The sequence below is a fragment of the Triticum aestivum genome, chromosome 2D (assembly GCF_018294505.1).
Source record: "Triticum aestivum cultivar Chinese Spring chromosome 2D, IWGSC CS RefSeq v2.1, whole genome shotgun sequence".
In the NCBI taxonomy this organism is placed as follows: Eukaryota; Viridiplantae; Streptophyta; class Magnoliopsida; order Poales; family Poaceae; genus Triticum; species Triticum aestivum.
This window is the reverse complement of record NC_057799.1, coordinates 59,257,812-59,329,900: the sequence shown is the minus strand read 5'-3', so window position 1 is coordinate 59,329,900 and position 72,089 is coordinate 59,257,812. Positions and strand designations below refer to the sequence as shown.

The 72,089-nt window shown below is 43.7% G+C and overlaps 2 protein-coding genes across 2 annotated transcripts; both read right to left on the bottom strand.

Annotated features, from left to right (window-relative positions):
* Positions 1-28,036: 28,036 nt before the first annotated feature.
* LOC123055641 (uncharacterized protein C6orf132) lies at positions 28,037-37,650 on the bottom strand. The gene is made up of 4 exons (XM_044479568.1): positions 37,408-37,650; positions 30,793-31,313; positions 29,153-29,416; positions 28,037-28,319 (listed from the first exon to the last, which is right to left on the bottom strand). Exons 1-4 carry the CDS (start codon positions 37,648-37,650, stop codon positions 28,286-28,288), a joined length of 1,062 nt encoding a protein of 353 aa, XP_044335503.1. The 3' UTR covers positions 28,037-28,285.
* Positions 37,651-52,871: 15,221 nt separating this feature from the next.
* On the bottom strand, positions 52,872-57,592 carry LOC123051555 (transcription factor RF2b). The gene is made up of 4 exons (XM_044474458.1): positions 57,003-57,592; positions 55,273-55,405; positions 53,752-53,836; positions 52,872-53,563 (listed from the first exon to the last, which is right to left on the bottom strand). Exons 1-4 carry the CDS (start codon positions 57,500-57,502, stop codon positions 53,175-53,177), a joined length of 1,107 nt encoding a protein of 368 aa, XP_044330393.1. The 5' UTR covers positions 57,503-57,592; the 3' UTR covers positions 52,872-53,174.
* Between the last annotated feature and the right edge of the window lie 14,497 nt (positions 57,593-72,089).

Genomic DNA, 72,089 nt, shown 5'->3' with positions numbered 1-72,089 from the left:
TCATCGAACGCCACCGCCTTGGCGCTCCCGGCCTCCGCCAGTACCTGCCAAAAGACCCATTCAGAATTTAGATCACACCTACACACGATGAACCATTCAAATTCGAACTGACTTGAAGCAGAGCATGGTTCTATAGCTCGTTTTCCAGGTTAGGTTAGGCTATGCACTTGTCCATCTAATCTAAACTAGTACAAACGACGCATCAACACTCAGAACATGATAGAGTGGAAAATACCATCACTGCAAGGTATGCTACAACGCCTGCATGACAGCTAAAAGGTTCATCCATAATACAGAAAAATTATGGCGTTGTGAAACATACTATGTCATATAGAGATAGACTTCACAGGTGAAGTCGAGGCAACTTATGATGCAAGTTTTCAGTGTGAGAAGCACCTAGGCAAGGGCTAACCTGGTTGATAAGGGCAGCAGAGCGAGAGACGAGCTCGATGTCGTTGCCATCGAGGATGATCTCATCCTTTACTTTCTCGGACCATGGGATTGTCACACCGTCAAGCATGTCAACTTTCCTTACCTGTTCAAGGAAAGGGATAATCTCAGTACATTTCAGACACGACTCAAGTAACACACAAAAGCGTCAGAACAGCTGAAGGCATGCAGGACATCACAAACACACAATGCAAGAGTGGCATTTGCTTCTCTAGAGTATACGACACTCAGGTTCATTGATTTCTTTATAGAAGGAGTAGTTGAAATCATGCATGCTTGGCCAACATAATTAAGCGCAGCCTGAGCCTACTACACAAACCACGAACATGTCACACGATTTCCATGTGGTAGCAGTATATCACCCAGCCAATGGTTAATGCAGGAATGCGCAAGTGTTGAAGCTTGGGCAATTCCTTGATGCCTGGCTCTGCTGGTCGAATCCAACAGCTGGCTACTAATTATGTCCACAGCTGGATCCGCGTGATTGATTACATATAAATTTTTCATTTCATTTTTCAGTGCTAAAAATGAGTTTTTTGTGAAAGACCTATCAAATATTTGTTCAAATGATGTCATATTTTGCACAAGTTTACATCTTAGATTGGCAAACAACATTGACAAAGGGAGTTTTTATTTCTTTCCCATGAAAAAACAATTGTCCATTTTTTGAGTGCCCAAAATAAGTTTTTTTGTGAAGGACTTACCATATATTTGTTGCAAAATTGTACCAAATCAATTTTCTAAAATACTAGGCCATATATAATGCACAATTGACCAAATGGTTAGGTGTCAAAAGTTTTGATGCACCTCTCATGAAAAAGACAAATTTCCGTCGATTCAGTAGAAAGCGGGTAAAATTTGTACTGTAGCTGCCTCATAGTTTGCTCTTTATTTTTTCCAAAAATCATTTCTAGGTACATAAGTATCTTTTTAATCATAGAAACACAAAAAATTCAAAGATTCAACCACTATGTAGGAACGGTCATACCCGCCGTTTTGACCCCATTTTGAAACGGGCATAAAAAATTCAAAAAAAATCAAAAAATTGGAAAACCTTCGCATTGTGTCATTATATGTGACCAAGTTACCAGGAAAAATAATAAACTTGTAATACGGCAATTCATTTAAAAAAGTGCTCTCAGAAACGAGCTATCATGTGTGGAGATCAATGACTTTCAAGCCAAATGATCGATCTTATGGCCACATTCATGGCATAGTTTGTTCAAATGATCTTATATTGTGCACAAGGGTGCATCTTGGAATGGCAAACAATGTTTCCTAAGGGAGTTTTCATTTTCTTTGCACGGAAAATTCATTTTCAATTTTTCGAGTGCCCGAAATGAGGTTTTTTGTGAAGGAACTACCAAATAAATGTTGTAAAAATGGACCAAATCAATTTTATAAAATACTAGTCCATGTTTAATGCACAATTGACACAATGGTTCGGTGTCAAAAGCCTTGATCCACCTCTGGTCAAAAAGACAAATTTCTGCCAATTCAGCAAGAAGCGGGTCAAATTTGAACTGCAGCTGCCTCATAGTTTGCTCTTTTTTTCCAGAAATCATTTCTAGGTACATAAGTATCTATTTAAGCATAAATACATGGTTTGGTGGTGATACGTTGAGGTTTGGACGGTGGCCCAGGGCCCCAACTCCAAAGCGCGTAGACTCGCATGCCCGCCGCGTGGTCACCGCGTGACCGTGGCGTTGCCATGCATTCTGGGAAGCCTAGGCATGTCTAGTAGGTTTGTCACTCCCCAGGTAGATGCTTGGAAGAAAATAACAACAGAAGAATCTCACAAGGAGACCGAACAATGCTCAAACATGAATTAGCACCCAAGTGTTTGATTAGTGGTACGGGAAATGCACATGGCCAATGGGCCTGAGTTTTGGCCGAGGATGATCATCTACTAAGGATACTATCTTGGAAAATTTGCAGCTCAAATGGAGGAGCCTATGTGTCACTTGCTTTGCAACGTACCACACTGGACAGAAATATGAATGTTGAAGCCACACTCACATGTATTGTTATATGGGGCTCAAATTTTGTGGAGAGCTTTTGGGAATATAGAAGATGTGGCAAAAATTCAGCTCATTAGGATATGCCTAGCTAGTACTTCCTTCACAACAGTTCGAGTTGAACAAAAACTTTGAAAATTTGCCGAGAAGATTTACCAGGCAAATGGAGTTGAGTATTGTCATGAGGCAATGATTTGGATAGTAAAGAATGCCTAATTTTTTTGGGAATTTTGGGAATGACAGAAATATAGGTTGCTACACAACCTAGGGCAAAAATTGACACATGCACATGACACATAGGCAAAACTGATGAGGTGGCGCCTAGTCATAGCAATCCACCACAATTTACAAGGTTATGACCATCTATATTGGTCGTGATCAGGTAGAAATAAGGCAATGGATCAGTGTTGTCTGCTTTATGACCATTTCGTGTAATCAAATTACGACCTTTATGGCAAAAATGGTTGATATAGTTGAGGGTTTGGAGCCCCCCGAGCAGCTTTTAACAAATTGGTCTCAAATGGTCGTAGATCTATGACCAATTCTTCCAGGGTCACTGGCAGAAGGTCACTAGTTGACATATTTCTTGTAGTGAGCTTCCCAGACGCAATGTTGTCTTCTGATACGTCTCCAACGTATCTATAATTTTTGATTGTTCCATGCTATTATATTATCTATTTTGGATGTTTATGGGCTTTATTAAGCACTTTTATATTATTTTTGGGACTAACCTATTAACCCAGAGCCCAGTGCCAGTTCCTGTTGTTCCCCTTGTTTCAGTGTTTCGAAGAAAAGGAATATCAAACGGAGTCGAAACGGAATGAAACCATCTGGAGAAGTTATTTTTGGAAGGAAAGCTACCCGATAGACTTGGAGTGCACGTCAGGAAAGAAACGAGGGAGCCACGAGGCAGGGGGCGCGCCCACCCCCCTAGGGCGCGCCCTCCACCCTTGTGGCCCCCTCCTGGCTCCCCTGACGTATTTATTCCGCCTATATATATCCATATATCCTAAAATGATCGGGGAACAGAATAGATCTGGAGTTCCGCCACTGCAAGCCTCTGTAGCCACCAAAACCCAATCGGAACCCTGTTTCGGCACCCTGCCGGAGGGGGGAACCCTCACCGGTGGCCATCTTCATCATCTCGGCGATCTCCATGACGAGGAGGGAGTAGTTCCCCCTCGGGGCTGAGGGTATGTACCAGTAGCTATGTGTTTGATCTCTCTCTCTCTCGTGTTCTTGATTTGGCACGATCTTGATGTATCGCGAGCTTTGCTATTATAGTTGGATCTTATGTTGCTTCTCCTCCTCTACTCTCTTGTAATGGATTGAGTTTTCCCTTTGAAGTTATCTTATCGGATTGAGTCTTTAATGATTTGAGAACACTTGATGTATGTCTTGCCGTGCGTATCTGTGGTGACAATGGGATACCACGTCATTCACTTGATGTATGTTTTGGTGATCAACTTGCGGGTTCCGCCCATGAACCTATGCATAGGGGTTGGCACACGTTTTCGTCTTGATTCTCCGGTAGAAACTTTGGGGCACTCTTTGAGGTTCTATGTGTTAGTTGAATAGATGAATCTGAGATTGTGTGATGCATATCGTATAATCATACCCACAGATACTTGAGGTGACATTGGAGTATCTAGGTGACATTAGGGTTTTTGTTGATGTGTGTCTTAAGGTGTTATTTTACTACGAACTCTAGGGCTGTTTGTGACACTTATAGGAATAGCCCAATGGATTGATCGGAAAGAATAACTTTGAGGTGGTTTCGTACCCTACCATAATCTCTTCGTTTGTTCTCCGCTATTAGTGACTTTGGAGTGACTCTTTTGTTTCATGTTGAGGGATAGTTATATGATCCAATTATGTTATTATTGTTGAGAGAACTTGCACTAGTGAAAGTATGAACCCTAGGCCTTGTTTCCTAGCATTGCAATACCGTTTACGCTCACTTTTATCATTAGTTACCTTGCTGTTTTTATATTTTCAGATTACAAATACCTATATCTACCATCCATATTGCACTTGTATCACCATCTCTTCGCCGAACTAGTGCACCTATACAATTTACCATTGTATTGGGTGTGTTGGGGACACAAGAGACTCTGTGTTATTTGGTTGCCGGGTTGCTTGAGAGAGACCATCTTCATCCTACGCCTCCCACGGATTGATAAACCTTAGGTCATCCACTTGAGGGAAATTTGCTACTGTCCTACAAACCTCTGCACTTGGAGGCCCAACAACGTCTACAAGGAAAAGGTTGCGTAGTAGACATCAAGCCCTTTTCTGGCGCCGTTGCCGGGGAGGTGAGTGCTTGAAGGTATATCTTTAGATCTTGCAATCGAATCTTTTAGTTTCTTGTTTTATCACTAGTTTAGTTTGTAAAAGAAAACTTAAAAAATGGAATTGAGTTTGCCTCATACGCTTTATCTTTTTAATATCTTTCGTGAGTATGATGGGAAGGAAAATTGTGCTCAAGTACTAGAAGAAGAATTACATAGAATGCTTGGCATAAAATATGTGAATGATGAGCATGATTGCAATGTTGTTAGTATGAATTCTTTGAATACCCATGATGCTAATGATATGCAAAGTCACAAGTTTGGGGAAGCTATGTTTGATGAAGATGATATTTTTTGGCCCCCAAGCTTTGATGAGCAAATTTACTATGATGAAAGCATGCCTCCTATCTATGATGATTATTGTGATGACACGTATGCTATAAAGAATAATGATAACCATGAAACTTGTCATCTTGATCTTAATTTTCAATCACATGATAGTTATTTTGTTGAGTTTGCTCCCACTATTATTCATGAGAAGAATTTTGCTTATGTGGAAAATAATAAAATTTCTATGCAAGTAGATCATGAAAAGAATGCTTTAGGTGCTGGTTATATTGTTGAATTCATTCATGATGCTACTCAAAATTATTATGAGAGAGGATCATATGCTTCTACATATTGCAATAATATCAAGTTTCCTCTCTATGTGCTTAAAGTTTTGAAGTTATGCTTGTTTTACCTTCCTATGCAAGTTGATTCTTGTTCCCATAGGTTGTTTGCTCACAAAATCCCTATGCATAGGAAGTGGGTTAGACTTAAATGTGCTAGTCATATTCTTCATGATGCTCTCTTTATGTTTCAGTTCTTATCTTTTATGTGAGCATCATTGAAACCATCATGCCTAGCTAGGGGCGTTAAACGATAGCGCTTGTTGGGAGGCAACCCAATTTTATTTTAGTTTCTTGCTTTTTGGTTATTTTTAGGAATAAATAATCCATCTAGCTTCTATTTATATGTGGTTTTGTGTTTTAATTAGTGTTTGTGCCAAGTAGAACCTTTGGGAAGACTTGGGTGAAGTCTTTATGATCATGCTGTAAAAAAACAGAAACTTTAGCGCTCATGATATTAGCTAAAACTTTTTACTGGAGAGTGATATTTAGCTGATTCTTTTTGCAGATTATTACTAGACAAATGTCTCAGCTCCAACAATTTATTTTAGAATTTTTGGAGTTCCATAAGTTTGCGTTAGTTACAGATTACTACAGACTGTTCTGTTTTTGACAGATTCTATTTTTCGTGTGTTGTTTGCTTATTGTGATGACTCTATGGCTAGTAAAATAGTTTATAAACCATAGAGAAGTTGGAATATAGTAGTTTTAAAACCAATATAAATAAAGAATGAGTTCATTACAGTACCATGAAATGGTGTTTTGTTTTCTTTCGCTAACGGAGCTCACGAGATTTTCTGTTAAGTTTTGTGTTGTGAAGTTTTCAAGTTTTGGGTAAAGATTCGATGGACTATGGAATAAGGAGTGACAAGAGCCTAAGCTTGGGGATGAACAAGGCACCCCAAGGTAATATTCAAGGATAACCAAGAGCCTAAGCTTGGGGATGCCCCGGATGGCATCCCCTCTTTCGTCTTCATTCATCGGTAACCTTACTTGGAGCTATATTTTTATTCACCACATGATATGTGTTTTGCTTGGAGCATCATTTTATTTTCTTTTGTTTTTCTTGCTGTTTGAATAAAGTAACAAGATCTGAAATTATTAAATGGGAGAGTCTTCACATAGTTGCATAATTATTCAACTACTCATTGATCTTCACTCATATCTTTTGGAGTAGTCTGTCCTTTGCTCTAGTGCTTCACTTATATCTTTTAGAGCACAATGGTGGTTTTATTTTGAAGAAATATATGAACTCTCATGCTTCACTTATATTATTTTGAGAGTCTTAAACAGCATGGTAATTTTCTTAATCCTAATATGCTACGTATTCAAGATTAGTAAAGACTTTCTTATAAAGTGCATTGAATACTATGAGAAGTTTGATTCTTTATGATTGTTTTGAGATATGAAGATGGTGATATTAGAGTCATGCTAGTGGAGTAGTTGTGAATTTGAGAAATACTTGTGTTAAAAGTGTTGGGGAACGTAGTAATTTCAAAAAAAAATCCTACGCACACGCAAGATCATGGTGATGCATAGCAACGAGAGGGGAGAGTGTTGTCCACGTACCCTCGTAGACCGACAGCGGAAGCGTTATCACAACGCGGTTGATGTAGTCGTACGTCTTCACGATCCGACCGATCAAGTACCGAACGTACGGCACCTCCGAGTTCTACACACGTTCAGCTCGATGACGTCCCTCGAACTCCGATCCAGCCGAGTGTTGAGGGAGAGTTTCGTCAGCACGACGGCGTGGTGACGATGATGATGTTCCACCGACGCAGGGCTTCGCCTAAGCTCCGCAAAGGTATTATCGAGGTGTAATATGGTGGAGGGGGCACCGCACACGGCTAAGAGATCTCAAGGATCAATTGTTGTGTCTCTGGGGTGCCCCCCTGCCCCCGTATATAAAGGAGCAAGGGGGAGGCAGCCGGCCAAGAGGAGAGGCGCGCCATAGGGGGGAGTCCTACTCCCACCGGGAGTAGGACTCCTCATTTCCGTGTGGGAGTAGGAGAAGGGAAGGGGGAAGGAGAAAGAAGGAAGGGTGCGCCCCCCTTCCCTAGTCCAATTCGGACCAGACCATGGGGAGGGGTGCGGCCACCTTTTGAGGCCTTTATCTCCTTTCCCGTATGGCCCATTAAGGCCCAATACGAATTCCCGTAACTCTCCGGTACTCCGAAAAATACCGAATCACTCGAAACATTTCCGAAGTCCGAATATAGTCGTCCAATATATCGATTTTTACGTCTCGACCATTTCGAGACTCCTCGTCATATCCCCGATCTCATCCGGGACTCCGAACTCCTTCGGTACATCAAAACTCAATAAAACTGTCATCGTAACGTTAAGCGTGCGGACCCTACGGGTTCGAGAACTATGTAGACACGACCGAGACACGTCTCCGGTCAATAACCAATAGCGGGACCTGGATGCCCATATTGGCTCCCACATATTCTATGAAGATCTTTATCGGTCAGACCGCATAACAACATACGTTGTTCCCTTTGTCATCGGTATGTTACTTGCCCGAGATTCGATCGTCGGTATCTCGATACCTAGTTCAATCTCGTTACCGGCAAGTGAAAGATCGTGGATGTCGCCTAGAGGGGGGTGAATAGGCGCTTTAAAATAATTACGGTTTAGGCTTGAACAAATGCGGAATAAACCTAGCGGTTAATTTGACAAGCACAAAACCTACAACAACTAGGCTCACCTATGTGCACCAACAACTTATGCTAAGCAAGATAAACAACTAAGTGATAGCAAGATATATGACAAGAAACAATATGGCTATCACAAAGTAAAGTGTATAAGTAAAGGGTTCGGGTAAGAGATAACCGAGGCACGCGGAGACGGCGATGTATCCCGAAGTTCACACCCTTGCGGATGCTAATCTCCGTTTGGAGCGGTGTGGAGGCACAATGCTCCCCAAGAAGCCACTAGGGCCACCGTAATCTCCTCACGCCCTCGCACAATGCAAGATGCCGTGATTCCACTAAGGGACCCTTGAGGGCGGTCACCGAACCCGTACAAATGGCAACCCTTGGGGGCGGTCACCGAACCCGTACACTTTGGCAACCCTTGGGGGCGGTCACCGGTACCCGTCAAATTGCTCGGGGCGATCTCCACAACCAAATTGGAGACCCCGACGCTTGCCCGGAGCTTTACACCACAATGATTGAGCTCCGAACACCACCAACCGTCTAGGGCGCCCAAGCACCCAAGAGGAACAAGCTCAAGGGCACCAAGCACCCAAGAGTAATAAGCTTCTCAACTTGTAACTTCCACGTATCACCGTGGAGAACTCAAACCGATGCACCAAATGCAATGGCAAGGGCACACGGAGTGCCCAAGTCCTTCTCTCTCAAATCCCACCGAAGCAACTAATGCTAGGGAGGAAAATGAGAGGAAGAACAAGAAGGAGAACACCAAGAACTCCAAGATCTAGATCCAATGGGTTCCCCTCACATAGAGGAGAAAGTGATTGGTGGAAATGTGGATCTAGATCTCCTCTCTCTTTTCCCTCAAAAACTAGCAAGAATCCATGGAGGGATTGAGAGTTAGCAAGCTCGAAGAAGGTCAACAATGGGGGAAGAACACGAGCTCAAAGGATAAGGTTCAATGGGGAAGAAGACCCCCTTTTATAGAAGGGTAAAAATCCAACCGTTATGTGCTCAGCCCGCACACGAGCACCCCAGCTCTGGCGGAAGAAGCAGGGAAAAGGAGCAACCAAACATGAACCTTGGGGCGGTAGTACCGCTTATAAGCGGTACTACCGCGCACCCCAGCGGTACTACCGCCGGAGGAGCAGAACACGGGACCAAAAATGCAGTAGCGGTACTACCGCCCGACCGGAGCGGTACTACCGCTTATAGGCGGTACTACCGCCCATCAGGGCGGTACTACCGCTTATAGGTGGAACTGTCGTGCCTTACTGCCGTGCAACTACTGCAAAACTCGACACGAAAAATGCAAGACCCAAAATCGAGGCGGTACCAGCGCGGAACCGTAGCCGTACTACCGCTTATGGCCATAGGCGGTACTACCGCTTTGGACAGCGGTACTACCGCTTGGGGCGATAAGCGGTACTGCCGCTCTGGCCGCGGTACTACCGCTAGGAAGCCAAAACTGCCATAACTTCTGCATATGAGCTCCGAATTGAGCAAACTCAAGCTTGTTGGATTGAGAAAGACGAGTAGCATCAAAACAGCGACTAGTTATAGTAAGAAGAGGCAGGGGAGGTATGCCAAAAAAATAGAGGAGTGAAACCTCCAACCGAGAAGAACCGGCATGACCTCCAACATCGAAAACATCATAGAAGATGCGAGTGAACTCCGTTTTCGATGAACTCGAGCTTGTCATCAAGATGACCATAAGCTCCAAAACTCACAAAGAGAAGAACCAAACAAGAACCAACAAAGATGATGCAAGGATGCAATGGTTTGAGCTCTCTATGAACGATACGAACAAGCTACTCATCGAGAGTCCCCCTTGATAGTACGGCAATCGATCCTATAACTCGGTCTCCCAACTACCATCATGAGACCGGTAACATAGAAAACCTATCAAGAGCAAACCTTTGCCTTGCACATGGTCCACTTGAGCTAGATGATGACGATCTTGACTCCCTCAAGTTGGACCACCTTTCTTGGTTGTGTTGGCTCGATGAAGACTAGTTGATTGCTCCCCCATACTCCACTATGGGTGAGCCACTCTTCCGCACATCTTCACAAGTCCATTGTCACCACAATGGACGGCAAGCTTCAAGCATTTGATCTCTTCATGATGCTTCACTTGAACTTGCACACCGCAACCTAACCCCACAAAGAACTCTCACGAAGATCATGGGTTAGTACACAAAGCGTAATCGACAATGCTTACCACACCATGGGATCGCTTGATCCCTCTCGGTACATCTTGTGCGCTTTGTGTGTTGATCAACTTGATTCACTCTTGACTTAGTCTTGATCAACCTTGACTCTTTCCAACTCTCTTCATTTGGATGATGTCTTGAAGGTAAACATGAATGATCACACAATCTTCTTCTTCAAGACATGCTTGCAATAAGCTCTACTCTCACATGACCAATCTTTGGATAATTCCTTAACAACACCTTGGTCACCACATAAACTCCTTGAAACCAACACATGGACTTCAAGAAAAGCCTATGGACAAATCCTTCAAATATAACTCAAGGCAACCATTAGTCCATAGAGATTGTCATCAATTACCAAAACCAAACATGGGGGCACCGGATGTTCTTTCAGCAAGTCTCTTTACTCGTTCCATAACACATCATCCCGCAACTAACTTATTAGTCACAATGCTTGCAAGGCTTATAGTGATGTGCATTACCGAGTGGGCCCAGAGATACCTCTCCGACAATCGAAGTGACAAATCCTAATCTCGAAATACGCCAACCCAACAAGTACCTTTGGAGACACCTGTAGAGCACCTTTATAATCACCCATTTAAGTTGTGACGTTTGGTAGCACACAAAGTGTTCCTCCGGTAAACGGGAGTTGCATAATCTCATAGTCATAGGAATATGTATAAGTCATGAAGAAAGCAATAGCAACATACTAAACGATCGGGTGCTAAGCTAACGGAATGGGTCAAGTCAATCACGTCATTCTCCTAATGAGGTGATCCCGTTGATCAAATGACAACTCATGTCTATGGCTAGAAAACATAACCATCTTTGATTAACGAGCTAGTCAAGTAGAGGCATACTAGTGACACTCTGTTTGTCTATGTATTCACACATGTATTATGTTTCCGGTTAATACAATTCTAGCATGAATAATAAACATTTATCATGATATAAGGAAATAAATAATAACTTTATTATTGCCTCTAGGGCATATTTCCCTCAGTCTCCCACTTGCACTAGAGTCAATAATCTAGTTCACATCGCCATGTGATTTAACATGAATAGTTCACATCACCATGTGATTAACACCCATAGTTCACATCGTCATGTGACCATCACCCAAAGGGTTTACTAGAGTCAGTAATCTACTTCACATCGCTATGTGATTAACACCCAAAGAGTACTAAGGTGTGATCATGTTTTGCTTGTGAGATAATTTTAGTCAACGGGTCTGTCATATTCAGATCCGTAAGTATTTTGCAAATTTCTATGTCTACAATGCTCTGCATGGAGCTACTCTAGCTAATTGCTCCCACTTTCAATATGTATCTAGACCGAGACTTAGAGTTATCTAGATTAGTGTCAAAACTTGCATTGACGTAACCTTTTACGACGAGCTTTTTGGCACTTCCATAATCGAGAAACATATCCTTATTCCAGTAAGGATAATTTTGATCGCTGTCTAGTGATCTACTACTAGATCACTATTGTACTCCCTTGCCAAAATCAGTGTAGGGTATACAATAGATCTGGTACACAGCATGGCATACTTTATAGAACCTATGGCCGAGGCATAGGGAATGACTTTCATTCTTTTTCTATCTTCTACCGTGGTCGGGTTTTGAGTCTTACTCAATTTCACACCTTGTAACACAGGCAAGAACTCTTTCTTTGATTGTTCTATTTTGAACTACTTCAAAATCTTGTTAAGGTATGTACTCACTGAAAAACTTATCAAGCGTCTTCATCTATCTCTATAGATCTTGATGCTCAATATGTAAGCAGCTTCACCGAAGTATTTCTTTGAAAAAACTCCTTTCAAACACTCCTTTATGCTTTGCAGAATAATTCTACATTATTTCTGATCAACAATATGTCATTCACATATACTTATCAGAAATGCTGTAGTGCTCCCACTCACTTTCTTGTAAATACAGGCTTCACCGCAAGTCTGTATAAAACTATATCCTTTGATCAACTTATCAAAGCGTATATTCCAACTCCGAGATGCATGCACCAGTTCATAGATGGATCGCTGGAGCTTGCATATTTTGTTAGCACCTTTAGGATTGACAAAACCTTCTGGTTGCATCATATACAACTCTTCTTTAATAAATCCATTAAGGAATGCAGTTTTGTTTATCCATTTTCCAGATTTCATAAAATGCGGCAATTGCTAACATGATTCAGACAGACTTAAGCATAGATACGAGTGAGAAACTCTCATCGTAGTCAACACCTTGAACTTGTCGAAAAACCTTTTTGCGACAATTCTAGCTTTGTAGATAGTAACACTACTATCAGCGTCCGTCTTCCTCTTGACGATCCATTTATTCTCAATTGATTGCCGATCATCGGGCAAGTCAACCAAAGTCCATACTTTGTTCTTCATACATGGATCTCATCTCAGATTTCATGGCCTCAAGCCATTTTGCGTAATCTGGGCTCACCATCGCTTCTTCATAGTTCGTAGGTTCGTCATGGTCTAGTAACATAACTTCCAGAACAGGATTACCGTACCACTCTGGTGCGGATCTTACTCTGGTTGATCTACGAGGTTCAGTAATAACTTGATCTGAAGTTTCATGATCATCATCATTAACTTCCTCACTAATTGGTGTAGGTGTCTCAGAAACTGGTTTCTGTGATGAACTACTTTCCAATAAAGGAGCAGGTATAGTTACCTCATCAAGTTCTACTTTCCTCCCACTCACTTCTTTCGAGAGAAACTCCTTCTCTAGAAAGGATCCATACTTAGCAAAGAATGTCTTGCCTTTGGATCTGTGATAGAAGGTGTACCCAACTGTCTCCTTTGGGTATCCTATGAAGACACATTTCTCCGATTTGGGTTTGAGCTTATCAGGATGAAACTTTTTCACATAAGCATCGCAACCCCAAACTTTAAGAAACGACAACTTTGGTTTCTTGCCAAACCACAATTCATAAGGTGTCGTCTCAACGGATTTTAGATGGTGCCCTTATTTAACGTGAATGCAGCTACCTCTAATGCATAACCCCAAAATGATAGTGGTAGATTGCACTATATCCAATAAAGTACGGTTATGACGTTCGAACACACCATTATGTTGTGGTGTTGCAGGTGGCGTGAGTAGTGAAACTATTTCACATTGTTTTAACTGAAGGCCAAACTCGTAACTCAAATACTCTTCTCTACGATCAGATCGTAGAAACTTTATTTTTCTTGTTACGATGATTTTCCACTTCACTCTGAAATTATATGAGCTTTTCAAATGTTTCAGGCTTATGTTTTATTAAGTAGATATACCCATATCTGCTCAAATCATCTGTGAAGGTCAGAAAATAATGATACCTGCTACGAGCCTCAATATTCATCGGACCACATACATCTGTATGTATGATTTCCAACAAATCTGTTGCTCTCTCCAAAGTTCCGGAGAACGGCGTTTTAGTCATCTTGCCCATGAGGCACGGTTCGCAAGCATCAAGTGATTCATAATCAAGTGATTCCGAAATCCCATCAGTATGGAGTTTCTTCATGCGCTTTACACCAATATGACCTAAACAGCAGTGCCACAAATAAGTTGCACTATCATTATTAACTTTGCATCTTTTGGCTTCAATATTATGAATATGTGTATCACTACGATCGAGATCCAACAAACCATTTTCGTTGGTGTGTATGACCACAGAAGGTTTATTCATGTAAACAGAACAACAATTGTTCTCTAATTTAAATGAATAACCGTATTGCAATAAACATGATCAAATCATATTCATGCTCAACGCAAACACCAAATAACACTTATTTAGTTTCAACACTAATCCCGAAAGTACAGGGAGTGTGCGATGATGATCATATCAATCTTGGAACTACTTCCAACACACATTGTCACCTCGCCTTTTACTAGTCTCTGTTTATTCTGCAAGTCCCGTTTTTGAGTACTCTTTAGCAACTGAACTAGTATCAAATACTGAGGGGTTGCTATAAACACTAGTAAGTACACATCAATAACATGTATATCCAATATACCTTTGTTCACTTTGCCATCCTTCTTATCCACCAAATACTTAGGGCAGTTCCGCCTCCAGTGACCAGTTCCTTTGCAGTAGAAGCACTTAGTCTCAGGATTAGGTACAGACTTGGGCTTCTTCACTTGAGTAGCAACTTGTTTGCCGTTCTTTTTGAAGTTCCCCTTCTTCCCTTTGCCCTTTTCTTGAAACGAGTGGTCTCGTCAACCATCAACACTTGAAGTTTTTCTTGATTTCTACCTTCGTCGATTTCAGCATCACGAAGAGCTCTGGAATTACTTTCGTCATCCCTTGCATATTATAGTTCATCACGAAGTTCTACTAACTTGGTGATGGTGACTAGAGAATTCTGTCAATCACTATTTTATCTGGAAGATTAACTCCCACTTGATTCAAGCGATTGTAGTACCCAGACAATCTGAGCACATGCTTGTCGAGTTGAGAGATATGAAGTCTCCAACAAGTTCTATAGCTAAATGATGGAGGAGAATCGCTCAACTAGTGAGCATGTGCTCAGATTGTCTGGGTACTACAATCGCTTGAATCAAGTGGGAGTTAATCTTCCAGATAAAATAGTGATTGACAGAATTCTCTAGTCACCATCACCAAGTTAGTAGAACTTCGTGATGAACTATAATATGCAAGGGATGACGAAAGTAATTCCCGAGCTCTTCGTGATGCTGAAATCGACGAAGGTAGAAATCAAGAAAACCACTTCAAGTGTTGATGGTTGACGAGACCACTAGTTTCAAGAAAAGGGCAAAGGGAAGAAGGGGAACTTCAAGAAGAACGGCAAGCAAGTTGCTGCTCAAGTGAAGAAGCCTAAGTTTTGTCCTAAGCCTGAGACTAAGTGCTTCTACTGCAAAGGGACTGGTCACTGGAAGCGGAGCTGCCCCAAGTATTTGGTGGATAAGAAGGATGGCAAAGTGAACAAAGGTATATTGGATATACATGTTATTGATGTGTACTTACTGGTGTTTATAGCAACCCCTCAGTATTTGATACTGGTTCAGTTGCTAAAGAGTAGTAACTTGAAACAGGAGTTGCAGAATAAACAGAGACTAGTAAAAGGAGAGGTGACGATGTGTGTTAGAAGTAGTTCCAAGATTGATATGATCATCATCGCACCCTCTCTATACTTTCGGGATTAGTGTTGAAACTAAATAAGTGTTATTTGGTGTTTGCGTTGAGCATGAATATGATTTGATCATGTTTATTGCAATACGGTTATTCATTTAAGTTAGAGAACAATTGTTGTTCTGTTTACAAGAATAAAAACCTTCTATGGTCATACACACCAACGAAAATGGTTTGTTGGATCTCGATCGTAGTGATACACATAATCATAATATTGAAGCCAAAAGATGCAAAGTTAATAATGATAGTGCAACTTATTTGTGGCACTGCCGTTTAGGTCATATTGGTGTAAAGCGCATGAAGAAACTCCATACTGATGGGATTTTGGAATCACTTGATTATGAATCACTTTGTACTCGCGAACCGTGCCTCATGGGCAAGATGACTAAAACGCCGTTCTCTGGAACTTTGGAGAGAGCAACAGATTTGTTGGAAATCATACATACAGATGTATGTGGTCCGATGAATATTGAGGCTCGTAGCAGGTATCATTATTTTGTGACCTTCACAGATGATTTGAGCAGATATGGGTATATCTACTTGATGAAACAAAAGTCTGAAACATTTGAAAAGTTCAAAGAATTTCAGAGTGAAGTGGAAAATCATCGTGACAAGAAAATAAAGTTTCTATGATCTGATCGCGGAGACAAATATTTGAGTTACGAGTTTGGTCTTCAATTAAAACAATATGGAATAGTTTTACAAATTCGTGCCACCTGGAACACCACAGCATAATGGTGTGTCCGAACGTCATAACTGTACTTTATTGGATATAGTGCAATCTATGATGTCTCTTACCAATTTACCACTATCGTTTTGGGGTTATGCATTAGAGACAGCTACATTCACGTTAAATAGGGCACCATCAAAATCCGTTGAGACGACGCCTTATGAACTGTGGTTTGGCAAGAAACCAAAGTTGTCGTTTCTTAAAGTTTGGGGTTGCGATGCTTATGTGAAAAAGTTTCGTCCTGATAAGCTCAAACCCAAATCGGAGAAATGTGTCTTCATAGGATACCCAAAGGAGACAGTTGGGTACACCTTCTATCACAGATCCAAAGGCAAGACATTCGTTGCTTAGTATGGATCCTTTCTAGAGAAGGAGTTTTCTCTCGAAAGAAGTGAGTGGGAGGAAAGTAGAACTTGATGAGGTAACTGTACCTGCTCCCTTATTGGAAAGTAGTTCATCACAGAAATCTGTTCCTGTGACTCCTACACCAATTAGTGAGGAAGTTAATGATGATGATCATGTAACTTCAGATCAAGTTACTACCAAACCTCGTAGGTAAACCAGAGTGAGATCCACACCAGAGTGGTACGGTAATCCTGTTCTAGAGGTCATGTTATTTGACCATGACAAACCTACGAACTATGAAGAAGCGATGGTGAGCCCAGATTCCGCAAAATGGCTTGAGGCCATGAAATCTGAGATGAGATCCATGTATGAGAACAAAGTATGGACTTTGATTCACTTGCCCAATGATCGGCGAGCCATTGAGAATAAATGGATCTTCAAGAGGAAGACGGACGCTGATAGTAGTGTTACTATCTACAAAGCTAGAATTGTCGCAAAAGGTTTTCGACAAGTTCAAGGTGTTGACTACGATGAGAGTTTCTCACTCGTATCTATGCTTAAAGTCTGTCTGAATCATGTTAGCAATTGCCGCATTTTATGAAATCTGGCAAATGGATAAACAAAACTACATTCCTTAATGATTTATTAAAGAAGAGTTGTATATGATGCAACCAGGAGGTTTTGTCAATCCTAAAAGTGCTAACAAAATATGCAAGCTCCAGCGATCCATCTATGGACTGGTGCAAGCATCTCGGAGTTGGAATATACGCTTTGATAAGTTGATCAAAGGATATAGTTTTATACAGACTTGCGGTGAAGCCTGTATTTACAAGAAAGTGAGTGGGAGCACTACAGCATTTCTGATAAGTATATGTGAATGACATATTGTTGATCGGAAATAATGTAGAATTATTCTACAAAGCATAAATGAGTGTTTGAAAGGAGTTTTTCAAAGAAAGACCTCGGTGAAGCTGCTTACATATTGAGCATCAAGATCTATAGAGATAGATCAAGACGCTTGATAAGTTTTTTCAATGAGTACATACCTTAACAAGATTTTGAAGTAGTTCAAAATGGAACAGTCAAAGAAAGAGTTCTTGCCTGTGTTACAAGGTATGAAACTGAGTAAGACTCAAAGCCCGACCACGGCAGAAGATAGAAAGAGAATGAAAGTCATTCCCTATGCCTCGGCCATAGGTTCTATAAAGTATGCCATGCTGTGTACCAGATCTATTGTATACCCTACACTGATTTTGGCAAGGGAGTACAATAGTGATCTAGGAGTAGATCACTGGACAGCGGTCAAAATTATCCTTAGTGGAATAAGGATATGTTTCTCGATTCTGGAAGTGACAAAAGGTTCGTCGTAAAGGGTTACGTCGATGCAAGTTTTGACACTAAATCTAGATGACTCTATGTCTCGGTCTAGATACATATTGAAAGTGGGAGCAATTAGCTAGAGTAGCTCCGTGCAGAGCATTGTAGACATAGATATTTGCAAAATACTTACGGATCTGAATGTGACAGACCCGTTGACTAAAATTGTCTCACAAGCAAAACATGATCACACCTTAGTACTCTTTGGGTGTTAATCACATAGCGATGTGAACTAGATTATTGACTCTAGTAAACCCTTTGAGTGTTGGTCACATAGAGATGTGAACTATGGGTGTTAATCACATGGTGATGTGAATTATTGATGTGAAATCACATGGCGATGTGAACTAGATTATTGACTCTAGTGCAAGTGGGAGACTAAAGGAAATATGCCCTAGAGGCAATAATAAAGTATTATATATTTCCTTATATCATGATAAATGTTTATTATTCATGCTAGAATTGTATTAACCGGAAACATAATACATGTGTGAATACATAGACAAGCAGAGTGTCACTAGTATGCCTCTACTTGACTAGCTCGTTAATCAAAGATGGTTATGTTTCCTAGCCATAGACATGAGTTGTCATTTGATTAACGAGATCACCTCATTAGGAGAATGACGTGATTGACTTGACCCATTCCGTTAGCTTAGCACTCGATCGTTTAGTATGTTGCTATTGCTTTCTTCATGACTTATACATGTTCCTATGACTATGAGATTATGCAACTCCCGTTTACCGGAGGAACACTTTGTGTGCTACCAAATGTCACAACGTAAATGGGTGATTATAAAGGTGCTCTACAGGTGTCTCCAAAGGTACTTGTTGGGTTGGCGTATTTCGAGATTAGGATTTGTCACTCCAATTGTCGGAGAGGTATCTCTGGGCCCACTCGGTAATGCACATCACTATAAGCCTTGCAAGCATTGTGACTAATGAGTTAGTTGCGGGATGATGTGTTACGGAACGAGTAAAGAGACTTGCCGATAACGAGATTGAACTAGGTATCGAGATACCGACGATCAAATCTCGGGCAAGTAACATACCGGTGACAAAGGGAACAACGTATGTTGTTATGCGGTCTGACTGATAAAGATCTTCGTAGAATATGTGGGAGCCAATATGGGCATCCAGGTATCGCTATTGGTTATTGACCGGAGACGTGTCTCGGTCATGTCTACATAGTTCTCGAACCCGTAGGGTCCGCACGCTTAACGTTACGATGACAGTTTTATTGAGTTTTGATGTACCGAAGGAGTTCGGAGTCCCAGATGAGATCGGAGACATGACGAGGAGTCTCGAAATGGCCGAGACGTAAAGATCGATATATTGGACGACTATATTCGGACTTCGGAAAGGTTCCGAGTGATTCGGGTATTTTTCTGAGTACCGGAGAGTTACGGGAATACGTATTGGGCCTTATCAGGCCATACGGGAAAGAAGAAAAAGGGCCTCAAGGGTGGCCGCACCCCTCCCCTTGGTCTGGTCCGAATTGGACTAGGGAAGGGGGGCGCCCCCTTCCTTCCTTCTCTTTTTCCCTTCCTCTTTTCCTATTTCATATGGGAGGTGGAATCCTACTAGGACTAGGGAGTCCTAGTAGGACTCCACACTTGGTGCGCCCCCTCCTAGGGCCGGCCTCCTCCTCCCTTGCTCCTTTATATACGGGGGCATGGGGCACCCCAGAGACACAACAATTGATCCTTGAGATCTCTTAGCCGTGTGCGGTGCCCCCTCCACCATATTACACCTCGATAATACCGTTGCGGAGCTTAGGCGAAGCCCTGCGTCGGTGGAACATCATCATCGTCACCACGCCGTCGTGCTGACGAAACTCTTCCTCAACACTCGGCTGGATCGGAGTTCGAGGGACGTCATCGAGCTGAACGTGTGTAGAACTCGGAGGTGCCGTACGTTCGGTACTTGATCGGTCGGATCGTGAAGACGTACGACTACATCAACCGCGTTGTGATAACGCTTCCGCTATCGGTCTACGAGGGTACGTGGACAACACTCTCCCCTCTCGTTGCTATGCATCACCATGATCTTGCGTGTGCGTAGGAAATTTTTTGAAATTACTACGTTCCCCAACATTTTCCTACCAATCTATCCCCCTAGGAGCATGCGCGTAATACTTTGCTTCGATAACTAATAGATTTTTGCAACAAGTATATGAGTTCTTTATGACTAATGTTGAGTCCATGGATTATATGCACTCTCATCCTTCCACCATTGCTAGCCTCTCTAATATCGCGCACCTTTCGCCGGTATCATACACCCACCATATACCTTCCTCAAAACAGCCACCATACCTACCTATCATGGCATTTCCATAGCCATTCCGAGATATATTGCCATGCAACTTTCCACCGTTCCGTTTATTATGACACGCTCCATCATTGTCATATTGCTTTGCATGATCATGTAGTTGACATTGTATTTGTGGCAAAGCCATCGATCATAATTATTTCATACATGTCACTCTTGATTCATTGCACATCCCGGTACACCGCCGGAGGCATTCATATAGAGTCATATTTTGTTCTAAGAATCAAGTTGTAATTCTTGAGTTGTAAGTAAATAAAAGTGTGATGATCATCATTATTAGAGCATTGTCCCAGTGAGGAAAGGATGATGGAGACTATGATTCCCCCACAAGTCGGGATGAGACTCCGGACTACAAAAAAAAGAGGCCATAAAAAAAGAGAAAAGGCCCAAATAAAAAAATGAGAGAACAAGAGAGAAGGGGCAATGCTACTATCCTTTTACCACACTTGTGCTTCAAAGTAGCACCATAATCTTCATGATAGAGAGTCTCCTATGATATCATTTTCATATACTAGTGGGAATTTTTCAATATAGAACTTGGCTTCTATATTCCAATGATGGGCTTCCTCCAAAATGCCCTAGGTCTTCGTGAGCAAGTGAGTTGGATGCACACCCACTTAGTTTCTTTTGTTGAGCTTTCATAAACTTATAGCTCTAGTGCATCCGTTGCATGGCAATCCCTACTCACTCACATTGATATCTATTGATGGGCATCTCCATAGCCCGTTGATACGCTTAGTTGATGTGAGACTATCTTCTCCTTTTTGTCTTCTCCACAACCACCATTCTATTCCACATATCTTGGAAAATTTGCAGCTCAAATGGACGAGCCTATGTGTCACTTGCTTTGCCACGTACCACACTGGACAAAAATATGAATGTTGAAGCCACACTCACATGTATTGTTAGATGGGGCTCAAATTTTGTGGAGAGCTTTTGGGAATATAGAAGATGTGGCAAAAATTCAGCTCATTAGGATATGCCTAGCTAGTACTTCCTTCACAACAGTTCGAGTTGAACAAAAACTTTGAAAATTTGCCGAGGAAGATTTACCAGGCCAATGGAGTTGAGTATTGTCATGAGGCAATGATTTGGATAGTAAAGAATGCCTAATTTTTTGGGGAATTTTGGGAATGACAGAAATATAGGTTGCTTCACAACCTAGGGCAAAAATTGACACATGGACATGACACATAGGCAAAACTGATGAGGTGGCGCCTAGTCATAGCAATCCACCACAATTTACAAGGTTATGACCATCTATATTGGTCGTGATCAGCTAGAAATAAGGCAGCGGATCAGTGTTGTCTGCTTTATGACCATTTCGTGTAATCAAATTACGACCTTTATGGCCAAAATGGTTGATATAGTTGAGGGTTTGGAGCCCCCCGAGCAGCTTTTAACAAATTGGTCTCAAATGGTCGTAGATCTATGACCAATTCTTTCAGGGTCACTGACAGAAGGTCACTAGTTGACATATTTCTTGTAGTGAGCTTCCCAGACGCAATGTTGTCTTCTGATACGTCTCCAACGTATCTATAATTTTTGATTGTTCCATGCTATTATATTATCTGTTTTGGATGTTTATGGGCTTTATTAAGCACTTTTATATTATTTTTGGGACTAACCTATTAACCCAGAGCCCAGTGCCAGTTCCTGTTTTTTCCCTTGTTTCAGTGTTTCGAAGAAAAGGAATATCAAACGGAGTCGAAACGGAATGAAACCATCTGGAGAAGTTATTTTTGGAAGGAAAGCTACACAATAGACTTGGAGTGCACGTCAGGAAAGAAACGAGGGAGCCACGAGGCAGGGGGCGCGCCCTCCACCCTCGTGGGCCCCTCGTGGCTCCCCTGACGTATTTCTTCCGCCTATATATATCCATATACCCTAAAATGATCGGGGAACAGAATAGATCTGGAGTTCCGCCACTGCAAGCCTCTGTAGCCACCAAAACCCAATCGGAACCCTGTCCGGCACCCTGCCGGAGGGGGGAACCCTCACCGGTGGCCATCTTCATCATCCCGGCAATCTCCATGACGAGGAGGGAGTAGTTCACCCTCGGGGCTGAGGGTATGTACCAGTAGCTATGTGTTTGATTTCTCTCTCTCGTGTTCTTGATTTGGCACGATCTTGATGTATCGCGAGCTTTGCTATTATAGTTGGATCTTATGTTGCTTCTCCCCCTCTACTCTCTTGTAATGGATTGAGTTTTCCCTTTGAAGTTATCTTATCGGATTGAGTCTTTAATGATTTGAGAACACTTGATGTATGTCTTGCCGTGCGTATCTGTGGTGACAATGGGATACCACGTGATTCACTTGATGTATGTTTTGGTGATCAACTTGCGGGTTCCGCCCATGAACCTATGCATAGGGGTTGGCACACGTTTTCATCTTGATTCTCCGGTAGAAACTTTGGGACACTCTTTGAGGTTCTATGTGTTGGTTGAATAGATGAATCTGAGATTGTGTGATGCATATCGTATAATCATACCCGCGGATACTTGAGGTGACATTGGAGTATCTAGGTGACATCAGGGTTTTGGTTGATGTGTGTCTTAAGGTGTTATTTTACTACGAACTCTAGGGCTGTTTGTGACACTTATAGGAATAGCCCAATGGATTGATCGGAAAGAATAACTTTGAGGTGCTTTCGTACCCTACCATAATCTCTTCGTTTGTTCTCCGCTATTAGTGACTTTGGAGTGACTCTTTTGTTTCATGTTGAGGGATAGTTATATGATCCAATTATGTTATTATTGTTGAGAGAACTTGCACTAGTGAAAGTATGAACCCTAGGCCTTGTTTCCTAGCATTGCAATACCGTTTACGCTCACTTTTATCATTAGTTACCTTGCTGTTTTTATATTTTCAGATTACAAATACTTATATCTACCATCCATATTGCACTTGTATCACCATATCTTCGCCGAACTAGTGCACCTATACAATTTACCATTGTATTGGGTGTGCTGGGGACACAAGAGACTCTTTGTTATTTGGTTGCAGGGTTGCTTGAGAGAGATCATCTTCATCCTATGCCTCCCACGGATTGATAATCCTTAGGTCATCCACTTGAGGGAAATTAGCTACTGCCCTACAAACCTCTGCACTTGGAGGCCCAACGACATCTACAAGGATAAGGTTGCGTAGTATACATCATCTTCCTGCTACCACCGGACTCCGGATTCGGCCAGAACGAGACCGGATCATGCCGCCATGTCTGGATTCGCCCGTCCATGTCCTCTCTAGCCGAGCCCTGCCTCGAGTCGATGCCGAAAGCCGCGTTCCCCTGCCTCAATCCTTAAGGGGTTTGGAGGAGACGCGCCCAAGTGCCATGGTCGAAGCAGCAATGGACGACGGCGGCCATGGGAAGAGCTGAGGAGAGGAAGAAGGACGTCCAGAGGAGCAAAGGTCGGCGGCGAGTGGCCATCTCCCTTCTTTCATCATCTAAATTCTTTATGACAAAGCTCTCCTCGGAAAATTCAGCCTTAGCAGCAACTAACTTGTTTATTTTAACTGCTAGATTTACTCCAACCACCGTACTTTCTTCATTTAAGCAATGGAAGAAGCACTTACGATGTTGTCTTTTCTACCAGTCAATTTTCTTCATGGGAGAAGCCCTTACTACGTTGTCCTCTCTACCAACACGAGTTTAGGGACAGTAGAAATTTGAGTTTAACATTAAGTTATAATTTGCTTAATGAAGTCCTTAAAAATGTACGTTGTAAGAGGTCGTGTAAATCCCAAGCATTGAATGGCAACATTTATGCAGCAAGCGTCCAAGAAACAAGGGAGAAGGTATGAAAACAACAGCATTGAAGCAGTAAACTCAGATTAAGTAAATCATTCCATTTTGTTTTCTTTGTTCGATGATATATATGCTCAACAAGACAAAGGGACTGATTGGGATATATGTCATGTGCATTGTATTATGTAAGTTGTATGACGCGGCGTACGTATGGGTTGTTATATGTGAATTGCCTGAAAGATTGATTCAGCTAAATTTGCAGACTTTTCCTTGCAACATTTCTTATGCTGAATTTGACCCTTAGAATGATTATTAAAACTCCACTGAAATTGGGTAATGTATATCACACTTTTTTCACTAGGGTAATGTATATCACACTTTATTCACTTGGGTAATGAGTAATGCGCTCACGTCCCACATATGCATTCTTGAGGGTTCTTTTAGACGTTGTAGAGTGCACAAAACACTTTTTATTATAAAAGTGGGAAAGGTCTCAAAAAGATGGGAGCTCAACGCCAAGTTCCTAAGATTAGGAGATGTGGCGATCATGGCATGGAGTGTGTTCTCAGAGTTTGTGATCCAGCGGAGAGTGAGCTCGATAAGATTTGAAAAGTGTGGCCGCCCAAGTGTTCCTCGGGGAAACGGCAGCAGCCAAAGCATGTGACACAAAGAGAGGAGAACTTCAGCATGGAAGGCTACATACAGCGAGGGCATCGACTCGCCATCCTAAAGTGGTTAGGTGTTGTTCACCTGAAGGTAGCTGAAATCGAACTCCTTGAGGTGATCGAGAACCTGGGATCATAACCATTTGTTGAAGATGTGGTAGCCTTGGATCACTTGATGTGAAGCGACATAGCGATAGCGTCGAGACAACTAGCATAGCAAAGATAATAGTGAGATCCAAGGTGACGGTCATCTTGCCTGAAATCCCACTAGGAAGAAGAACGATTCCATGAAGAAAATGAAGCCACGTAGACGAACCAAGCGTAGACGAACGAATCCTCACGATCGCAACGAGACAGGAACTAACGAGAAGAAGCACAACCGGAAAGAAGCAAACAACACGGTAAACGCACAACATATAACATGACATGATGCTCAACCAAGTATGATGTATGACAAGTCTACATGATGCTACTCATGGCAAGAGATGATGCATACAAGAACAACACATTCAAGCAGGTTTAATGAGGCCGGAAACAACATATAACAATTCCGATAACTCCCCATATGCAAATTTTGAAATTGGTCCAGATTTGAACAAAACATTATGTTAAAGTTGTTAATCAGCAAGTTAAAATGCACCAAGATGATCTACGCGTCTTTCTACTTAAGTTACATATAAAGTTCATTTAATTCGGAGCTACGGCCTAGAAGATATGAGCAAAACAAGTTAAACATGGCATTGATGCAAAATGCATGCACAACAACATCACAAACACTCCAAAACAAGGGTGTAACATGGCATGATGAAACTACATGCAAAACCAAGCAAGTTCATATAGAGCATGCTTAAAACGGAGCAACGGTTCAACACATACACTCAATACAAGTTTCAAACACAGTCTGCCCAAAACAGCAACTAGGCACTTTGCAATCAAGGAAACAACATGCTACAGTAAACATATGGACACAAACATGACATGCACTTCCAGTACAGATTACATACTTCAAATAACATCAAGGTTCAAGTTCATATGCATTAGGATTAAACCAATATGACCAAGCCAACAAGCAACTTTATAACACAGATTAAGACAGTAAAAAACAGGGCATACATGTGAGCAGAAATAACATGTTGACATGTTGTAGGCATGAAACAATAATGCTACAGTGCAATAACAAGATAAACAAAAGCATGGCATTAAAGTACAGGTTAAACATGGCAAGACATGCTTACTAAGCATCTCCATATAACCTCTAGATCAATTGTATTCATCAAGACAAGTAAGCAAGTCATAACAGATTCTCAGACGGTGAAAAACAGAGTAAGGCTGAAAACAGATTCATGATGCATATTTTGAGACAACAAAAGTATATACTACAGGAACATTTCATGGCATCAAAGGGCATGGCAAACATGTACAGGTAGAGCACTACAAAACATGATCACTGAGCTACTGCTAGAAACCACTAGAAGATGCACAAAATATCATGGCAAGATTGCAAATGATAACAGTTTCACAGACGGTGGAATTTAGTGAACATGGCAAACAGCAACAAGTAGACATGTTTGCAAGCTTGGAACAGAGGTCATATGAAGTTCAAAATTATCAAACTTGGCATGCGGACAAAGTATTCATAGCATAATTCAATTCATATAATTGGAGCATCTCCAAAAGAGGCATAGATTAATTAATAACAACCTCACAACATGGCATCAGGAAGTTAACAGAAAACTGGAACATCATTTAGGCATGTTCATGGCAATGAAAACATATGCTACAGGACATATATAAGGCATCAAATGGCATGGCATGATAGAGCATAATATGGACATCAAAACATGTCAACTAGGAATCTCCAGATTATGCATGGATATGATGGTAGCATCAAATTAACATGGCAACATAATATAACAGTTACAGACTTTGAACTACTAAGTCACAGAAATAGGAAACAACAAGTAGCTCACTTCACAAGCTTGATTCACTCACCACAAGGCACATAAAAATACATGGATTGCACCACTATAAAGATGGCATGAATATGCTACTAAAACATGTTGACATGATGCTCAAAAGATAAACACACAAAATGCTATGAAAAGACAAATCAGCAAGTTATGACAACTTTCAGCAGGTTATAACATTGTGCACTTTTGCAACGAGGATTAAGGCATCAATATGGACAGTAACATGCATGCAAACTACACCGTCATCTAGAACTTTCATAGATGAACAATTTCATATGTAACACATCCTCACAGGGTCAACGTGCACAAAGTTAACACATGGCAAACATGCATACATGATGCTGGGATTCACAGACTTTGCCGATTTCGAAAAAAAAACAGAGTGAGCGATGTTATGCTAAACACCGCACATGCGGGGTTTAGCAGCAGGGCTGGCTTGCTCACCTAGCGGGCCGAGGCCCACTTCGGTGGAGAAGGTCGGGCAGGCCGGCGGTTGGGCGTGGCCCACAAGGCCCACGAGACAGGAGGAGGCCCAGATGGGCGCGGGTGTCATCGTCCTCGATCCCGCCTAGATCGGGGAGGAAACAGCGGCGGCCGGTGACGACGGCAGCAGCAGAGGCGAGGCGGGGAAGGAGGAGAATTGGGCGGCGCAGGCCGTAGCCGCCGGATCTGATCGGAGGCGGAGCTCGGGGCGGCGGGGTCGTGACTCCGGGGACGGCGGCGCTCTGCGAGAACGAGGGAGCAGGTCAAGGCGGCGGATCCGAGCCTCGGCGAGGGTCGACGCTGGGCATCGCCGGCCGGAGGCGGCAGCGCAGGGTTCCTGGAGGCCGTCGGTGAGCGGCCCCGATGAGGCGGCGGGGTTGGCGAGGTCACTATAAGAAATATGTCAACTTGCGACCACCACTATTGGTCACTGAAAGGTCATTGTTTTTCATTTGCGACCTTTTTTGACCAAAAACAGAAGGTCAAAAGCTGGTGGTCGTAAACTAAATTAACGACCTTCTCTGTGATATGTAAAAGGTCGTTGGTTCTTCGACCAAAATTTTGATCACTAGCAGCCTCCCCAAGCCACGTAGAATCCAGCGTGGCAAGCTGACGTGTATAAGATTCAGTCCGGTCCGATTCGATGTTTATATGGGCCGAGCCCATTAATTCAGCCCATTTATATTTTTTTCGCTACTAATTTTGGTGAACTACACGGGCCAAGCCCTACAATTCAGCCTTTTTATTTTCTGGGCCATAGCCTTTTTGTACCAGCAGTTTTAGTTTTCTTTTTTTTATAAAATGGGTCCATTAGTCAAACAGGTCCCACTTGTCAGGTTCTGATAAATGGGTCCCAGCTATTAGGCTCAGATTCTTCATATTTCAATTTGACATCATATTTGAATTTCATAGTAAGAAAATAACCAGTATTTAAATAGGCAAGCAGAAAACACACATAATTATTCAAATAACAATAGCCAAATTCACTACAAGCTCTACAAATGACACGTAATACAAGCTCTAACGTATACGATGCTTTACAAGCTCTACAAATGCAAAGCTCTACAGTACTTTACAAGCTCTCCAAGTAATGTTACAAGCTCTACAAGTGTTTTCTTCTTCAGCATGGAGCTCCTTCAACAGCGATCAAATGTCGGACTCATGGACAGACATAGTCAGGACTGGGCTAACAGAAATACAACATGCCTTCCACAGTCTCCCTGTTACATGAATCGGCTAAGAAGAATCACAAAAACTGGAGCCAATATAATATGAACATTCCATTCAAAAAAGTAGTAAAGGAGTAAAGGACAATTCTTTATATAATGATAAACAGATTTCAGCTAGTACCAAGCTTTTTTAGCCGAGCTAGTTAAAATGAGATATTCATACAAGACAATAGAGACTATATGAATATGCATGGCACAAGTGCAGGTCCATATTAACACCAATAAAAACTTCCATAAATGGATTGGACAATAACGGGAACAACTCCATATTACACACAAAGCTCTATCCATAGTGCCAGCTATGGATAAAATCATGCACACTCCCAACAGAACTCAGTCACACAGTATAATTCTAACTATAATATAACCAAGAACTAAAGATTGTCACACAGTATAATTCTGACTATAATATAACCAGAGAACTAAAGATTCTACGTACTTAGAACTCAACTAATAAGTGAGAATGATCTGATTGTATGCAAACAATCTTTTTTTATTTGTTTATATTACTAAAACAGACATATCTTCCTTTATGTGAAGAAGTCTGCTTCCTTCTTTAGTTAGTAGTAATCGTTCCATGCAAATCAACCGTGTGTGTATGCTTGATCATGATCTGGAGATTACACGCATAGAGGAACAGAATCTTAAACAAAATAGTATCAAACAGCGGTGGGTGCTCAACCTATTTACCATACACAAGCAACACTTAAATCATAGCATGTGCATATACTTGTGTCACATCAGGGGGTTCAGAATGTACTCAACATTATCTAATAAAAAGGATTGGGAGCAGAGGGAGAGGGAGGTGGAGATGGACGTGCTACCTGTTGCTGCGGTGGTGCCTCTTGGTGGTCGTGCTTGAGCTCCTCCTGAAGCTGCTCACTAACCTGCAGGACAAACAAGACCATGGGTGAGCTGCAGCATAGGCACATACATTAAGTGAAGATAAGGAGAAGAACCTGGAAGAAGAGAGGTGCTCTGTCCTCCGTCCGTGCCCGTCCTCCTCCTCCGTGCCGATGTCAAACAGCCTCCGTTCGTCGCTTGCGAGCACCATGCGCCTTGGTTGGCCATGACGCCCTTGTCCTCTGCTGCACGGATGAAAACCAAAGAATCAGTACAGCTACACTGGCACATAATACAGACATGGTTCAGTTGAGATCTACTAAACTACATCATCACATGAACGACGAGCAGTTTTAGATCTTAAAAACTAATGTTCCATGCATAGTCTTAGTGCTCCATCAAAGAATCAACTAAATTTGCTCTCAAGCATACAAACAAAGTTTAGGGAAAACCAAACATGAACAAGCACTTATTGTGCAGGACACATAGCTATTTCATAAGCACTCAGTGTGGATATGTGTGCTAAATGTATTGTGCACAAAAAGGTGAGGCTCCCAACAGCCCAATATTATGACTACTGCAGTTCAGATTTTGATAATAAAACTGACATGTGTAGACGCTGCGGAGCAGCCGTGGAGTCTGACGGATCAACAAGCGTGTAACAACATAAACAACAATGCAGCAAGCGCAGGAAGATAAAGCTGCTCCATCCAACAGGACAGAAGCCACAACAGCAAGTAGATCTACACAGATCATCTAAAAACTATACTAGGGGAGGGCGTTCCCAGCAAACAGCACGGGGCAAATCCATCCGTCCGTCCACCAAACATAAGCAGGAAGCAAGGTACATTGACTCACGGGGCAAGCAAAGCAGAGCGGATGAGATGGGGAGGGGGATGGGGGCGGTTAATTAGTTACTCCACAGCTTAAACAACAATGCAGCATGTCCTCCAGATGCGAGTTTTACACCAGTTAAGCATACACCCAATTATATGCTCTAACTTGCAATTTTGTCCATGGACATTCAGATCATAAGTGCACAAGTCAGTCAATTTAACAGATACTTTCCCTGATGCAGGCTAACCTGCATTCCACAGGGAAACGTATGCATTCAAACCAATACTAGTTTATACATACACATGGCTAATGAAACTGATTCCCCAACGGTTCATGAATAAATAAGCACACACACATAGCTTAAACAACAATGTAAGCTAATACATGTCCCTTGAAAATCGTCATGTACCTACAAGCCGATTTGAAGGCTTTCTTCCCACAATGCAGGACCCAGTACATGGCTACCAACACCAATGGATCAGAAAACGAAATGATGACTGCACCCATGGTAAGAAATCTTCTGTCCCCAAACAGCTGATGGATCAACAAGCGTGTAACAACATAAACAACAATGCAGGAAGATGAAACTGCTCCATACAACAGGACAGAAGCCACAGCAGCAAGTAGATCTATACATAAACCATCTACATATCACGTGAGGAGAAGCAAGCAGTTGAATAATCTACTAGGGGAGGCCGTTCCCAGCAAGCAAGCAGCACAGGGCGAATCCATCCATTCATTTGTCCACCAAACTAAGGGACAGAGGCAAGGTACATTGACTCACGTGGCAAGCAAAGCAGAACAGATGAGACGGGCGAGGGGGGGATCAAGCGGGCGCTTCCTCTGGTTGTTGCGGGCGGTGAAGAGGACGGTGCCGGTGGGGTCGCCGACGAGGCACTCGGAGACGCGGGTGCGGGCGGCGGGCGGGCGGAGAGGACGCGCGCGGTGAGGGTGTGGTCGTGCGTCTGCGGCAGCAGCTTGTCGATGGTGGTGAAGACGGGCTTGCGCAGCTGCACGTCGGGCTTCGTCGCGGCGGCCGGGGCGGCGGGGGCGGCGGAGACGGCCGCGGGCTGCGGGGGGCGGGTGCGGGTGCACCGCGGTTGGCGGCGGGGGCGGGGCCGCCGCGGGTGGCGGTGGGGCGGGGCTTCGCCGTCGACATCTCCGGGCGCGGTCGTCGGAGGCGCTGTGGAGACGAGGCTGCGGTGCCGGCGATGGGTTGCAGAAAGAAGGAGGAGGGTGGATCAGCGGGGGGTGGGTGGGGGTGGCGGCGGGGCATGCCTCGATCGGATCTGGGGGATCGAGGGGAGGGGCAGAGGCCGAGAGGGGGAGTGGGTGGGTGGGGGTGGCAGCGGCGGGGATCGAGGAGGGTGGGTGGGTGGGTTAGGGTTTTGTTACTCGGGAGAAGCTCCACCGTTGGATGGGTGCGCGATAGACGGCTCATACTGCGTCCAATTTGATGATCCGCGTGAAGATGCTTCCTCGCGTCTCATTGGTCGGCTGTCTCGCGCTTGAATTTCAAAAAATTGGACTCAAATATCTGATTTTTTTAAAAACATAACAATGGCATAGTTCGTCAAAATGATCTCGTATTTGCATAAGTGTGCCTCTTGAAATGGCAAACATTGTTGCCAAATAGAGCTTTAATTTTTATTACACAAAAAAATTCTATTTTCTGAGTGCATAAATAGTTTTTTTGTGTGAAGAACCTACCAAATGTTTGTTCCAAAATAGCACCACTCCATTTACTCTAAAATATTAGACCATATTTTAGGTGAAATTGACCAAATAGTTGCATGTCAAAAGCTTTTGATCCATCTCTCGTGAAAAAAACAATTTTTATTTTTCAAGTGCCCGAAATGAGTTTTTTTGTGAAGGACCTACCATATATTTGTTGCAAAAATGTATCAAATCAATTTTTTTAAAATACTAGGCCATATTTAATGTACAATTGACCAAATGTTTGTGTGTCAGAAGTTTTGATCCACCTCTCATGAAAAAGACAAGTTTCGGCCGATTCAGCTGAAAGCGAGTCAAATTTGAACTGCAGCTGCCTCATAGTTTGCTATTTATTTTTTCCAAACATCATTTCTAGGTACATAAGTATCTATTCAATCATAGAAACACCAAAAAAATTTCAAGATTCAACAACTAGCTAGGAACGGTCATTCCCATCGTTTTGACCGGATTTTGAAACGGGCATAAAAAATTCAAATAAAATCAAAAAAATTGAAAACCTTCGCATTGTGTCATTACATGTGACCAAGTTAACAGGAAAAATAATAAACTTGTAATACGACAATTATTTTTAAAAAGTGTTCTTAGAAATGAGCTATCATGTGTGAAGATTCATGGCTTTCAACCCAAATGCTCAATCTTATGGCCAAATTCATGGCATAGTTTGTTTAAATGATCTAATATTGTGCATAAGGGTGCATATTGGAATGGCAAAACAATGTTAACTAAGGAAGTTTTCTTCTTCTTTGCACGGAAATTTCATTTTTCATTTTTTGAGTGACCAAAATGAGATTTTTTGTGAAGGGCCTACCAAATAATTGTTGCAAAATTGGACCAAATCAATTTTCTAAAATACTAGGACATATTTAAACCACGATTTACCAAATGGTTGGGTGTCATAAGTTTTGATCCACCTCTGGTGAAATAGACAAATTTCCGCCGATTCAGCAGGAAGCGGGTCAAATTTGAACTGCAGCTGCCTTATAGTTTGCTATTTATTTTTTCAAAAAATTATTTCTAGGTACATAAGTATCTATTTAATCATAGAAACACTAAAGCTTTTGATGATTCAACCACTAGCTAGGAACGGTCATGCCCGCAGTTTTGACCACATTCTGAAACGAGCATGAAAAATTCAAAAAAAATCATTTCCCATTTTTCGAGCGCCCAAAATGAGTTTTTTTAGTGAAGAACCTTCCAAATATTTGTTGCCAATTTGGACCAAATCATTTTTTATTAAAAATTACAAATTTGGAATACGGAAATTATTTCAAAAAAGTATTCTGAGAAATAAGGTATACATACTTAAAATTTTTAAGTGCATCATTAACATTTTTAATAAATGTTTTCATGCCTAAGTTTTTGAACAAATGTCTACATTTTCTAACACACATTGTACATATTGTTTATATATGTTTAACATTTTTTAAATACATGATTTTATACGCGTGAAACTTTTCAAATAGACATTTTTTGTTGTTTTTGAAATACATGATTAACCTTTTTGGAAATACATGTTGAACATTTTTACACATTTTTAATATGTTTGAAATGCTTGATTAATAGTTTTTCAATGCATGTTTTTTAATACACGGTCAACATTTTTTCTCTAAACAATCTAACATTTTTAAATGCTTCATTAACAATTTTCAAATACAAGATTAACAATTTTTAATACATGGTCAACATTTTCTCAAAGATTTATTAACATTTTCAAATGTTTTGTTAACATTTTTTTGATAATATTGATCCGAGGTCATACGCAATATTGATGGTGCAATTACATTTTAGACTTCATTTTTTTGTTTGAACTCCCTTTATTTTTTGAGATAGATTTGAACTCCCACTATTTTATGTGGACTCAAAGTTGTGGGAAGCCCACATTTGCCACGAGATAGACCTTTGACAGGCCCATCGGTTGTCGGCCCAGTCGACACAATGAAATTGTTAAAAGAAAAAAAATCATGTGGCCTTGTCCAAAAAGGCCCAGGCGCAGCAACTTTCCTTGTGCTTTAAGGGGATTGTGTGAGATAGGCTAACACCAGCGACCAAGTGGTGTGGTGGTATGGCTCGATCTGTAGGAAGGGGGCGCGGGTTCGACGCTCTCCGTTGCCATATTTTTGTTCCATTATTCACCACTACTCCACCGTGTCACTCTTGCATCTTTGAGGGTCCTGGGTCCCCATGTCAGTCTTGCACCTAAGGTAGGTGGGTCCCGCATGGCGGGTCCTGCATGTCAGTAGGGTGGCCCAGCATGGCGGGTCTGACTGGCCAGCAAGCCGGGTGGGGGTTGGGTCAGCTGAGTCTGGTTCAACCATATGCAAAATTGACACATAAGCAAAAATGACACCTAAGCAGGACACATGTGCAAAATTGGTATAAAAAAAAGACAACTAAGCACGACACATCGAAAAAAGTGATGAGATGGCGCCCAGTCATAGCAATGCACCACAATTTGCAAGGTCATGACCAATTTAGATTGGTTGTAACCGACAAATATAAGGCAGCGGACCAGTGTTGTCTGCTTTGCGACCATTTCGTGTAAGGAAATTCCGACCTTTTTGACCAAAATGGTCGTTATGGTTTAGGGTTTGTAGCCCCTCGAACAACTTTTGACCAATTGGTCTGAAATGGTCGTAGATTTACGACCAATTCTTCCAGGGTCACTGGCAGAAGGTCACAAGTTGACATATTTCTTGTAGTGGGTGGCTGCGGGCGACGAGCGCTCAGGCGAGGGGACGGGACGCTCCCGCGGGCGTGGGCGGCGGTGCGGGCTCGTCCGGGCCCAGATGGGCTCAGGAGGGCCGGCGCGAGGTGGGAGATAGGGGAAGCGGTGGAGGCGACGTGGCACGACGCCATTGGTCGGTTCGACGGCTGCGGCGGCGCTAGCTGGACGGGGGCGCGACACTAGGCGGCGGGGGAAGCGGTTGCGCACGGAATTCGAGGAGGAAAGAGGCTAGAGGTAGGTGCAGGCTAGGTGATGCCCAAAAATGGATGGAGGGGGCTATATATAGCAGTTTGCTAGGGTTTTGGGGGGTTTGGGGGCCTTCTGGACCCTCCGATCGCAATCGAACGGTTCCGGTCGGAGGGGGGGTTTAGGATGGGTCTAGTGGGCTGCAGGTGGGCTGTGGAGAGTGGGTTGGGCTGAGAGGAGAGAGGAGAAATGCAGCCCGGCACGGGTTTCCGGTGACTGAAAACGTCTGACGAATAGCCCGGCAACGGTGCCGCTACGGATGACGATTGGGCTATCAAACGGACTCCGAATGCGACGAAATTTGGCAGGCGGTCTACTGACAACACAACAACACCGCACGTCAACTTTCATCCCATTCCGAGAACATTTTTATGCCACTTATAAAATAATATTTCGGACATGCCGCGGGCGCGTGTGAGTGTGTCTGGGCTCAGAGCGGACAACGGAGAGAACTAGGACCGAACGGATGCAAGTTTTGAAAAACATGCAGATGAAATGCACATGATGACATGGCAAAATGCAACACGCAAGCAAATGACATGGCAACGAGACGAATAAACGAAGGACACCTGGCGCATCGGACTCGGGGCGTTACATTTAAGCGTTCAATGTTCATCATGGAAGAAGACACTACAGGAATCAGGAAATTTGCCGTCAGCCAAGGACAGACGACAAAGGCTTGAAAACAGATGGCAAAGACTTTGTTGTCAGCTTGATGAGGGCAAACAATGTCGACAAAGAATAAATCGGCAAAGAGAACATTTGTCGTGAGCTTAATTTTAGTCGGACAGAAGGCAAAGTCTTTGTCGTCAGCCAAACCTCTTTGCTGTTAGTGAGAACGTAGCTGGCGGCGAAGAAAATAAACTTCACAGAATGTCGTTTAACGACAACTCTCTGCCTACAACTTTTTTAGACTTGCGACAAAGAGGTTGATAAATATAAAAATAAAAACACAGCCCCGTCAGCGAGGTTGAGTTCACCGGTGTCGGGGGACCGTGTTGGGTCACCAGCAGGACTCCAGTGCATCTCCCTTCTCCCTCTCCTGTCCCTACGCCCTCTCAATCTATTGTCTCTCTCGTCCCACAGGTATGCCAAAGCAGCCATGGTCGCCGCCACATTGATCGCGCCTCATTCCTGGAGCTCCATCGATGCCATGGTGCCACAAAGCTTCCCAGACGCCATGTTGTCTTCCTGCTACCGCCGGACTCCGGATCCGGCCAGAACCAGACCGGATCATGCCGCCATGTCCGGATTCGCCCATCCATGTCCTCTCTAGCCGAGCCCTACCTCGAGTCGATGCCGAAAGCCGCGTTCGCCCCGTTCCCCTACCTCAATCCTTATGGGGTTTGGAGGAGACGCGCCCAAGTGCCATGGTCGGAGCAGCAATGGACGACGGCGGCCATGGGAAGAGCTCAGGAGAGGAAGAAGGACGTCTGGAGGAGCAAAGGTCAGCGGCGAGTGGCCATCTCCCTTCTTTCATCATCTAAATTCTTTATGACAAAGCTTTCGTCAGAAAATTCAGCCTTAGCAACAACTGACTTGTTTATTTTAACTGCTAGATTTACTCCACTCACCGTACTTTCTTCATTTAAGCAACCACGTTCAATGTTCTTCATGGAAGAAGCACTTACTATGTTGTATTTTCTACCAGTCAATTTCTTCATGGGAGAAGCCCTTACTATGTTGTCCTCTCTACCATCATGAGTTTAGGGACAGTAGAAATTTGAGTTTAACATTAAGTTATAATTTGCTTAATGAAGTCCTTAAAAAATGTACGTTGTAAGAGGTCGTGTAAATCCCAAGCATTGAATGACAACATTTATGCAGCAAGCATCCAAGAAACAAGGGAGAAGGTATGAAAACAACCACATTGAAGTAGTAAACTCAGATTAAGTAAATCATTCCATTTTGTTTTCTTTGTTCGATGATATATATGCTCAACAAGACAAAGGGACTTAGTGGGATATATGTCATGTGCATTGTATTATGTAAGTTGTATGACGCGGCGTACGTATGGGTTGTTATATGTGAATTGCCTGAAAGATTGATTCAGCTAAATTTGCAGACTTTTCCTTGCTACATTTCTCACGCTGAAATTGACCCTTAGAATGATTACGTTAAAACTCCACTGAAATTGGGTAATGTATATCACACTTTTTCACTAGGGTAATGTATATCACACTTTATTCACTTGGGTAATGAGTAATGCGCTCACGTCCCACATATGCGTTCTTGAGGGTTCTTTAAGACGTTGTAGAGTGCACAAAACACTTTTATTGCAAAAGTGGGAAAGGCATTTTCTCAAAAAGATGGGAGCTCAACGCCAAGTTCCTAAGATTAGGAGATGTGGCGATCATGGCATGGAGTGTGTTCTCAGAGTTTGTGATCCAACAGAGAGTGAGCTCGATAAGATTTGAAAATTGTGGCCACCCAAGTGATCCTCGGGGAAACGGCAGCAGCCAAAGCATGTGACACAGAGAGAGGAGAACTTCAGCATGGAAGGCTACATACAGCGAGGGCATCGACTCGCCATCCTAAAGTGGTTAGGTGTTGTTCACCTAAAGGTAGCTGAAATCGAACTCCTTGAGGTGATCGAGAACCTTGGATCATAACCATTTGTTGAAGATGTGGTAGCGGTCTCAGTCGCCGGAGTGGCGACATAACGTGTTGACAAAGACGACGAGCGTGCACCTGGCGTGGAGCCTTGAGGATGTCCGAGATGAGGTCGACTAGGTTTTCTCCCCACACCCTTTTCTGGAGGTCATGGTCATCAAGGTTGAGCGGGATGGATTCGTGCCAGAGGCGTTTCCACCCTGGGATATGGCTTGTATATATGTCTTTGGCGTCATAGATGTGGAACATGGAGATGATGGTGCCGCGGACGTCATTGGGTAGAGCAGTGATGTCGTCCTCCTTGGCGCCAGCAGGGTCCATTAGTGGTGCCACTTCTTCTCAGCCCTGCACCACCCGCGCTGAAGACGATCCACCAGCAAAAGAGCAGACATGTCCCTTCTTTGGGAGGCCACAACGACCTCAATAGTATCGGGGCGCATTTCCTTTGTGTTGTCAGGCCCTTACAGTAGCCAACGTGGTTTGGGTTTTCTATCAAAAGAGGTACTCATACAAGAGCTCCTCTATTGAGGTGGCAATGCAGAACCACTCGTTGTGGTACGTCAAGTCTTACTGCTCACACGGCCGAATCGTGTTCAACGGCTACGACTCCATCCCTAGGCGCTAGATCACCATATTGGTTTTGGCCACATGTTATAGCAAACAACACAGGTGCGGCAACAAGCTAGCGGTGTGGCAACATGGTGACGACGTGGATCATTAGGATGTACTTCCCACCAATGTTGTTTAGCACGAAGACACTTTCTTTAACGTGCACATGGTCCGAGAGCGGGATGCACAAGCCCGAGCAAATGTTAAGTAGGGTGTGGCCGCTCCAATACTCGAGGGTGACCATGGCTCCCAATATTAGCATTGAGAAAATACGCATGATGTCACACGTTGTAGCTGATGGATTAGCCATGGGCTACAACGCTTCGGTATTTCAATGAAGTTTTGTCAATCTCTATGGGCACCAAAACCTTTGCACAGACTAGTAGTAGGTTAATGACCATTGTATTTTTTGTTTTCAGGATTCAAGTATAAAATGCACACCTTAGGTTTTAATAACGAAACATTTTAATCAAGACCCCATTTTGATTACTTTAGGACTCTCTTCTTGTAATACACTCATACGATCATGTGTGAACAAAACTTCAGTTTATAATCACACTTAAGCAGATGCATTAATGTATCCATAGAATATATTACATTGTTAGTCCAAAGATATATATTGGAGCTCTTTTAATATTCTGCAACTTAATTTCCTCCAAGGAGGTACGACCAACATTCAATATTACTGATCCATCGATAAAGGGTGTGTTACACAATGTAAAAAACTTCAAGTATAGTGTGTTTTCCTAAACAAAGAAATGTCCAAAAGGTCATCCTTATTAACAACGATCCCTTCTTTTGCTTACTCATTAACAATATGATACACAAATGCAGCCCATGCCATATTGCATCAGATGCCTGTAAACTATGACAAAAAAATGCATGTGATTCTTGCTTGAAAACTTTTCGAAATGCAAGAATAAAATGCACACACCTCCGGTTTACAATATCCAAAGAGATCTCATATCCAAACACGTTACGCAAGTTCCCATTTTTATTACTTTTAAATTCCAATGGATATGCAAGATTCTTATAATAGAATCAAACGGTCATTTGTGGCCGAAACTTCTACTTTTGTATTTTTGAGAAAAAATTCGTTTTATAACCCACTTAAGAAGATGCATGACATAATAAACTCCCCCAGGATATTGTATGCATAGAATATGTGACAATCCAAGGGTTGATATATACTTGTGTCCATAACCAACCTTTAATAAATTAATAGTGAATTTGAACACACACACACACACACACACACCTGTGTGTCCCCCTTTCTCTTTGCCGATGGTATTTGTATTTCCAGCTACGGGTTGTAACCTTGAAAGATTCAAACCAAAGTTACATGGGAGCAGTGAGTTAATTGGTATGACAAGACACGAGCTCGTCTCTTCTCATGCCGAGATAGCGTCTACTTTGTGGTTTACACAGGAAACACCACCTGACGTGTATCCTTGCCCCGGCCAGAGAGCCTTCACTCACTGACTATCCCCATCGCTCATTTCCAAGATTGGAAGAGACTGGCTTGCTGTCCCATCCAAAATGAGCACGTCCGTCGAGTCACCGACACCTAAGACCTTGACCTATCCCATAACCAGCTGGTTTACAAGGGACATATTAGAGGTGGTCAGTACCTGTCTACTAGTGGATTTCTAATATCAAAGGTCAGAACCTTATTGCTTTTGAAAGGAAGGTTGAAAGTAATTTTGGCTCTTTAGACATCTGAATTGAATCCTCAGACATCTGAACTTCTAGATTGGCCCTCAAATGCAGCTACTTTTCCTTTGCAGTGTAATTTTTTGTTTCTTTTCTCCATTCGAGGAAATGAGTGCTAGACAGGACAACATGACTCAACTGGATATATCATGTATCTGGTAGTATGTAGTAGTATGTACCACAACACAAGATTGGGATGTTTAGTACCTACGTGTGATTATATATGCATTACCTGAAGATTGTTTAGCCAAATTTGCAAATTTGGGTATTATTTTTCTCCGCTGCATTTCTTATACGGATTAGGATGATTTTAGATCTCCACATGGACTACACACCAAAGCATAGAATAATGGATATCTCACAAATTTATCGAAGCATAGGACTCACACAAATATTTTTCACTTGGGTAACAGGTAATCTGCAAGCGTTCTCATCATCTCGGGGAGAAAAGGGTTATCAACTCATGAGTGTGACCGATGGTGGTAGTTGAGCCGAACTTCCTTGGATGCAAAGGCAGTTTTACCCAGATTATCTTTCGCGGGGCGGGGGGGGGGGGGGGGGTAGAGTAATGTCCATGGTTGAGTGCAGTTCCCCCAAGTTCAATGGCACATTTTAAACCCAGATCATTGGGCCCTTCTTGTCGACGACGACAATTTACAAACAAAAAGTCCCCTAACGCCCCCAGCTAAGGAGACTTAATTAACCATTAGCAAAGGGAGACAAATGAACTTCCATGTAATCAAGATTCGATATCCAACCTTTGCGGTTGTGGTCGTCTATGACAACAAGGACATTGTTTGGAACCACCGAACCCGGTGTCCACATGGTGGCTTACATGTAATGGATTTCTATGAAATGTGGGCATACCACTTCATTACATTTTGACCTTGGGGCAGCTTGTGAACAATGAGACCATGTGGCGCACTCCCGAGACTTATTTTGTAGTCAGCTTGAAATTTCACCCAAATAGTTGTAGATGTGTGTAAATCATGTTTATATAAAAGTTGAAAAATCCTCAGGTTGCCCCTCTGCCTCTGTAAGCCACATGTCAATCAATTTCCATATTCAGCCAGGCTGCCCTCTTGGGAGATTCGCCTCGCTACCCAATGGAGGAGTTTGCTGGTCCCGTTTTTGAGAAAACCTCCAAGCTTTATTGATCAGTGATGGAAAATTTTACAAAGCGCAGACAAGAACAACGTGCGTCTTAATCACCGCACCATGGGTAGATTCCGCCGATTCATCTCCGACCATGCCCTACGGGATATCTATCTTCGTGGGAGGTGATATACATGGTCTAATGAACAGGCTAATCCCACCTTGGTGAGGAAAGACAGGGTGCTCTGTACCCCTTCTTGGGAGGCTACCAGCCCTCATCACATGCTCTTCTACATGGCTACTGCTACATCTGATCACTGCCCGTTGATCCTCGATAGTTCTCCCAGAACACATGGCAAAGCGTCGGTTTCACTTTGAGCATGTTTGGCCTAAGCTCGATGGGTTCCTAGAAACTATGAAAGCCTCCTTGAACTCTATGCCGCCGGACATGTATCCTTTTCGTAGGATCTATGCAAGTCTCAAGATCACCGCCCGCCGTGTCCAAAGTTGGGGGGCGCGTTCCACGGGCGATATGTCTTTGCTGGTCATGATGGTGAGGGAGGTCATTTATCGGCTGGACGTGGCGCAGGATTCCCGCCCGTTATCGCCATCCAAGAGCTGGTTACGCCGTGAGCTGCACCGCGCCTATCTTGGCCTTGCATCCCTCAAGTGCTCAGTCCCGCGACAGCGTGTCCGTTTCGGCTGGCTCAAGGAGAGGGAAACTAACACTGCCTTCGTCAAGATTCACACCGCCCACAGGGCACAAAAGAATCGCATCTCTAGCTTCCAGGTGCTCATTGTAGCAGGTGGAGCTGGTGGCAACGACTCTGGGCTGTGAGATGGGTTAGTTCCCGTTTAGATACCTCGGGTTGCCCCTTTGCCTCCACAAGCAGTATTCGCCAGGCTGCCCTCTTGGAGAGCGGCATCGCTACCCGGGGGGCTCTGTTGGTCAAGACAGTCATCTCGGCTAGGGTTGTCCATCTAGGCTGATGCTGGCGATAGCAGGTGCATGGATTATCAATCTCGGGCTAGACGGATACACACCTCTAGTAGTTTCTCTCCATTTTTGAGTGTGTTGGTGGTCTTCAGCGTGTGCATGATCCGCCGAATGGGGTGCAATGGGCTTGAGAAGGCAGTAGTTATTTCTCAGCCCATACATCCTACGCTACCCTCTTCTCTATCCGGCGGAAGGAGCCGGCAACTAAGCCGATCTGACACTCTAAGGTCCCCCTTTCTTGTAGGTTCTTTGCCTGGCTAGCATCTAGAAATTGGTGCCGGAATTTAGACCGCCTGGCACGCCATGGACTTCCCCTCCGGTATACTTGCTCATTCTCCGATCAACACTATGAGACCAATTAAGAAATGCATTGTTGTGGCGAATGAAATGGAAGAGCTATAACTGAAGAAAAGGTACATGCCTTCGATGTTTCCATGAATGAACATAATAGAGAGATTTTCCTCAGCACCAATCCATCAAGTCACATCATGTGGTTAAGAAGGCAGCTGGCTAGAATGGCTGACTTAGGTATACATCTATGTCATTTCTTGGATAATATTCTTCAGCTGCTACATAGAGAGTCGTTGCATAGTCATTTCAGTTGCATGTCTTAGAGTGCAGCTTATCTATTAAACATCATTAGAGTGCAACTTATCTATTAGACATCATTTACAAGTTATTGAACAAAACATCCTTACAAGTTGTGAATGCATCTTATTTGATTTGAGATTAGTATCTTGTGGTAGCTCAAACTGTTTAGAAGTTACCGAACAAAGCATTTTGCACACTCAAGAAGGCTTGAAATATATGTATGGATATATTGCATCTCTGTTCCCATAGAGACAAGGGAGAACATGTCTTCTTTTTGTGCCCCCTGCCTTTCTCTCGAGATTTAATCTTTCTGCCAATCTTTCCTGTATTCCTACACTTTATCATTGTTAGATGACGTATTTCACTTGTTCGTGTGCAGCAGATTATTTAGCGGTTCGGCTCCTTCAGACCATTTTCTGTTTGCCAAAGTAGTCTCTGATCCCATATTGTTAATATTGCTGATGCCCGAGAGATGTTAGGCATGTAGTTACATTTGTGGTTTGTGATATACATTATTTTCCCCTACGTGATGTGATAGTAGTTGTGAAGTTCGCATGCTTGGTTCATTACCTCTTGTATAAGCATTTAGTTCTGCACGAGCATCTTTTTACAGAATCACTCATTGAAACATTTACTTTTGCATGCTTGGTCAGTCTTGCTAGGTCTACTTGTCGCCTCTGTTTCCAAGAATTAAATGGAAAAATAATTTCTTTATGTGCCCTTCATTCTTGATTTCCTGTTAAGTTGTGCAATATAACTTATCTACTTGGTGTGATCATCCTTCCTGAATTCCTACACTTTATCATTGGTAGACGACTTATTTCACTTGTTCGTGTGCAGTAGATTAGTTCAGCAGTTCGGCTCCTTCAGACCATTTTCTGTTTTCCAAAGTAAATAGACTATGTTATCATGAGTTCTTCTGTGTTATTAATATTGCTGATGCCTGAGAGATGTTAGGCGTGTAGTTACGTTTGTGATATACATTATTTCCCCTACGTGATGTGATAATAGTCGTGAAGTTTGCATGCTTGGTTATTACCTTCAGTCTTACTAGGTCTACTTGTCACCTATGTTTCCATGGATTAAATGAAAAATATAATTTCTTTATGTGCCCTTCATTCTTGATTTGTTGTTAAGTTGTGCAATATAACTTATCTACTTGGTGTGCCAATCTTTCCTGTATTCCTATAATTTATCATTGCTAGATGACTTATCACTTGTTCGTGTGCAACAGATTAGTTCAGCGGTTTGGCTCCTTCAGACCATTTTCTGTTTGCCAAAGTAAGTAGACTCTGTTATCATGAGTTCTCCCATGTTGTTAATATTGCTGATGCGTGAGAGATGTTAGGCGTGAAGTTACTTTGTGATATACATTATTTTCCCCACATGATGTGATAGTAGTTGTGAAGTTTGCAAGCTTGGTTCATTACCTCATGTATAAACATTTACTCCCTCCATTCCTAAATATAAGCCTTTGGAGATTCCAATATGGACTACATATGGAGAAAAATGAGTGAATCTACACTCTAAAATACATTTATATACATGGATATGTATCTGTATTGAAATCTCCAAAAAGGCTTATATTTAGAAATGGAGGGAGTACTTTTGTACGAGCATCTTTTTACCGAATCACTCACTGGAACATTTACTTTTGCATGCTTGATCAGTCTTGCTAGGTCTACCTGTCACCTCTGTTTTCATGGATTAAATGGAAAAAATGATATTATGTGCCCTTCATTCTTGATTTGCTGTTAAGTTATGAAATATAACTTATCTACTTGGTGTGCCAATCTTTCATGTATTTCTACACTTCATCATTGTAAGATGGCTCATTTCACTTGTTCGTGTGCGGCAGATCAGTTCAGCGGTTCCGCTCCTTCAGACTATTTTCTGTTTGACAAAGTAGACTCTGCTATCATGAGTTCTCCCATGCTACTAATATTGTTGATGCCTTATTTCACTTGTTCGTGTGCAGCAGATTAGTTCAGCAGTTCGGCTCCTTCAGACCATTTTATGATTGCCAAAGAAGTAGACTCTCTTCTCATGAGTTCTCCCATGCTATTAATATTGTTGATGCCTAAGAGATGTTAGGCATGTAGTTACATTTCCGATATACATTATTTCCCCCTACGTGGTGTGATAGTAGTTGTGAAGTTTGCATGCTTGGTTCATTACCTCCAGTATAAACATTTACTTTTGTACGAGCATCTTTTTACCGAATCATTCACTGGAACTTGTTCAGTCTTGCTAGGTCTACTTGGCACCTCTGTTTCCATGGATTAAATGAAAAATGATTTCTTTATGTACCCTTCATTCTTGATTTGATGTCAAGTTGTGCAATATAACTTATCTAGTTAGTCTGCTAGATAAGTTATTTCACCATTGATTTGCGTTGTGATATTTTTTGTTGTCATTTTTCTTTGTGCTCGCTCCTTATTTCCGTTGGGCTGTTATGTTAGACAAGTTGGCCTTATGTCACGGGAAAATCACTCTCCAGTTCAACAAGATAAGTTATTTGCCAACCGAGTAATACTTGCTCCCAAAAGGATGCGATGTGTGTAAACCATCCTTATATCAAAAGTGTGTACACCATTTTCTAAGAAGTTCAAATGTTGAAACAACAGGCCGTGACCTCTGTCCACCTGAAGCTCGAGCGGGAGAGAGATCACACATACACGGTTACACCTAAAGGTGCATCTTTATTCTTCTTCAGAGAGAGAGAGAGAGAGAGCATCTTCTGCTATTTGATTTGCATGCTGACAAAATAGTGTAATGCTAGAAGAAACCGAGTTCGCTGGAACTTGGTCAGTCTTGCTAGGTCTACTTGTCACCTATGTTTCCATGGATTAAATGAAAAAATGATTTCTTTATGTGCCCTTCATTCTTGATTTGCTGTCAAGTTGTGCAATATAACTTATCTAGTTGGTCTGCTAGGTAAGTTATTTCACCATTGATTTGCGCTGTGATATTTTTTGTTGTCTCTTTTCTTTGTGCTCGCTCCTTATTTGTGTTGGGTTGTTATGTTAGATAACTTGGCCTTATGTCGCAGGAAAATCACTCTCCAGTTCAACATGATAAGTTATTTTGCCAACCGAGTAATACTTGCTCCCAAAAGGATGTGATGTGTGTAAACCATCTTTATATCAAAAGTGTGTACACTATTTCTAAGAAGTTCATATGTTGAAACAACAGGCCGTGACCTCTGTCGACCTGAAGCTCGAGCGGGAGAGAGATCACACATATACGGTTACACCTAAAGTTGCATCTTTATTCTTCAGAGAGAGAGAGAGAGAGAGAGAGAGAGAGAGAGAGAGAGAGAGAGAGAGAACATCTTCTGCTATTTGATTTGCATGCTAACAAAATAGTGTGATGCTAGAAGAAGCCGAGTTCACTGGAACTTGGTCAGTCTTGCTAGGTCTACTTGTCACCTCTGTTTCCATGGATTAAATGAAAAATGGTTTCTTTATGCGCCCTCCATTCTTGATTTGCTATCAAGTTGTGCAATATAACGTATCTAGTTGGTCTGCTAGGTAAGTAATTTCAACATTGATTTCCGCTGTGATATTTTTTGTTATCACTTTTCTTTGTGCTCGCTCCTTATTGGTGTTGGGTTGTTATGTTAGATAAGTTGGCCTTATGTCATAGGAAAATCACTCTCCAGTTCAACAGGATAAGTTATTTTGCCAACCGAGTAATACTTGCTCCCAAAAGGATGTGATGTGTGTAAACCATATTTATATCAAAAGTGTGTACACCATTTTCTAAGAAGTTCAGATGTTGAAACAATGGGCCATGACCTCTGTCGACCTGAAACTCGAGAGGGAGAGAGATCACACATTCACGGTTACACCTAAAGTTGCATCTTTATTCTTCTTGAGAGAGAGAGAGAACATCTTCCGCTATTTGATTTGCATGCTGACAAAATAGTGTAATGCTAGAAGAAACCGAGTTCACTAGAACTTGGTCAGTCTTGCTAGGTCTACTTGTCACCTCTGTTTCCATGGATTAAATGAGAAAATGATTTCTTTATGTGCCCTTCATTCTTGATTTGTTGTCAAGTTGTGCAATATAACTTATCTAGTTGGTCTAGGTAAGTTATTTCACCATTGATTTGCGCTGTGATATTTTTTGCTGCCACTTTCTTTTCGCTCGCTCCTTATTTGTGTTGGGTTGTTATGTTAGATAAGTTTGCCTTATGTCACAGGAAAATCACTCTCCGGTTCAACAAGATAAGTTATTTCGCCAACAGAGTAATACTTGCTCCCAAAAGGATGTGATGTGTGTAAACCATTTTTATATCAAAAGTGTGTACACCATTTTCTAAGAAGTTTAGATGTTGAAACAATAGGCCATGACCTCTGTCGACCTAAAGCTCGAGCGGAAGAGAGATCACACATACACGGTTACACCTAATGTTGCATCTTTATTCTTCTTGAGAGAGAGAACATATTCCGCTATTTGATTTGCATGCTGACAAAATAGTGTAATGCTAGAATAAACCGAGTTGAATCCTGCGGGAAGCACCTGGCCACCCATAGAGCACGAGTGAGGTATGAAGTGTGGGGTGAAAACTGACCCCGTCATGCGGTGCGACACGTCAACTCTTCCCTCTCACATGTCACACGCGGAGCAGACGCAGCAGGCCCAAAACACCTAGCTAGCATGGGGAGCCCCAACAATGGCTTCCTTCCCCTAATCTCCGGTGCTCCTCCCCCCTCTCCCCACTCAATTTTCCCATTGCCTCGACCGCAAGCCTACAGCTTACAGCTTCCCAGGCGCTGATACAGAACACAGACTCCGCTTGCTAGCCCAAGGCCCCGGCGGCGCCCAGGAAACGCGCCAACAATCTGATACTTCTCCTAGGATGCAAAGCATATCAATAGAAAAATGTACAAAATTCCAGATGGAAAACTCACGAGCACGATACTGTACAAGGTAACTAGAAAGAACACAGGTCGATCACCCAGTCCAACCTAACTTCGAAACAACACACAACAAAAACTATCTAGCTCTCTACAACCAAACAATGTCAGATAAATATAAAGAATTGGATAAAAGTTATGCCTAGGAGGGGCGAGGGAAGCAGTACGACTATGAACAAATAAATCAAAATGGAAATACTTGTTTGCTGGTAGGTCCATTAGAAGGTACTATTACTTTCACCTGCAGATACGGAGCTACCCTCTGATGTCCAGCACCTGGAACAACACAAGCGGATGTCTTGCTGCACCATATCTGGGAACGTGTTGGTGTGGATAGCATCTGGTAGCTTGGGACATTGGGATGAAGTGATTGGAACTGGGATGGCAGCTGATGAACACTAGAATGGTGCTGAGGTGTGAGTTGCTCAGAGTGCTGGAAGAAAGACAGGTTGTATGGACAAGATGTATTCCCGTATTGCTTCATCAGGGTTTGTCATCTCACCTGTAGCGATATTAAGCCTCTTGACTTCCAGTTTGAGTGCATCATTCAGAGCTGCAAACATATGGTATTTCTGTAGCGAGGGGGGTGTCTCCGCGGCGCAAGCTGATCTTCTCCATGTCCATGAACGTGGAGAAGAGGTCATCATCAGAGCCGATCACATCGAGGCCCCCGCTGTGGCGTCCGGGAAGCGAAAGTCGCCCTTAGATATGGTGTGGCAATGGTGAGACCTCGGTAGCACCGCCGCGGGGGATGGACTGGCTAGGGTCGGGGATGGGTGGGAGCGGGCATGGGTTGGGGTTGAGGTTCGGGTTGGGACTGCCCCCGGCGAGGGCTTCGATGGCATCGGCATTGCGGTGGCAGCGCAGGCGCGTGTTCTTGTCTCCGAGACTCTAACCACGTGTGGGTCAGGCCAGGCTTCTAGAGGAATACTCTGTCGATCTACAATGTAGCCTAACACTCGGCGCAAGGCTAAGAAAAGTAGTCGCAATAAAAAGGGACGGTGACGAGGATAGTATGAAGTCAAGCAGGTGACAAAATCATCTGGTGTAATATGTCACGTCTGATTTGAAGAGAAGGTTGCCAAAAGAGATGGATTGAGAATTTGAGATATCTTTCTTCTGAGGTGGTGAGATAAACTAGATGACACAAACTGAGTATGTAACCTAGCCATGGTGTTTAAAGCCCAATATACACATATCTAATCGAGTATATAGATCCTGCCAAAAGGACAAGCATAACAATAGCAGCAAATTCATAGGGTATAACAATACCGGCATATACACTTACAACGCATAAAAAGAATAGGAACAGTTGTTGACAAGTGCAAGGAAGCAAAGGCATTAGTAACTAGGTAGATGCACTCCAAATCATGTGGTGTGTACAGCTTTGAATGATATTCAAAGGTAAATGCAGCACATATGAATGGAAGAATGTCGAATATTGTTCCATATAAACCCACTTAGACAGGCACTATAGCCGCAACATGCAGGGAGCAGTCACCCTGGAACACGGTGAGCCCATACGCATGCAAGAAGGACAGGCCAGCCAAGACAGACACGGACAACTACGGACGCGTTTGGTTGCCCACAAAAGTTCAACCAGTCCTGGCTTATGCAGGATCTTTTTTATGTTGAGCTGTTTGGTTGCCCATAAACACTATTGGACCTGCACGGCAAGGTTCTTAAAGTACCCCTGGGTCTGGCTCAATGGAAACGGCCGAAGCCGAGCCATGCTCTACAACGCACATGGGTGGCTCTGGTGCGAACCAACATGTGGATGGATGGTCAGAGGGACAGTGGTATCCCCAGCCCACCAGGGTTCAAGTCCTGATGCTCGCATTATTTTGGATTTATTTCAGAATTTCCGGCGTTACACTTTCGGTGGGAGGAGACATTTCCGTCGACAAGGAAGCGCCTACGGTGACTTCGTAAATCTCAAGATGATATGACGGCTCAGTCTCTCGAAGGTGCTCATAGAGGTAGGGTGTGCGTGTGCGTGTTCATAGGGGTAAGTGTATGCGTGTATGTATGAGCGCTTACGTTTGTAATGTGTTAAAAAAACATGGGTGGCTCTGGCTGTATGTGTTTACACATAATCACCTCTTAATCTCTCACTCCCCTTCAAGCACCTTATCTTCCTGGTCTCCCAACCCAGCCAAAGGCATAGCCTCGCTTCGCCTCCTCCGCTCGCTGCCCCAGTGGCGCCGGCGGCGCTGGCGTCCACCCATCCTTCGCCTCCTCCGCTCGCCGCCCCGGTGGCGTCGTCGGTTGCCATGGATCCCCTCTCCCTCCTTGTGGGGTGAGCTGCTGCGACGGGCGAGGGCGTGGCAGCTATGGCAAGGCACGGTGGCGGCGGGTGTGGGGCGAGCTGCTACGAGGTGCGATGACGGGCGAGCGCGTGGCTGCGACGGTCGTGAGCGAGCTACTGTGGTGTGCTTGCTAGCTAGCCAACCAGCAGCCGCGGTGTGCTTGCTAGCTAGCCAACCAGCAGCCACGGTGTGCTTGCTAGCTAGCGCTCAGGGCGTTGCGGCTGCGGACGAGAAGCCGATGACGGCGAGCGCGGTGGTGCTGCCGAAGAAGCGTGCGGCGAAGTTGGAGATCCTCTGGCGCGTGCGAGAGCCGGTCATGCCCCTCGCCGAGGAAGCCGTGGTGTTCGCCGAGATGCTCTAGTTTAAGTGTAGCTGTTAACTGCTAATCATCATGCGAGCCAGACAACCAAACACTGGGTCGAAATTGGTTTCCGGTGACAAAACCCCTCAGGCAACCAAACAACATGCAAACTTTGTTTTTTACCCTGTATTCGCTCAACCTGCCTCTACTCATCCTGGCTCGTTTTCCTCCTCTCAGCCACGCTCGGCTTACTCAAACAACCAAACACGTCCTGAATGTTGGCTCTGAAGCCGTACCATGCACTATACCGTCAGGATGCTTCGGGTAGTACTAAAACACGACTGGATATAGATACAGAGTAAATTGCAAAAAACCACTACAATTGTGGACTCTAAATCAAAAAACCACCACCATTCATTTTTTCTTTTTGCAAAAACCACCAGGTATTCAGTAATCCTTTTGCAGAAAACACTAATCGATCAATAAGCAGCTTTTAACACAGAATCTGACAGATGGGACCCAGTTGTAAGTGCTGACGTGGCGGTCAAATGTCACACCGTTAGCCTATACTGTTAAGTCGATAGGGGCTTTGACTCGCGCGGCAGCGGCAGCCACGGTAGCTGGGTCTGCCCGCACGCGCGCCCGCCGGTGCAGCTGGGTCCCCGAGCCCACCGCCCTCGCCCTGCGCCGCCGTCGGACATGGCGCACCGCCCGCGGCTGCAGCTTCCTGCCCGCCATGGACGCCGCTCTGGACGACGCTCGGCTCGTCGGAAGCCAACCAGCGCCAGCACTGGACGCGGAGTTCTTATGCTGCTCCACCTCGTGCAAGCTGTGCACGTGCGCCGCCTATACGCTCAAATGGATTAGCAGTAGGCCGGACGCCTCCTTTCCGCCATGGTCGAGCTCCCAAGAGGCCCTCCTCTGTCTCCTTGCATTTGATCAAACACCTAGCAGGCAGCGTGGCAAGACGCGGCCGCGCCGCCGGGGTAGTGCGCCACTGGATCTTCAAGGTCCTTGACAACGTCCACGGCCACCCCATGCTCCTCAACCTCCCAGATAACGGGCATCGCCGTGCTGGCCGCATACTTCGGCCGAGCTGTCGCCGCCGCCGTGCGCTGTCACCGCCGCGTGGTGGCTACCACCGCGCCGCCTCTGCGTCCGAGCCGCCGTGCAGGCCCGAGACCTCGGCTCACGCCCTGGCCATCGTGCTGCTCCGTGCCGCTGCACGCGTCCGAGCGCCGGGCTCGCCGTTCGCCATGCGCATGCAGCGCCATCCGAACTCGCTGGTGCACGGGTGCTCCCGGAGGTGGTCAGGTCGTTCAATCCATCCGCCAGTACATAGCTGGCTAGCCTCCGTATGAATCGATCAAGCAGCTTGTTGTACACCTGTACGTGCGTATGTATTCACGCGCGAACGACGACGGGTTCCGGCGTTGATGTGGCTCACCTCGACGGCTTCGCTCCACGGCTCGGTGCTCGTCGTCTCCAAACTCCCGATCTTGCCCAGCTCGGTGCGGCACCCGATGAACCTCCTGGAGACGCGAGGAAGCAAAGAACGTGGTCCAGGGCTAACCGGAGCTGGAGATCGTGCGGCATAAGATCCACCGGCTTTGACCTCCGACCGAGCCATGGCCGCAGCTATGTGGCTTGCGGACGCGCACAAAAAGAGGAGAGGAAGAGGAAAAGAGGGTGGCGGGCGGCGGGCGCAAGGAGCAGCGGCGGCGGTGCGAGCTGCCCAGACGTGGCGGCGGGGCCGGCCGGCGCGCACGAGGGCGGCGCTGCCGTATCGACCCCATCAGCGGCGGCAACGCTAACTGTAGTGGGGTGGGTCCCAAGTCAACCTAACGGGTGATCCAAACGGTGTGACGAGCGCCGTCTTCACCCGCGCCACGTGGCACCTGACAGTGGGACCTACTCGTCAGGTTTTCAATCAAATTGCTCTAATTGACCTATCAGCGTTTTTCATAAACTGTCAGCACAATAGTGGTGGGTTTTTGCAAAAAAGACGAATGGTGGTGGTTTTTTGATTTAGGGTCCGCAATTATGATGGTTTTTTGCAATTTACTCATAGACACATGCGACAGCAGCAGATCAGAAAGGCTTCCACCTTTTCAAGTGCTTCTAAGTACACACAACGTCATAGGATAGGACTTCTTTTTCTGCGAATGAACGTCGTAGGACTAATCAACCATGAGCGACCCGTACTTGTGCTGGTAAAAGATAGTTGTAGGCATGTGTAAATCGTCTTTATATCAAAAGTGTGTATACCATTTTCTAAGAAGATCAGATGTCTGAAACACCACAGTTCTACAACAATTTGATGCTTGTAGATTCCCAGGATGCAAAGCATGTCAACAGAAAAATGTAACGACACGTTTGGTTCGTGATTTTTTCCCGTCTTGTGATTACACCGTCTGCTGATTACGTTACGTGCGTTTGTTTGAGTCGGGCTGGTTTCAGATCCCAAACGGCTCTTCGCAAAATCAAAAACAGCCCGTACACACTGGTATGGAATAACACCTCTCGCCCGGTATCGATCCCCCCTCTATTCTCCGCTCGTGATATTTCCTTCAGCGCGAGCAGAATTCAGCAGCGCCGGAGATCTTCATTGGCCTCCATCGGCAAGACGCAAGAATGCCGTCAGCCGGCCCTCTCCCTTCTCCGCCATGGGCAACGACGCCGGCAATCTCCCTCCACCGTGAGCAGCGATCCAGGGATCTCCATCCGCCGTGAGCACCAGGGCCGCCGATCTCCCATTGCTGCCATCATGCAGCTGCGCCCGCGATTTCCCTTCGCCACTCTGAGCAGCAGCAGCACCATGAGAGGATGGTGCTGTATTTTTTGGTTGCAAGCCATCCCCGGCAGCCATCCGTCATCCAGCGTCTTCTACAAGGCCGGTGGCAGTAGGCTACCTTTTCCTCTTCCCTTGCTTGAACCAAACACATCGTGTAATCGCTCAAACCCCGATCTAATACATTGTATTCTCATTACAACACCGAATATGTTACCAGTGTCCCAACCAAACATGTCGTAAATTCCAAATGGAAAACTCATGATTAATTGTCTGCAAGGTAAACAAAGAAGACAGGCTAATCACCAGTCCCCCTAACTTCAAAACAACAGACAACACATGGGAAATGAACCCAAACAAACTACCTAGGTCCCTACAATCAAACAACGCCAGATAAATAGAAAGAATTGGATAAAAAATATGCCTAGAGGGGTGAGGAAAGCAGTTTGAGGATGTAAGACTATGAACATATAAATCTAAATGATACGAGTGTTGTTTGCAGGTAGGTCCATAATTAGAAGGTGCTATTACTTTCACCTGCAGATATGGAGCTACCCTCTGACTTTGCAGCAGCCTCTGCCTCCAACTTCACAGCCACTGATCCTTTGCCAATGTCCAGCCCCTGGAACCGCCCAAGAGAGTCTTGCTGCATCATATCTGGGAACGTGTTTGGATGGGACAGCATCTGGTGGCTTGGGACATTGGGATGAGGTGGTTGGAATTGTGATGGCAGCTGATGAACACTTGAATGGTGCTGAGGTGTGTGTTGCTCGGAAAGCTGGAAGAAAGACGGGTTGTATGGGACATGATGCATTCCCGTATTATATGCTTCATCAGGCTTTGTCATCTCACCTGTAGCGATCTTAAGCCTCTCCAGTTCCTGCTTGAGTGTATTATTCAGAGCTGCAAAAATATGTTATTTCTGTTAAGAATTTTTTTTTGAATATTATCTCTATTAGACAACACAAATTATCTGTTTGGATACGAAGCTATTTATTCTATGTCAATCTACAGAGCAACAATGAGGCACCTTCCTGTACAAAATTGTCCGAAACAATGATAATCAAGAGTTAAGGTAATAAAAATCTCACCATCACGCAGTTGAGCTTGCTGTTCCATGGCCTGCAACCTAATCTTGAGCTCTGTATTTTCAGCGGAAAGGCCTGTTGTATCTCTCTGCCACCAAGATATTACTCCTTAAAGGATATCCAGCAAATTTATGCAAACAATGCTAAAATATAAAACCCAGTCCTGTTCAGAACTTAATACTACAACATAAACATCACAGACACCAGAACCAAACAGTTCTGGTTTTCTGGTAAACAGAGTTAGAGCATCTTGTTGCCTCATGGTGCAGGGTATCACCCTTCAGCCCTCCATATTGTTAATATAACCACATACAAAAATCACTTCAGGTGGTTTGGCACTAACACTTCATATGCTTTATTAGTCAACAAAAAACAAGAGAACTTATATGTGCTATAGCTTTGATGGCATGTGCATCAGTTCAAATAAAATATCATGGCGACGGGTAATTCACTAAGTCTAGAGCATATGCAGTTTGGTTGACACCGACTTCCATGTATTGGATGCAGCTGGCTTCTCAGTACAATTTAAAAGGCAGGATTACCATGCATGGTGTCATGATTTAAGGTTAATGTGTTTTCTTTTGTGCACTGAGAACCAGGCCCGACGATGAGGGTGTGCGACCTGTGCGATCGCACAGGCCCCCAAAATCGTAGGGCACGAACCAGAGGAAAAGACTATGAAAAAACGTCCAGTTCCTGTGCTGGCTGGCTGGCTTTTTTTTTTCTTGCCTAGCTCGTCCGATACGAGAGAAAACTGTAGCAGGATGCGTCAGATGCGGACACGTGTTATGGTGAGGCACCGGCATGTACGATACCCAGCCAGCAGGCCCCCAGTCGGCCCAGTATGGTGCCCCACTCCTCCTTCGGGCCTGTTGGTAAAAGATCAAATAGGAAAATAAGGCGGGCGCTACTGGGCCTACTCGCTACGGCTGACTGGTCGAGCGTGCGTTCCTCTACAACTTCACGAGCGAGAATAGTGAGGCACTGCCTTGCCTGCTTCAGTGAGACGGCGATAGATTGCAATCGCCCACCACGAGTCCGCCATGTGTCCGGCCATCGCCCACCAGATTCGCAATTACAGCAGCCATACAGTTACCCCAGGACACATTCCAAGGTAAGCCATAAGCCCGTAATTAAAATAGATAACAAAAGCACTAGATTAGGTTAGTTCTTTTTTATATAATCTTTCTCTTCCTGGTTCTTTCAAATGCAATCTCTACTAGTACAGTAGTACTACTCAGTTAGGTATGTAGTTGAATATAGGATTAATGTGGCACACCGCACACTACCTGTAAAATAATTTCTAATTCTAAAATATTATGCGAAATAGCGCATAATTAAGTTATACAATTAAATGAGAGTACACTTAGTTGCATTAGTTTAATTATACAAAAAAAAATAAGAACCATTGCATGTCGCACTGAGGCTCCAAATTTCTGTAGACGGCCCTGCTGAGAACGCATTAACGAACATAGTAATGATAATACTGCAATCCATGAGGCAAACAGATGGATGAAAGTTTACCTGAAATAGCGTCAGTTGCGCCGAAAGAGTAGTAGCCTCGGTCTGAAGAGTATGAACCTTCCGCTCTAATTCTGTTATATATCTAGCCTTTCTTTCCTTTGACCGCGCTGCAGACTGTCTGTTCGCTAGAATTCTGAAACAAAGAAAGCACAGGAATAAAATTGGCCATCATTCAATGCAGCCAGATAACGCAGTATGCTGGATAAAAACGTTCACATGGGCAAACTGATTGTAAATACAGCATAGCCTTAAAAGAAAAACATATTCACTTTTGGATATGGAAGGAATCATATCCTATGTGAAGTTCTGGTACATCCGCTTTCCACAGCTGGGACATTTGATTGGCTAAGCAAAAGAAAAGTACTCCCTCCGTCCCATACTATAAGAGAGTTTTAGACACTATGGGACGGATGGAGTAGTTCATAACCAGTATTATCTATTGCAATAAAGATTGTGTGATACTAGAAAGCTGTGTGAATGAAACCTACACGAGAAATATAGGTATTTATATAACTTGATTGCAGCACAAACATTTGCTCTAAAAAAATTACATGCAATGCTGTTTAACATACACGAAACAGGGATATATTAAGATTTCAGCTAGTTATTCCAAATAAAGAACAAATTAAAAAGTCAACCATAGTAACTTCATTGAACATCTTGCAGATCATTAGCGGATGAAATAAAAAAAGGCCTTGAAAATGGGGCGACACCATAAAACAGTGCAGACCGAAGCAACATGCAACATATCGCCATCTCCCGACTCTTTCACTCCACGTGCTTTGTGTATTCAAGAGCTTACTAAATAACTATATGGCAGTAAGAAGATTTTTGGGCTAAGATAATAACATACGAAATAAAACACATCAAATATTTATATAACACCACCATTACATCAAATATCACCCTACATTACAGAAACTTGTTTTAAAAATAAAATATTTACAAGGAGAAGTGGAAAAAATGTAACCCGGTATTGCATAGATAGATCACGGTAAAAGATTGAGAGAGAAAACTAACTAATGTATAATATGTAAGCAAAAGTAGGAAATGGTTAATCTGAAACAGAAGAACTATAAATTCAAAGATATGCCACGCAAGCTTCATTGAATAAGTTGGGGACCCATAGAAAATGATAACAAAGAAGCCATAGCCAATGGAGAGAAAATACCATAAGAAGGCGACATGCGGCATTCGTTGCCATCTCCCGCCCCTTTCATCCCATGCCCTTCGCTTATTTAAGAACTAAATGCCACGAGCCGCTTTTCGCACAATGACAGCAACTTAGAGAACAATAAAATTAGCATTTGAAACACTTCTATGGGTGCTTGTCCCGTGATACCTAATTAAGCCAGAAACGTCAGAAGGAAGCCCTGTGATACCTAATTAAGCGAGAAACGTCAGAAGGAAGCCTTGTGGTAGCTAATTAAGCTGGCCAGCAAATCCTGTCCTAGGATCTGCCTGTCACTATCCGGATTCAAGACCACTAACACCAACGATGTGCCGTGATTTGATTGCGTAATAGTCTACTAGGACGTGCACTTTTTCTGGCACATATCTTTGCTTGCAGAATCACTCCGATTCACGCCTACCTAGACCACAATTCTTGCCAGTCCTTCCCGGCGCTCCGTCAATTGTTTATCAAAAGTAAGAGCTACTTGTAACCCTAGCATCCTACCGACCAACCACCAACTCAAAATCCAAGGGAGCCTCAGGATGCGACGGGTCACCTCTTGGCACGCTTGGGGTCGACGGAGGCGAGCTCAGACAGCTGCTCGGAGGACATGGCCTTCTTAGCCTCGAGCACGTCGGCGAACACCCCTCCGCCCCCGCCGCCGCCATCCTGCCTCCCGGGCCCGCCGCAGCCCATGGCGAACCCGTCGAAGGACGCGCTGTGGCGGTGCTTGGTGGGGCGCGGCGGCGAGGAGGACGTCTCCGCGGCGCGGTCGCGGCCGGCCCCGGCGATCTTGTCCATGTCCATGAACGTGGAGAAGAGGTCGTCCTCGGAGCCGATCTCGTCGAAGCCCCCGCCGTCGGCGTCCGGGAAGCGGAAGGGCACCTCAGATCTGGCGCGGCGGTGGTGGGACCGCGGCGGCGCCGCCGCCGCGGGGGCCTGGCCCGGCTGGGGGCCGCCGGGAATGGGCGGGAGCGGGCAGGGGTTGGGATTGAGGCTGGGGCTGCGCCCCGGCGAGGGCTTGGGCGGCTCGCCGGGCTTCGGCGGCATCGCCATTGCGGTGGCTGGCAGCGCAGGCGCGCGTGTTCCTGTCTCCGGACACTCTGCCCCGCGTGTGGGTCGGCGGAAGCGTGGCCTACACTCGGTGCACCGCTATGAAAAGTCGTCATCACACACTCACGCTCATAGTGGGTGCAAAGGCACGATGCCGACGGTGGCACAAAGTCAAACAAGTGACAAACCAAATTATCCGATGCAATATGTCACATCTGATTTGAGACCGAGTCTGGTTTTTTTTCTTTAAACACAATGACGCAGACGCTCATACATATGCACATACACTCATATCTACGAACGCATATCGCTGGAAGGCCCGTAATAAATTCAGGAAAATACAAGCACCAATGTAGGTTTGAAACTTGAACTCTGGTGGGCACGGGATATCACTGTCCTTGAAACCATCCAACCACAGGTTGGTTCGCCAGACACCGAGTTTGGTTTAAAGAATGAGAGGTGATTAGAATTCAAAGATTGCTCTGATAATAATTTGTTATTATGCGCTGGGCTTAGTGGACCCGCGGAAATAATATTAACTAGCTGGCGAAAATTATGTTTGCAACCTAGTCCAGGTGGCCAAGTTCAACATCAAAATTCCAACAAAAGAGAAGTGAAGACTTTTTTCCCGAGCCCCCGCGTTGTCCTCCCAGGGCGGCTCAGGAGGCGGCGCATCCTAGCCCACGCGCTAGGCCTCCCTCTTCTGTTTTCCATTCCCTCTGAGTTGTCACATGGCCTTCGCCAAGCAAAGCTCGCGTGGATCCGACTTGGAGGGGGGACTCTAGCGTCCTGGGGCGGCTCGTCCATGAGTAGGGGGGTCGTGTGACGGCAGACGGCATGGCGCCCCTCCGCGTGTGTCGCTAGGGCCCATTTGACCAAAGACACAACTCGAAATCGATGCATATAATGCAAAACTACCGATGACTTGGCGGCCAAGAGCATCCTAAGATACCTCGGATATAGATGAGAGGTTGAATTCGAAGTAAGACCTCCTTTTTAATTTTTGTTAATACAAAAAAAGATTGTAATACGTTAGTAGTTATGCTCGGACTGAAAGAAAGAGGAAAGAAAAGAGGCTCGAACCCCCCCCCCCATTTTTATGCATAATGATGATCGAACCATATAATCCGAATGAAAGAGATTCAGCCACAAGAAACAAATGAGCAATGAGAAAGGTGGGGTCGAGGTCCAGACAACAAAGTCGGCGTTTATCACCGTTCTTATTTTATGCCTCTTTATGTATGCCCCTCCCTATTATTCCGTCTAAGCCAGAAGAGGGTTTCATCTTTATCTGATCGATTGAGCAGTTTTTGCTCTAAAGCATGTGGTCGGCAACCATCTCGAAAGGACGTTCTTCGGTGAAGATGTATCCCAAGGGAGCTAGAGGCTCCTTGCCCAGCCCCCGGTTGAACCGGGTTATTTTCTAAGGCAATGTATTTATGAATGAGTTGTCGGTTGATCTGAACCACTCCCATTCTCTAGTCTTGCACGTGCTCCATGATCCCTCATGGTATTTTCAACACGAAGTTGTGCATACGATGAACATAGTCCTCGGTCATGTTGTGGGGACAACGAAGCGCATACCCCTATTGAGGGGTGCCGCTGGTGTGTGCCGGGGTGTTCTCCGAGTTGACATGGCGCGCTGCGCTCCTAGGGTTGCCTGACATGGCCCTGTTACCTGTCGCATCTTTGGTTACTTGTTCCTCAGCTTCATGTACCTCGGTCACTAAGGTCGTGGATTGTTGTTCCTTTAAAGGTAAAAATGACTTGTTTCCATGTAATGTGATTATACCATTAGGTCCATCCATCTGAAGTTTAGATTACCATATTGCGGGGTGGGGGCGTTGGGGGCGTGGAAACAACCAAAAGCAGGCTGCCCGAGGAATGTTTGGTAATGGCTGTGAAAGGGCGCTATCTTAAGATTAAGCCTTCCCTACAAAAGTTTTCAGGAATGCCAAATACAACCTCGAGTGTGATGTTTCCGATGCTTCGGGTGCAAACCTATAACGCCCCGGACACACCCGCCGGTGGTCGTTACTCCTGTCGGGATCTAGACTGGCCCCACAGATCAATACTCGTCTTTTCTGCGCACTTTGTCCTCACTCGTGCGCACCCGGGAGCAACTTCCCGGTCGGTCACCCATCCTGAAATTACTCCAAGCTGAGCACGCTTAACTTTGGAGTTCTTTCCGAATGGGCTCCCGGAAAAGAATGAATTCCTTATTTATATGAGTAGTCTATCATCCCTAATAAGCCAGGCTATCACATACACCCCCGCTCAGAGGAACTGACATCCTCGTCGGGCCACAGGAACGTTCCCTCTTGGCACATACCTCTGTGCATCCAGTCCAGTACATGTGCCATGTCGTGTGCCGCGACGGGTCACAAACGTCATGAACAACATGACCGCACACCTGTCCGCAAACATCCGTGTAACCGTGAGGGTCGGCTCTGATACCAACTTGTAACGCCCACGATGCGGCTATATCTCCCACGTGTGGAGGCACGACTTAGAGGCATAACCGCATGGTGGTTTTGTCGCAAGAAGGGTCATCTTCACACAATCCCATGTAATGAACAAGAAAGGGATAAAGAGAGTTGGCTTACAATCGCCATTTCACATAATATTTAAATAAGTCATACATCATCCAAAATACACACATAGTCCGACTACGGACAAATCCAAATGAAAAGAAGATAGCCCCAAATGCTAGATCCCCGATCGTCCCAACTGGGCTCCACTACTGATCATCAGGAAACGAAACGTAGTAACGACCAAGGACCTCGTCGAACTCCCACTTGAGTTCGGTAGCATCACCTGCACTGGCATCATCGGCACCTGCAACTGTTTTGGTAGTATTTGTGAGTCACGAGGACTCAGCAATCTCAAAACCCATGAGATCAAGACTATTTAAGCTTATGGGTAGGATGAGCTTATGAGGTGGAGTTGTAGCAATAACTATGCAAATATGGTGGCTAACATACGAATACAAGAGTAAGATGAGAAGCTACGCAACGGTCGTGAAGCTAGAAGTGATCAAGAAGTGATCCTGGGCTACTTACGTCCAAACATAACCCAAACCATGTTCACTTCCCGGACTCAGCCAAAAAGAGACCATCACGGCTACACACGCGGTTGATTCATTTTAATTAAGTCAAGTGTCAAGTTCTCTACAACCGGATATTAACAAATTCCCATCTGCCACATAACCGCGGGCACGGCTCTCGAAAGTTTATACCCTGCAGGGGTGTCCCAACTTAGCCCATCACAAGCTCTCATGATCAACGAAGGATATTCCTTCTCCTGGAACAACCCGATCAGACTCGGAATCCCGGTTACAAGACATTTCGACAATGGTAAAACAAGACCAGCAAGACCGCCCGAATGTGCCGACAAATCCTGATAGGAGCTGCACATATCTCGTTCTCAGGGCACACGGGATGAACACTACGTACAACAACCGAAAACCCCGGGTGAAGGGGTGGCACCGCAAGTGGCTCTAGGTTGGACCAACACTCAGAGGAGCACTGGCCCGGGGGGTTAAATAAAGATGACCCTCGGGTTTGCAACTCCCAAGGGAAAAATATAGGTTGTTAGGCAAATGGTAAAACCAAGGTTGGGCCTTGCTGGAGGAGTTTTATTCAAAGCGAACTGTCAAGGGGGTCCCATAACCCCAACCGCGTAAGGAACGCAAAATCAAGGAACATAACACCGGTATGATGGAAACTAGGGCGGCAAGAGTGGAACAAAACACCGAGCAAAAGGCCAAGCCTTACACCCTTTGCCAAGTATATAGATGCATTAATTAAACATAAGATAATATGTGATATCCCAACAAATCCATGTTCCAACATGGAACAACCTGCTCTGCACCTGCAACTAGCAACGCTATAAGAGGGGCTAAGCAAAAGCGGTAACATAGCCAAACAACGATTTGCTAGGAAGGTGGGTTAGAGGATTGACATGGCAATATGGGAGGCGTGATAAACAAGTGGTAGGTAGCGCGACATAGCGATAGAACGAACAACTAGCAATCAAAGATAGAAGTGATATCGAGGGTAATGGTCATCTTGCCTGCAAAGTTCTCAGAGTTGTCGAAAGCTTGCTCCTCGTTAGCGTACTCAACAGGTTCCTCTTTCACGAACTCGTCTCCCGGCTCTACCCAAAGCAAGAACACAAGCAACGGAACACAATCAATCACGGTGCAATGCACAAGCAACATGATGCACGACATGGCATGGAATGCAAGATATGATGTGTAATGCATATGGGTACTCCGGAAGGGAAAAGATGATCAAGACATCAACTTGGTAAACCAAGCATGCTGCTAGAAAGATTAGGTGATTTCGGTCAAAATCGACATAAGGATCACCGGAAAGGGATGCACGGTTTGCAAATGACAAGCAAAACAAGAATGATGCAAAACCGCGCTTAACAGCATCGTAGCACTTAAGATGCAACAAGAAACTATGCTATAGCACTCCAACAAGACAACAAAGCACACGAAATTAAACTACAGGTGAAGCTCTACAAATCATGGGCACTGAGCTCCTGCTATAACTCACTAGAACAAGCTTAAAATAGCATGGCAAAAATGCAAATGATAACAACATCACAGACTTGGTGAAAAATACTGAACATGGCATAAACACATCAGGTAGCAATGTTTAGAGCTAGCAAACAACATGCTACAGGAACATATCATGGCAAACAAGGACATGGCATGCTAGTACTAAAGGCATAAAACAAAACTCCCTTACTGAACTTTAACCAAAGATGCATGGATAAGATGGTAGCATCAATGCAAACATGGCAAATGATATGATCAGTTTCAGACTTGGAAGAAAAATAGAGCATGGTAGAAACAGATTCATGGTAGCAACTTTGCAAGCTCATGCCACTCACAACAAAGCATTAAATGGCATCACAAGGTAAACCACAGTAAGTAGACATATTCATGAAGCTAAGAATGACAAGATAAAGTCCATAGGGTACATGGATCACTAGCAAAACACATGGCAAAACTGAACTTCATGTTAACAATCTGCCAGGAACAATATTTAGCAAACGTAGAGCACTGAAAAGACATACTACACTACTCCATAATTACAACCAGAGGCATTAATGTATAGATCAATACCACATCTTCAAAACACTCTTACTGAACTACCTCAAAATGTGCATGCATCTACTGGTAGCAACATGTTTACATAGCATCAAAATGTAACAGGAAAGGACGGCAAAATAACTAAGTGCCTGAAAACAGCAACATCACATAGCCTATTTTGCATGCTTGTGCTAGTCACCACAGAGCTCATAAAAATACAAGGCTTGCACGTCTGTAAAGATGGCGTGGATATGCTCCAAAAACATATAGACATCATGCTCATAGGATGCACACACAAAATGCAACGAAAATGACAATTCATCAAGTTATGTTGAATTCCAGCAGACAACATCATATATTACTTTGGCAACGAGGATAATAGCATCAATATGGACAGTAATATGCATGCAAATGACCCTAACATGAAGAGCATCACGAGGCGAACATTTCAATATATCATATGCATGATTCGGAGCACCGAGCATGAAGTTATGGCATGTCAAAGGGGCACCAAAATGTCACAAATTCGGGACTTGGACGAAATCTCACCCTCCCAGATCCGGATCTAGGGTTTCGGGGCACGGAGACCGAGGATTGCTGGGGTCGGGGAAGGAGGAGGCCGGAGCTCGAGGGGTCGACGGGGACGGTCGGCGGCGGCTCTCCGGCGGCGGCGCGACGGGGATCCGGCCGGAGGGAGCCGAGGGGCGGAGGAGACCGGGCGCAGCGACGGGATCCGGTGTGATGTTTCCGATGCTTCGGGGTCCAAACCCCTGGCCTGAAGCCTTTTATCTCCATTTCACTTGGTCTATCCTTGCAGGGTTGATATGTATTTCTCTAATGGTGTCTGCATAGAGCAGGTTAAAACTGCTTCCGCAGTCCATCAACACACGAGTTAAGTGGAAACTGTCCACGATGGCATCGAGTATTAATGTGTCCTGCTCCGCGTAACGGGGTTGTTCCGGGCATTTTATAGTTCGCATGTGATCGAAAAATCCGACCTTCTGCTTTGATGAGACAGATTGGGTACGCGGCCGCGGGTGACCCGCACTTGCCCCCTTTGAGTGTGAGTAGGATATATCATGTTGACATCCTTCACCTCGGAAGGAAACCTTTTCGACCGATGATACTTGCTCTGGAGTGACCTCTATTGTTATTACGACCTCGGTCTCCGTTCTGATGCTTGGCTACTATCGTACCGGCCTGCTTGATCACCTAGCAATTTCTAGTAGAATGAGTAGTCGGCTTGTTAGGGGTACCATGGATGGCGCATGGCCTATCCAATATCCAATCCAACGTGGAGGGACCATCTCTGTCCATTTGAGTAGGCTTCCGTTTATTGCTTCTGTGTTGATTTGCAGTCGCGACATTTACTGCCTCCTCGTCGGCGTTACTTGTGTTGGGTGTCATAGGGCGAATGATGCATCGAAGTCGATTAATGCGGGTAATCCAGTTATCCTCTCCCGCGCAGAATCTAGTCATTAAATGGGTGAGGGCCGCCATTGTTCGGGGTCTCTCTTGCCCGAGCCCTCGAGCGAGCCTTTTGTCGCGGATGTTGTTCTTAAAAGCGGCGATTGCCTCTGTGTCTTGCCAGTCCGTGATTTGGTTCTTTATACTTAGGAACTGATACATCTCCAATGTATTTATTATATTATAAATCTTGGATGCTTTATATGCTATTTTATATTATTTTTTGGGACTAACCTATTAACCCACTACCCAGTGCCAGTTCCCGTTTTTGCTTGTTTTTGGCTTTTCAACAGAAACATCGTGATTTGGTTCTTTATACTTAGGTTTCAGTTGAGTTTTGTGTACTGAAGTTTTCAAGTTTTGGGTGAGATCGTGATAGATGAAGGAATAAGGAGCGGCAAGACCCTAAGCTTGGGGATGCCCAAGGCACCCCCAGGTAATATTCAAGGAAGACCCAAGCGTCTAAGCTTGGATGCCCCAGATGGCATCCCCTCTTTCGTCTACAATCCATCAGTATACTACTTGGAGCTATATTTTTATTCATCACATGCTATGAGTTTTGCTTCGAGTGTCTTGTGCCATATTAGGTTTCGCTTTCTTTGCTTTTTAGTTTGTCACAATCATCATTTGCTGCACACACACCTTTTGAGAGGGACACACATTTATTCGTGATTTGTTAGAATACTCATGTGCTTCACTTATATCTTTTGAGCTAGGCAGTTTCTCTAGTGCTTCACTTATATCTTTTAGAGCACAACGGTGATTATATTTTAAAGAAATAGTTGCACTCTTATTCTTCACTTAAATCTTTTTGAGAATCTAAAATATAGTAATGGAAATAGGTACAGGTTATGAAATTAGTCCTGATATGATAAGGTATTGAAGGGGGATAAAATAAAAACTTTCATGTAGATCACTAAATATGAAATGTACGGTTTAACAATATTGATGTCGTAATATGAAAGGGTATAGGTTCATGATCATTGATTAGTAGAAATATAGGTATTAAAGCTTGTTATTAATTGCTCATCTATGTGTTTGTTATGGCATGACGGGGAAGTCCGAGCATTCTTAGGTCTAATTGAAATCCTTTGCGCTGTTATAATCGGGGGCCGCAATGGTCAACTCCTACAGATCCCCTCCCTAGGGGCATGCGAGTTGTACTTTGCTTCGAGGGCTAATAGGCTTTCACAATAAGTATGTGAGTTCTTTATGACTAATGTGAGTCCATGGATTATACGCACTCCTATCTTTTCATAGTTTACTAGCCTTTTCGATACCGTGCAATGCCCTTTCTCACCTCGAGCATTGGTGCAAACTTCACCAGTGCATCCAAACACCATGATATGATACGCTCTTTCACACATAAACCTCCTTATATCTTCCTCAAAACAGCCAACATACCTACCTACTATGACATTTTCATAGCCAATCCGAGATATATTGCCATGCAACTTCCACCGTTTCTTTTTCATGACATACATATTCATTGTCATATTGCTTTGCATGATCATAGAGCTGATATGATATCTAGTGTGGACGTGTAGTGTGTACAGTCTGTTCGAGGAAACACCAATCATGGTAATCCCCAGTTCATGCTAAATACGGATATCCTGAAGTTCTCTTATAATATTATTAGAAGGTAAATGCAACACATGTGAATGATATTCAAAGGTCAATGTATCACATATGAATGCAAGATTGTGGAATCATGTTACATATAAACCCACTTAGACAGGCACAGTAGCTGTCATGCAGGGAGATTGCAAGCTTGTAGTGGAACGGTTACTCTAGAACGCGGTGAGCCCACACACAAGTAGGAAGGAAAGGCTAGCCCAGACAGACATGGGCCACTACCTGAATGTTGGCTCTGAAGCCGTACCATGCACTATGCTTTGAGGATTCTAGTCTATACCTACTATTAAAGGGAGGTGATGTTCTTAGTTTCGTCCCGCTTCGTTTGGCCCCGCTTCAATTAATTTCACGTACGCTATTTGGTTTCGTTACTTGCCACCCGTTTTGCCTAGCGGAGGAAGCCCACCTGATAGCGCATTGTGGCCCAGGTCCGGAGAGCTGGCAAATAATAAAATTGTTGATGGGAGGGTTCGATCTCATAACCTACCAACCGGCCACGCACAGTTTGTTCAACTGACCCAGCTAGCAATATGAGAGGATTTTTTTTCTCCCGTTGCAACGCACGGGCCTTTTGCTAGTAGTACTAAAACATGACCGAATATAGTGCGTGTGTGCAACTATACGTGGTGATCATGCGAGGGCGGACATCAATAGCAGCAGATCAATAGGGCTTTCACCTCTTCGAGTGTTTCTAAGTACACATTACATCGTAGGATAGGACTTCTTTTTCTCAGAATAAGCATGATATGACTAATCAACCATGGGCAACCCGTACTTGCGCCGCTAAAAGATAGTTGTAGTCGTGTGTAAATTGTTTTTATATCAAAAGTGTGTATACCATTTTCTAAGGTGGTCTTCGGTTGACCTATGGATTCCAAAAAAGTTGTTGTGAGATCTTAGCTGTCGGAAATCAGCTATGAGTTAAGAACTGTGGAAAAGCTGAAAGTTGTTTGGTTAGAGCAACTGTGAAACTATGCTTTTGATAGAAGTTGTCTGCAATGTCCCTGAAGTGCTGAGAAACTGGTTATGTGCTAATTGATCGTAAAACACCAATCTACAGACTGATTGACATAAATGTCCATTTTAGAAAGGAACAAATCATTTGTTATGTTTATAAGGTTAATAATATTAATGGAGATGAACGCACCATTTGTCACACAACTCTCCCGAAATGAGTAGTCTGATCACACTTCTTCTAGAGTGGTCACTTTTTTTGAAGCTCTTGCTTGCGAATCGTTGCATTCATAAGAATAACCTTAGTGCAACATTACCTCAAACACCATGTATGCAAAGCACCAGCTCGTGCCAAACGCCACCACTCAGATCGAGTACTCCACCACCACTATCTTTTGGGTCAACGGGCTCGCTACGTCATCAAAGGGACAAGGAGGGACCATCATGGATCTTCTCCGCCTACACACCCGAGATCAGCACGTCGACGTTGTCTACCAATGAGAATTTATGGTCTAATGCCTCACCGAGTGTGGAGACGTCCACGTGATCTGCCCGCTGGACCGGATCGAACGTAACACTGACCCTTCTCTAGGGGTAACTGATACGTCTCCAACGTATCTATAATTTTTGATTGTTCCATGCTATTATATTATCTATTTTGGATGTTTAATGGGCTTTAATATACTCTTTTATATTATTTTTGGGACTAACCTATTAACCGAAGGCCCAGTGCAAATTGCTGTTTTTTGCCTATTTTAGTGTTTCCCACAAAAGGAATATCAAATGGAATCCAAACGGAACAAAACCTTCGCGAGGATCTTTTTTGGAACAAACGTAATCCAGGAGACTTGGAGTGGAAGTCAAGGAAGCAACAAGGCGGCCACGAGGTAGGAGGGCGCGCCCAGGGGGTAGGCGTGCCCCCACCCTCGTGGGCCCCTCATAGCTCCACCGACCTACTTCTTTCGCCTATATATATACTCTTATACCCTGAAAACATCCAGGGGAGCCACGAAACCACTTTTCCACCGCCGCAACCTTCTGTACCCATGCGATCCCATCTTGGGGCCTTTTCCGGCGCTCCGCCGGAGGGGGATTCGATCATGGAGGGCTTCTACATCAACACCATAGCCTCTCCGATGATGTGTGAGTAGTTTACCACAGACCTTCGGGTCCATAGTTATTAGGTAGATGGCTTCTTCTCTCTCTTTGGTTCTCAATAAAAAGTTCTCCTCGATGTTCTTGGAGATCTATTCGATGTAATACTTTTTGCGGTGTGTTTGCCAAGATCCGATGAATTGTGGGTTTATGATCAAGATTATCTATGAACAATATTTGATTCTTCTCTGAATTCTTATATGCATGATTTGATATCTTTGCAAGTCTCTTCGAATTATCGGTTTAGTTTGGCCTACTAGATTGATCTTTCTTGCAATGGGAGAAGTGCTTAGCTTTAGGTTCAATCTTGCGGTGTCCTTTCCCAGTGACAGCAGGGGCAGCAAGGCACGTACTGTATTGTTGCCATCGAGGATAAAAATATGGGGTTTATATCATATTGCTTGAGTTTATCCCTCTACATCATGTCATCTTGCTTAATGTGTTACTCTGTTCTTATGAACTTAATACTCTAGATGCATGTTGGATAGCGGTCGATGTGTGGAGTAATAGTTGTAGATGCAGAATCATTTTGGTCTACTTGACACGGACGTGATGCCTATGTTCATGATCATGCCTAGATATTCTGATAACTATGCGCTTTTCTATCAATTGCTCGGCAGTAATTTGTTCACCCACCATAATATATGGTATCATGAGAGAAGCCACTAGTGAAACCTATGGCCCCCGGGTCTATTTTACCTCATATTAGTTTATCGTCAACTTGCCAATTTCTATCGCCGTTTATTTTGCAATCTTTACTTTCCAATCTATACAACAAAAATACCAAAAATATTTATCTTATTATCTTTTATCAGATCTCACTTTTGCAAGTGGCCGTGAAGGGATTGACAACCCCTTTATCGCGTTGGTTGCAAGGTTCTTGATTGTTTGTGCAGGTACTAGGCGATTTGCGTGTAGTCTCCTACTGGATTGATTCCTTGGTTCTCAAAAACGGAGGGAAATACTTACGCTACTTTGCTGCATCACCCTTTCCTCTTCAAGGGAAAACCAACGCATGCTCAAGAGGTAGCAAGAAGGATTTCTGGCGCCATTGCCGGGAGATCTACGCTCAAGTCAAGACATACCAAGTACCCATCACAAACTCTTATCCCTCACATTACATTATTTGCCATTTGCCTCTCGTTTTCCTCTCCCCCACTTCACCTTTGCCGTTTTATTCGCCCTTTTTCCATCCGCTTCTTTTTTGCTTGCTTCTTGTGTGCCCGTGTGTTAGATTGTTTGTTTTGCCGTCATGGCCAGTCCTTCTATCATTGTTAGTACTCCCGATAATGAAGTTCTTAATTTTAAACAAAGGGAGGGAGAAAAACTAAAAGATGCTTGGTATAGAATTTGCAATGCTCAAAATAGATCCACTAGGAAGCAATCTACTTCTGTTCTTCTTCGCAAATTTTATGTAGGCGTCACTCCTTGGAACAGATATATTCTTGATACCATTACCGGCGGGAATTTCTTGGGTAGCCATACTTTTGATTCTTATAATGCTATGATAGATTTGTTTGGCCCACCACCTCTTTTGGTTAATGGAACTATTTTAACTTTGGAACATGTGATGCAAAGGCTTGAAATTATCGAAAATAAAGTTTCCACTATAGAATTGATCGAGAATTTGGATAAAAAGATCCACAACCAAATTACCCAATATGGATCTAAGGTAGGAGTTACTCTGAAAATGTTTAGAGAAAAAGAACCCATAGTTAATGAAAAGATATATCAAGATTCCACTAGAATTGATAAACTTGAGAATATTATTACCAATTTAGGGGCTGCCTTTTCTATCGTGAGAAACACTTGAAACCCTCCTCCTACTAAAGTTGCCAAGTTTATGTATGTTCCTAAAAATAAGGGTGAATCTTCTAGTAAGGAGAATGCGGATCTCAAATCAATAAGTGTTCACCCCAACTTTTTCGCTATCATTAAGGAACCTTTTGCTACAAATGAATTTCTTGATTTCTTGCCTAGGAGTTTGATCATCAATAAAAGGAAGGAAACTCCTAAGGGTTATAAGTGTTCAATTGAAGAATTTCCTACCAAAGATGACAATACCTAGATCTACTCTTGTTTTCATGCCTAGCTAGGGGCGTTAAACGATAGCGCTTGTTGGGAGGCAACCCAATTTTATTTTAGTTTCTTGCTTTTTGGTTCTTTTTAGGAATAAATAATCCATCTAGCTTCTGTTTAGATGTGGTTTTGTGTTTTAATTAGTGTTTGTGCCAAGTAGAACCTTTGGGAAGACTTGGGTGAAGTCTTTATGATCATGCTGTAAAAAAACAGAAACTTTTGCGCTCACGATATTAGCTAAATTTTTTTACTGGAGAGTGATATTTAGCTGATTCTTTTTGCAGATGATTACTAGACAAATGCCTCATCTCCACCAATTTATTTTAGAATTTTTGGAGTTCCATAAGTTTGCGTTAGTTACAGATTACTACAGACTGTTCTGTTTTTGACAGATTCTGTTTTTCGTGTGTTGTTTGCTTATTTTGATGGATCTATTGCTAGTATCGGGGGGTATGAACCATAGAGAAGTTGGAATACAGTAGGTTTAACACCAATATAAATAAATAATGAGTTCATTGCAGTACCTTAAAGTGGTGGTTTGTTTTCTTACACTAACGGAGCTCGTGAGATTTTCTGTTTAAGTTTTGTGTTGTGAAGTTTTCAAGTTTTTGGGTAAAGATTTGATGGATTTTGGAATAAGGAGTGGCAAGAGCCTAAGCTTGGGGATGCCCAAGGCACCCCAAGGTAAAATTCAAGGACAGCAAAAAGCCTAAGCTTGGGGATGCCCCGGAAGGCATCCCCTCTTTCGTCTTCGTCTATCGGTAACTTTACTTGAGGCTATATTTTTATTCACCACATGATATGTGTTTTGCTTGGAGCGTCTTGTATGATTTGAGTCTTTTCTTTTTAGTTTACCACAATCATCCTTGCTGTACACACCTTTTGGAGAGACACACATGAATCGGAATTTATTAGAATACTCTATGTGCTTCACTTATATCTTTTGAGCAAGATAATTTTGCTCTAGTGCTTCACTTATACCTTTTTAGAGCACGGTGATGGTTTTATTTTATAGATATTATTGATCTCTCATGCTTCACTTATATTATTTTGAGAGTCTTTTAGAACAGCATGGTAATTTGCTTTGGCTATAAAATTAGTGCTAATATGATAGGCATCCAAGATGGGTATAATAAAAACTTTCATATAGAGTGCATTAAATACTATGAGAAGTTTGATACTTGATAGTTGTTTTGAGATATAAAGATGGTAATATTAGAGTCGTGCTAGTTGAGTAATTGTGGAATTGAGAAATACTTGTGTTGAAGTTTGCATGTCCCGTAGCATGCACGTATGGTAAACGTTGTGTGACAAATTTGAAGCATGAGGTGTTCTTTGATTGCTTTCCTTATGAGTGGCGGTCGGGGACGAGCGATGGTATTTTCCTACCAATATATCCCCCTAGGAGCATGCGCGTAGTGCTTGGTTTTGATGACTTGTAGACTTTTGCAATAATTATGTGAGTTCTTATGTTGAGTCCATGGATTATACGCACTCTCACCCTTCCATCATTGCTAGCCTCTTCGGTATCGTGCATTGCCCTTTCTCACCTCGAGAGTTGGTGCAAACTTCGCCGGTGCATCCAAACCCCGTGATATGATACGCTCTATCACACATAAGACTCCTTATATCTTCCTCAAAACAGCCACCATACCTACCTATTATGGCATTTCCATAGCCATTTCGAGATATATTGCCATGCAACTTTCCACCGTTCCGTTTATTATGACATGCTCCATCATTGTCATATTTCTTTGCATGATCATGTAGTTGACATCGTATTTGTGGCAAAGCCACCTTCATAATTCTTTCATACATGTCACTCTTGATTCATTGCACATCTCGGTACACCGCCGGAGGCATTCACATAGAGTCATATTTTGTTATAAGTATCGAGTTGTAATTCTTGAGTTATAAGTAAATAAAAGTGTGATGACTTTTATTATTAGAGCATTGTCCCATGTGAGGAAAGGATGATGGAGACTATGATTCCCCCACAAGTCGGGATGAGACTCCAGACGAAAAAAAGAGGCCAAAGAAGCCCAAATAAAAAAAGGCCATAAAAAAAGAGAAGGCCCAAAAAATGAGAGAAAAAGAGAGAAGGGGCAATGTTACTATCCTTTTTCCACACCTTTGCTTCAAAGTAGCACCATGATCTTCATGATAGAGAGTCTCTTATTTTGTCACTTTCAT

Excerpts from the sequence above, each read along its gene's own strand:
- LOC123055641 (XM_044479568.1), bottom strand. The coding sequence starts at position 37,650 with ATGGACCCTGCTGGCGCCAAGGAGGACGACATCACTGCTCTACCCAAT. Across the intron at positions 31,314-37,407 it reads TCCTCAAGGCTCCACGCCAG|CCCCTCGATCCCCCAGATCC; the intron begins GTGCACGCTCGT and ends GCCTCTGCCCCT. Across the intron at positions 29,417-30,792 it reads TGTTCTGCTTTGCTTGCCAC|CAGAGGACAAGGGCGTCATG; the intron begins GTGAGTCAATGT and ends TCATCCGTGCAG.
- LOC123051555 (XM_044474458.1), bottom strand. The coding sequence starts at position 57,502 with ATGGCGATGCCGCCGAAGCCCGGCGAGCCGCCCAAGCCCTCGCCGGGG. Across the intron at positions 55,406-57,002 it reads GACCCCAAGCGTGCCAAGAG|AATTCTAGCGAACAGACAGT; the intron begins GTGACCCGTCGC and ends TCTTTGTTTCAG. Across the intron at positions 53,564-53,751 it reads GCAAGCTCAACTGCGTGATG|CTCTGAATAATACACTCAAG; the intron begins GTGAGATTTTTA and ends ATATTTTTGCAG.